Genomic DNA, 72,089 nt, shown 5'->3' on the forward strand with positions numbered 1-72,089 from the left:
CTGTTTTCATTGCTTTCCCAGAGTTCTTTATCTCCTCTAGTAATCTTTTAATCTACTGCATTTCTTTTTTTCCTTTCTTGAGATCTCAATTTCATTCTTCAGTTCAGTGATTATTTGTCTCAAATAATTTTTTTTCCTTTTCGTTTTCTTTCTGCTTTTTAATCATGATAATCATTAATTCTCTATTTGACAGGCCAAGAAGTTCTTCCATGTCATTGTTGAGCTCTGGAGACTGTTTTTCTTTTTGTGGTGTGTCCTCCTCCTCCGGGCTTCCTTGGTTATTTATATTTTTTCTTCTCCCTTTCTAATTAGTTCTATGCATTGGGACATTGTGCCACTGGTATTGGCAGGCATCTCTTTGGGGTGCTCCTTCAGTGGTGTCAGAAACTGTTTATCAGACCAAGTCCAGCATTGTATGCCAAAACTCCACCAGGGTATTGATGTTGTGTTGCTGGGCATTGTCCCTTATAGTTCCCTCCTTCTGTATTTACTCAGTTCCAGTAAGGAATCAGCTAGTTAGTGATTCTGTTCTGGTCACTAGGTGACCAGAGACCTGTACTTGCTGACCTGTGCTTTTTCCCAGTGGTTCTCTGAGAAATGGGGGGGGGAAGGGAGCACCTCAACACAGGAGTTCTTGTTCAAGCTGGGTGCTGTCTGCCCCCTGTTCACCTGGTGCTGTGCCTGCAGCTGTATAGATCCCACGCCCTGAATTCTGTGCTCTAGGTCTCAGTTCCAGGGCTATCAGATCCAAAACAATGGCTATCACCCTGTGCAGTGCCCGCTGTTATGGCGAGTCCCATGCCCCAGATCCTGCATCTAGCTCTCAGTTTCAGAATGGGGTCTTGCTCCATGCCCTGTTTCCCTTCTTATCCCAGTTTGCATGGCCCACCCTTTTTCAAAGAATGAGGGTGGTTTTGAGATCCCTGGCTTCCAACTAGCAGAAGTTGGTGATTTTGTTCTGTTCACTAGGTGGTGCCAGAGGTCTTTCCTAGTATCCTTCCAGAACTGTGTTTTCCCCCCTGTGTCTCCGGGGATTACAGTGGGGATGGCATGGAATGCCTCAATGGCATGGGGGAGCAGTGTCTGTCCTGTGCTCCACTGTCGTGGGGATCCCAGACCCTGAATTTCATGCCCCGGTTCTCAGTTCTGAAGCCCTCAGATCCGGGATACGGGAGGTAGCCTAGTTCAGTGTCCGCAGAAATGGTGCCTTTTGTACACCACTTCCATGCCCGGGCGCCTGGTTTTTGATTACTCAGTGAGGGTCATTCACCACAGTGATGGTTCCCACACATCTCCCCACAAACCTAGATTGTGGGTGTGGGGGCCTGGGCAGCTGCTATCTGTGTATGCTTTTCAAGCATGCATGTGCTTTTCTGCACAAGTTTACCAGCTGGCCTTGGGCTATTTGTAGGTCTCTCCACAGAGTCCTTATCTTCCTCTAATCGCGCCAGGAGCCATTCGCTCACCTCCATGGTGATTCTGTTATGGGGAAAGGATGTCCTGAGCTAATTCCATCCAGACTTTGTGGACTCCACCCCCACTCCAGACCAAAGCCATCAAGACCTTGGGAAAGACAAATCCTATCACCACCAAAGGGAAGGTGGCTGGGACCTGAGGGTGGTTAAGCAGCCAGGTTTGGTATAAAACCAGACACATGGGCCTTGGGGTCTCTCTCTCACTCGCCTCCTGGCTTCAGGTCTGGTGGCTCGCGGGCAGCTCTCAGAGTGCCATTTGGGATTCCAGATCGGTGATCGGGTAGGACGCATTTAAGATTTTATCTCCCACTTTTCTCCCTGAGTTGTACATTTCCTCATTTGCCCTTCCCTTGTAAATAAGCTGTTTATTAACCTTTTGTGTGTGCCTGCAGTGGAGTATTGATAAGTCCTTTTAAGCACATGGGTGAGGACCCACAGTCAGGCAACCCATTTTGTATCGGAGCTGCCCTGTTACAATTCCTGCATGGCTCTCCACAGTTCCCGTTCACTGGGTACTGTGCCTGCAGTAGTTCCTATCCACTCGCTGTCCCGCTTGATCTGTAGTTTGTTCTTGTTGTTGTTGTTTCCTCCTTTCTGTTGGTCAGAGTGTGCCAGCTTTGTGGGTGCGGGAGGGTAGCAGGGTTCTGAGCTTTCCTCTCTTCTAGTCCTCTTTTATGGCAATTTTCCTCTTCGGGCAGTTTGACAGAGTTGCCTGTTTATCCTCCATGTCCCAGTTCTCGCAGGGACCTGCTGCTTTTCCTCCCTATAACTTTTTTTTTTTTTTTCCAATGGGAGGACTTACTTGGAGCATTTCCTCGCCGCCATGTTGATCCTCTCCTCTCCGAGTTCCCTATTTTCCATTTTAATATTATATGTTTTTTATTGTCACATGCATTGTTCTTAGAAGCATGGCATAACCTGAGACTAGAGGTCATTTAAGAGCAAAGAGTCTGACCTCTTGCAAAAAAGAATACTCACTGATACTAAATAGGAAATATCAGTTCATTCAAGGTGCTACATCCTTTAAGCACTGATATTATTACTGAAAAATAAATTGGTATAGACACACACAGTAGTTGTGTGTAGGTCTGTGGAAGGAAAGCAAAATGAAGGGATTATTATTTCATGTCATCAAAAATAAGAAATTTAGGAAATGGTCTTATTCTTTTTCTTAATAACCTATTATCTTATTTGGGAAATATTCATGAAGCCTATAAATTCTAATTACCTCATGTTATCCTGTCTGAAAGAGAAAAAAGAAAGAGATTTGATCCTGTTACTACCATTTTAACAATTTAAATTTAAAATTATATACTGATTACTTTTCCATGATGTTCAATTGATTTTCTTTTGGTTCAATTCATTGATTAAATGAGACAAAACATATGGCATTGAGGTTTCTCTCTGATGTTTTCATCAAGATTGGATTTAATCCAAATGGTACAGTACCTTCTAGCCTAAATAAAAACTCTGATTTTATGGGATAGTTGTCTAATTATTTTTCTTTCAAGAACCAGTTTCTTTCAGTTGTTGCTTTGTATTTGTTGCTGAATGCAAAAGTAGTGTTTTTATAGTCTCACTTTCTCATCTATAATACCAAAATATTTCAAACCAATAAATAAAAAACTTGTCTAAGTTATTAAAGGCCTTAAAAACAATAGACAGATGAGATATAATCTAGCAAATGAATGGGAGAGTGAGAGAGTAGAAAAGAAAAAAAAATAAAAGAAGAAAATAAAGATTATTAGTTGTACTTAGTATCAAGTAAATGCTTTCTTTTATCTTTTATTTTAAATATTTATTTTTATACAACAACTGGGGTACAGGTCAGAGGCATGGGGGGTGACAGGATTCACCAGGGACAAAGAGGGAAGCATAACAGGCAGATGGACTGAACACACTGCTGAGGGGAGCAGCGGGCATGACAGGAAAGGTCTGCCACGCCATGTGAGAATCTCCCTGGCTGGCCAGGAATCAAACCCACGCTAGGGGGCTATGGACAGCTTCATAGCACTGCGTTCAACCTGCTGTGCCACTGGGGAGGCCCAAAATACTTTTATCTTACCATCCTCTTTTATCTGTAGGACTTTCCCCTTTCTGAAGATTAAAACTGCATAATTACATAAATATCTATTGTACTATTCTTAGAAGTTCTGTGCAAAAATGAGAATATGTGAATTGTTTCATGGTTCCAAACAGAAAGGTAATTGTGTCCAGAAAGTCATATCTGTGTTGTCAGATATTCTGAGAATTAATTCAATATCATTTCAATTTCCATGAAATATGCCTATATAGGTCTGAATAACCACTTAGATTTCATTTCATAACTCTAAAAGTTGTTCTTTCAAGTAATAATTTATGTTCATAAAAGAAAATTAGATATGAAAAGTACAGTTTTTTCTTTTATTGCCTATTCTTATATTGACTAGTTTTATTTGTTTCTTTTTGAGATCTTCTGTCTTTACCTTTTATTATTTCTTAATTCCTCATCCAATTAGCTCCTACTCATTTGTGTTACAGTTTTCTACTGACCTCTTGACTGAATGGAGACCTACATTGCTTTTTAAAATTCCTTTTCCTATTAGGTTTCTGCTCAGAGTTACCAGTGAACAGTGGGAAATTTGAGAAATGAAAGTCAGGTAACAACTCACCTTGAATGGTCTTTTTTTTTTTTTTTGTGATGTTATAAAAGGCAAAAAGACACAAAAGAACTGGATGGGATTCTTTCTAGCTTGTTCTCATTCTCCTCCAATTTGCATCCAGTTCTTCTGCCCAATTGCTGACAACCTGAAATCTATGAGTGACCGTAGACCAAAACAGATGTAGCAAGCACACAGAAACAAGAGCTCCCTCTCAAGTTTTTTACAAAAATATTGCACAGCCCTCTTAGGGGACCAGTTTTTCTTGATTTAAATTTCTCTGTTCTAGATGCTGGCGTGTAGGTCAGACGTGTGGCGGGTGAGAGGAACCACCAGGGACGGAGTGGGGAGCAGAACAGGTGGATCTACTGAGGTGCACTGCTGGGGGGAGCGGCGGGAGAGGCAGGAGAGGTCTGCTATGCCATGTGTGTAAGCTCCCCGGACAAGATGGATGGAGCTGGTGCTGCGGTGGTTTGCCATAGCTTGATGGCACTGAGACTTTAACCCTTGCACCACTAGGGAGCTCCTCATAGGTTATATCCTTTCTACTTCCTTTGATCTACTGGACAGAGTTCTGGGTGACATTATTATTAAAAATAAAGAGCTTATTTTGAAAAGCTCTTCAAGTTTATAATCGATAGACTCAGATTTCTTTACTACAAATTATTATATATGTCGAATAAAAAAGAAACCCCACCTGGTGATTAAATTACAGATCACGTGTTTTTGAAACATTAAACTGTATGACAAGATGAAATCCTATGATCAAGACAATCATAAAATAAATTAAGAATAATTCATGATTCAGGCCTCCCTGGTGGCTCAAGGGTTAAAGACACAGTGCTGTAGGGCTCTCACAAGCCACTGCTGCCTGAGTTCAATCCTGGCCAGGTAGCTGACCCACATTTGGTGCCGCAGACCTCTCCTGTCTCGCCCGCTGCTCCCCTCAGCAGTGTGTTTCGGTGGATCTGCCTGTTCTGCTCCCCACTCTATCTGGTGAATCCTCTCACCTCCCACACCTCTAGCCTGCACCCCAGTTCTTGTATGCACAAATAAATATTAAAAAAAAGAATTCATGATTCAGGAAACCAAGTGGGTATATATTTTACATAAAAGGGAAAGATATTTCTCAGTGCATACCTATTGTCTCTTTAAGTAAAGCAATGATTTTGAATTTTTTAATTATTTATAATAGCTGGACTTAAAAAAATGATTTGTTTAATTGCTATAAGGCAATATAAATATAGTACCTAACATAGGACATAGCAAAATAAAATTATAAAGTAATATCCCATTTCTTAGGAAAAAATAGATGGGTATAAACTTCAACATTACCTTTTAAAAAGTTTGTTATATTAGAGTAATCTCCATTAAAATGAATTTTTTGTGTGTGATCTACTTGTTATGTATTATTTTCATAATTATAGATGCTATCAGTGGTTCTAATGATTTCACAATATTAAAGCACTTTTAAGTCTAAAAAAAAAAAAAATTTCTCTGTTCTGCAGACTTGACCAGTTTACCCAAGAAAGTACTTCAGGTACAAGTGAGTGTCTTGTTTTCTGATCCAGTCTACCTTCAGTTCTCTTACCTCCTTGTGTGACTTTATAAGGTTTAATACCTGTGCTAGATCTCAGACTCTATGACCATCATTAATGACTCTGCCTCTTGGTTTAGTCCCCAGTATCTTACATATCTATCTATCTATCTATCTATCTATCTATCTATCTATCTATCTATCTATCTATCTATATGATATATATATTATATACACATACACACATATATATTTCTTTATATATATCTGTCTCTCTATATGTATTTCTTTATATATATTTCTTTATGTTTTTCTTTCTATATCTCCTTTGGATTTCATCCCAAGTGGCACTTTGTTAGGAAAATTTCATAGAGTGAAATGTTTACTCAGTGCCTCCCTCCCTTCTGCCTAGGCTAAATGAGGTACTTGCCTAAATATTCTTATAACTTCCAGTATCTTGGAATATTGGTACATTGCTTTAAAATCTGGCATTCCTTGTTTTATAGTTACATAGCTACTGGATTTATCTTTCTGTAGACATATATTATTAATGTGTATTTCTAACTAAAATGCTAGATCTATGTTTTTCATTATATATGCAATTTTCAGCATAGAGCTTGGTATAAAAGACTATCAATGCACATTTTTTGAATAACTGAATAAATATAGAACTTATATTATGCACAAGGCTTGAAGCAAATATAAAATTATATATATAAATATCAAAAAGTATATATCATATTACAAACACAATTTTTCAATCAGATACAATTGTACCAGTCTAGTTTTCTAAATTAAGCTCGAAATATCTCATCTACATACATATATGTATCTTATATTGTGAACTAAAAAATTATAACATTTTGGAGGCATGATTTTTTTTTCAATAGAGCCATAAATTCATTGAGCTATTAGGTATAGCTATGTAGCTTGTCCTAGGCAACCTCAGAAGTGCAGTTATATAGCCTGGGACATTAGTGATGTTCTCTAAAGTTCTACAACAGAGTCATTTATTGTAACTGTTAAGGATCCATAGAATCCATCCATACCAGTGATAACTTCAGTTAATATTAGTGTTAATGAGATTTTAACATACTTTCTTGAAGTCACATCTCAATAAAGCCCCTTGGGCCTCCCTGGTGGTGCAAGGGGTAAGGATGCAGACTCTGGGCTGTCTGCAGCCACTGCAGCACAGGTTTGATTCCTGGCCAGAGAGCTGCCCACATGGTGCAGCAGACCTCTCCTGACTTGCCTTCTGCTCCCCTCAGCAGTGGATTTCAGTCGATGCACCTGTTCTGTTCCCCACTCTATCTCTGGTGAAGTCTCTCACCCCCCCCACACCTCTAGCCTGTACCCCAGTTCTTGTATGCATAAATAAATAAATAGATCTTTTTAAAAAAGCCTCTTGATGAGTTTTCCAATATTTGAAAATAGTAGTTTATATTTGTATATCTATACTAATATTCCCAAATGACAGAAATCTAGAAAAATCAGAATTTCATATAGTAGATATATCAGTTATGTCATGAATATAAAAACTATTAGAGCCATTTCAAATAGGAAAGGATTTAACACTGGGGAGGAGAAGGTTTGCATATATGTGGGAAGAGCCAGGTCAGTGAAGATCAGGACACTTCTAGTAGATTTCACAAAACTCAGAGTGTAGGAATTATAGAAAATTGTTTTTGAGGTTCCCAGCAGGTGATTCTCAGGAGGGCACATGGAAGTTGTTGGCAAATTCTCATAACTGACATCTGCCAAAGCCAGGTGCCTAGTCACAGCTGCTAGCTGAAGAATAATTACTTCTTCTTTTCTTCCATTTCTCAAATATTTTGAGAGTTCCTTTCACTGGTGGAAGTAACCATACTGGCAGGAAATATTGTAAACATCTGGTTTCCAAATTCTAGTTCCTGTTATGCATAGGAAAACTTAAAAAAGGAAAGGGTATTGTATCAGCTTTAGTGATTGTTTTTGATATAGAACTCCATTTAGAGGCATTTTACCCCTTCAGAACTTACCACACAATTTGTTTTTCCTTTTAATATTGATTTTTGGTCTACTGCCAAAATTGAAGGTCATTCTAAAAGTGTTAAGATTATACTATTTTATTTTCTCACACATTGCCATTTTATTTTTAAATAATAACCAACTTTTCTAATTATTCTCTTCAGGAAAGTTGTAATATATATAGAGAGAGATTTGAAGCAGCATGTGTGAAAAACATCTGAAAAAAATTAAAGTTTCTGGACAGATGTTATAAGAGTCTTGTAGAAAAAGCTATCAGCATTACAATCCCAATTCTAATTTACTTTACATCAGGCATTTAAATTTATTATCTTTAGGCCATATGTTCCAAATGAAGTTTGATTCTATATTCATGAATCAGTTGACAATGAATAGTTAAGTTCTGCTAATTCAGAAAGGTGAAGTTGAGTGAGCTTATTTAAATGGGAGAATATTTGTAACTACAAATTCTAGATAGCATCAGAACACTTCCAAAAAAGACCTGCCATATGTTTTAAACCGTGATGGAAATGGTTTTAAAAAAAGCTGCAGCTTTTATGCAGCTTTACTTGAGAATATCTTAGCATTTCCATTAAAATTCTATATTGAGAGTTTTAAACTTGGCTCTAAAATTCATTCCAGACTTAAATTTAACATGTGAAATCTAAGGGAATATTAAGTAACAGAGTATGTTAAAGTGGCTTAATTTGATAGATTTTTAATACTTAAGTGGTACGATTAAACTGAAATTATTTAAAAAAATATTTGTGCCAGTAAGTTATTAGTAGTGGCTCACACAGGTATGATAATGAACTGTCACAGCATGCATGTCATTAGCTCCCTGAACATCACACTCTATTTGCTGGAAAGAACAAGAATGCCTCCAGGTAGAAAATCTTGAGGTGGGAGACAGCATTTCCTAGACTTACAAAGACCTCAATGCAAAAGCTAAGAATATGATGCAGATTCTCTGGAAAGCAGCCCATGGATAACTGGGAAACAACGTGTTAACAGTGAAAATTAAGACAAGTTACCACAATACTTAAATAGAACCTGAATATATAAACTAGAGAATTTCTTGTTGAAGGAATAACTGAAGATCATGTAAAGGATATTCTTTCCATTTGTTATGTAAAGCATGATTCTCTCCCCCTACACCTGTAACAGGGTGGTCCCCAGGAAAGGGGGAGGTTCCCTGCCCCACCCAAGGGAGGGTGGAGCTGAGCAGGAAGAGGAGAAGCTGCAGAAGAGACTGAGGAAGGAAGCAGGATGGGGCAAGGAGATCTGGAGGAGGCGCATGGAGCCTAGAGACACATGAAGAAACTGTGCTTGTCTTTTGGTCATGGACTGGGTAACACAGATGTGGGTGAGATCCGTGGGGAGGTGACAATGGCAGCTTTTATCTTGATGTTGATTTTGCTCTTTTCCTTCCGGGCTTGTCCAGTTGTTTGTGACCCTTTTCTGTGGGTCCCCACTGGAAGATGCTTTAGACTTGTAGCAGGCTTTGGGGCCTTGTTCTGGGCCAATCCCATTTGGATGGACTTTTACCCATGAGGGGACGGGTAACTCTGGATGCTTCATTTAGAAACTAAACTCTTTGCCTTACCTGTATTGTTTCCTAGTTTTATTAATGTTCCTTCCCATTAAAGTCTCCTATGTTTTGTGTTGATGCGGCGGATGGCAGAACCCATTTAGAATAGGCAGGTTTGCGGGGGTTTGGGCTGCCCCTCTCCCTGTCCTATAACACACCCACTCTATAAAAGTAAGACAGTTTTCAGCTCAGAAAGTTTACAGGACAGACCCACCCCAACTCTTGTCTACAGGAGTACAGGGAATACCAATCCATGCTGGTCCACCTGGGCTTAATTTGGGCTAAGGGATAATGGAAGAGTGGATAGCTTCTGTATTTAGTTAGTCACAACGGAATCAGAGAAGGCTGATTTCAGTCCTGTGTGTGCCATATATTGTTACTGCAATGATCCTGACTACTAGAGATGTATGTATTAACATTGTAATGGCCCTACCTGAAGAGTAGGTGGGGGCAACAGAAATAAAGGAACTTAAGTTATCAATGAAGAAGTAACCACTTGGTAAAGACAATGATGAATAGATAAGACAAGGACAGATAAAAACCGTGCTGTGCTGGGAAGCCTCAAGTAATTCACAGTTAATATGTGGTCCTGATAATGTACTTCTGAAAAGTGGTACAAACATAGGTGCTGAATTTGGGGCATGGTTATGGATCCCATGCCTGCAGTCCTGAAGCCTTGTCCAGAGTGGCCAGAGTCACAAAGGACTCTCACTCTGAGAAGTGGGACCCCTTCCCTGCAGATAGATGGCTGCCAGAACCTACAAACTCTACATTGTCAGTCTCCAGAACTTTGCCAAGAGGTTCATTACCTTCCCCCATATTTCTGCCATTTAAATTATATATTTATTATAAATGGATTTCCCCAATAAATTCTTATTGTGATTATTTGTATTTGGCTTGAGTCTTAAGTAAAATTTTGTTACTCTGTGGAAGTTAGTTCCTAAAGATCTCAAACCTCAGAAAACACTGGGTTCTTCAATTTTGATTGTGATTTTGAGCCACATAAAAACTTCTCTTAATTTCAATTTACTAATCTATAAAATGGGGTGATAATATAAATCTACAGGTCTTTAAAATTAGGATTAACTAGATATCAATGATATGCTTATCAGAAAACAAAATTTCATAAAATCTAATTGCTATTATTTTACGTAATATGGAAACAAAATACTATTTTATTGACTAGAACCTCCTAGTACATCTATATCTCTATTACAGTTATTATCAAGAGGTCAGGCATTCTGATTACGCTTGTCTTTCCCTCTTGTAAGGTAACAAATCCAGGAATGTCAGGAAGGTGATTAGAAGGAAGAAGATAAAAGTATAGTGTCTTAGCTTTAGGACCAAAATCAGTTTTTCTTAAGTATCATTACTTGATCTAAACATCATTGTTTAGATTCATCTAGTTCTAATAAATTTTGCACTACCTTCATTCGCACAGTGAACATTTATTAAGGTCTTGCAAGGCAAATTCTGTGCTAAAAACTGGTGAAAAATGATGAAATAAAAAGTTCATTGCTCTCAAATGCCTGTAGTTTCAAAGGTAAAACTGATAGTAATGAAATAATTCTAATAGCTTGGGTAAAGGTTGATGAAGTCAGATGCAGGATGCTTTCATATCAGATTGAGATGTTTAGGATGACTTCTCAGAGGATATGATGAAACAAGTCTCAAAAAAATAAAGTTGGGCATGTCAGTAAAGGGAATGGGAATATTCTAGCAGCAGAAAGAACATATTTAAATAATTTATGAAAGTAAGAAATAATTTAGTTTGGAAAAAGTCTAAAATTTTAGTAGTAACCCATACAGGAAGGAGGTCATGCAGGGAAAAGTCAGAAAGGATTTATCCTAAGTGATGTGGGAATCTATGAGATTTTCAATAGGTCTCTGGTAGAGTTAGATTTGCAAACAAGGTTGCATTCTGGTAGCAATATGAAGGATAGTAAAAATATAATCAGAAAATCAATTAGGAAGTTATTCAATATTTCTAATAAAACAGTGCAGTGTTTACTAGCACTGTAGTATTGAGAACGTTGTTTGATTTTAACTGACCATTTTGAACCTATATTTCACTATTATAATATAAATTTAAATATAAATACAATAATTACAAGATTGTGGGTGGTATTACCTAACAAAGATCGATATAAAGTTTCCATGAAAAATTGTATGTGAAAGCTTTGAATACTATGTACACCAAGGCTTAAACATAGAGCTTGCATATGTTAGCTTGGATCTTTCACTCCAACCACTTTGGTCCATGTGCATAAACACAAGATACTTTTTTGAGCTGTTATGTGTTTCATTGGTCATCATTTTGGGATCTAGGAAGAAAAGGGTGACAAGTGATACCTGCATCTCATGTAAGGCAGCGATTCTCATACTCCAATATGCTTAAAAAACACTCAGTGTTTTGGTAAATGTGGATTTGCTAACATGCAGATTTAGGCTGAGCAGGCCTAAGATAGGACCTGAGATTATGCATTGCTAAAAGGTTCTCAGGTGATGTTGATGCTTCTGATCCATGAGTAACCTTTCGAGTTACAAAACTCTAAAGAGTGCTAGTAATTTTGTGCATGCTCCAAGCAGGTGGAGAGGCAGATTTTATAAAGCAAAATGCAAGAGGAATAGAACATGCTGAAATGCAATTGTGACTCATTTTGTAGATCAGACTCTATTTTCCACAACATTTTTTTCATGCTTTTCCCTTTAAAGCTATAGCTAGTATGTATACTAATTTTGTGATTTTCATTATCCTCTACTTAATTTCAGGATGTGGTTGAGAAGACATTCACTGCTTATTTTATTATTGTTTTAATCATACTCTTAAATTCAACATTTTAAAGCACTCTATCACCACACACCAATGACCTCTTAGCACAGATCTGACACCATCTTATCTGAAGGCAAGGGGCATTGAGTAAAATTTGAGGATGAGAAAACTGAAGAGTCAGAACTGGGAAAAGAAAGAATATATTCTATATTTTCATAGATTGTGTCAGTGGCATGGGATTTCACATAAAATGACTCAATGCCTATTTTCTTGTAAAACAAAAATTAACCTTGGTGGCAATTGGACAGATTTTTAGGCTAATGCTTTTCAACTACTTTTGATCTAGGATGAATTTGAAGAGAAATGCCTCACTATTGAGCCTCATGAGCAGATTTTCTAGTAAGCACTTTGTGGACTTTTTATTTCCAAGGAGTTAAACAGATATCAAATTATGATTAAGGATATATTAAAATTTTATTTTCTCAAGGATGCTCTGCATACAGTTGTGCAGCTAAGAGATTAAATGTAATACAATGCCTCTTTTACCTGGATTAGAAATATTTTATAACTATAAAAATTATATAATTCTGCAGTAAAGTCAAGGTCAAATCTGAGATATGACCTTTTATGCAAAAAAAAAAAAAATCAATGTTTCTTGGGCCTCCCTGGTGGTGCAGTAGGTTGAGCGCAGCGCTATGAAAGCTGTCCGCAGCCTCTGCATCAAGGGTTCAATTCCTGGCCAGCCAGGGAGATTCCCACATGGCACCACGGACCTCTCCTGTTGTGCCCACTGCTCCCCTCAGCAGTGCTTTCAGTCTGTCTGCCTGTTCTGCTCCCCACTCTGTCTCTGGTGAATCCTCTCACCCTCCCGTACCTCTGGCCTGTACCCCAGCTACTGTATAAACAAAAAATAAATCTTTAAAAAAAATCAATGCTTCTTTAGAACTGACCTCAACATTTAATTATAATTTTTCTACATTTAAACGTATTTTAGCATTCTATATTTATTTATTTATTTTAAGATTTATTTATTTATTTTTTTATTTATTTATACAAGCACTGGGTACAGTCAGAAGCGCTGGAGGGTGAGAGAATTCACCAGAGCCAGAGCGGGGAGCAGAGCAGGCAGAAGGACCGAAGTACACTGCTGAGGGGAGCAGCGGGCGGCAGGAGAGGTCTGCGTGCCATGTGGGACCCTTGACCAGCGGGCGGGGATTGAACCGGCGCTGCAGAGGCTGCAGGCAGCTTCGCAGCCCAGCGCTCAACCGCTGCGCCACCGGGGAGGCCCACATTCTATATTTAATATCATTATTTTGAAGGCATTGAGGAATCTGTAAGAGTGAGTGAAGTACCATGTTTTTTGCTGAGTAGAGCATATTGGTGGCACTTTGATAAGGAGAATTAAACAAGACAAGTTTTTCCCAATTTAAGTAAAGAAAAAATATATCTCCACTTTCATTTCAAGATGACCATTTTCTATAAACACTATAAATCTGAGAAGCATTTTGTCAATCTCATCAATACCAAAATGGAACTGATCAGAGAAATGTTGAGTCCTTCTTGCACATTCTGATATTGGTTAAGGACATTTAATACAACATTCCGGCTTAGACTTATTTTTAAATGTATCAAAAAATATGAACTTTAAAATCTCTTTTTATGTTTTATTTGTAATAAAGATTAGGAAATTATCAGTGGCAAAGAAAAAAATGCAATGCTTGGATTAAACAAAATGCACCATTTCTGGAAAAATTGCCTTTTTCTTGTCTCTGTTTTCTTGCTTTGTGCATCTGTGCTTTTTGTAAAATTAAAAACTAGTTATCATGGCAACTAGAGAATCACATGAATTAACTCAGAGCTAAAATACTCCTTGTTTGAGAGACATTATGTTCATTATTTACTGATAGATGTTTAATACTATACTCAGAAAATATTCTACAGGTAACATATCAAAATATTCAGTGTATTTTGCTTAACTTTTTTCCCCAATAAAGAATTTATTGTCTTTTAATCTATATAATTAATAATAGCAATGAAATAAAACCTGATGTAATAACAATAAAGGAGTTTAAAATTAACCATTCTAGTGAATATAACTAAAGAACTCTTCACGAAGGGGTATGAGTTGCTTTCTAAATATGCCAAATTATGCAAAATAAAGTAATCAAGGCACAATTTTAAGCCAAAAATAAACCTCCCAAAGCTCCAAAATATACCTTACAATTACTACCCACTTTAATATCATTTTATTAACTCAAGGCCATTTCTTTGGAAATTTAAACTAATTTGAGTGTAACAATTATGGGTTCAACTTAACCACATTTCTTGACTCTAGGGTTGACTGAACCAGCTCGAGAATTCTAAGCAATTCTCCCATTAATTTTTGATTGTCTTTTTGAATTATTGTTATTTTCTCTTCCTTCCGACCTTGACAAAAACATGGCGTATCCAGCACATCTCACTGTTTTTCCTCTACTTTTGAGTTAGAGAGAAAGGGTAATTCTGTTTTCTGAGAGAGGAACATTCCTTCCAGGAACATCCTAGGTAAAGCACTCTATTCTTAAATTATTTAGTCATGATAAAAAGGCCGGGGAATGGAAATGAAGGATAGAATAGATGCCGCGAGGAGAACAGTGACATGATGGACAGCTTAGACAGTGAACCCAGTATGTCTGTTCTCAAATTTTTCAGAAAATAGAATTTAAGTTTATCTTTGAATTAAGAAATTCCTGTTGCACAAGAATATTGCTTACTTATCTCCTACTCATAACAGTCTGTATATTTCATACAGATTTTATTCCTTTGCCAGGAAAGACCTGTTCCCCTGCTTTGTAGCAGCCTGTCTGCTTCTATCATCATTTGTATAGGTTTTTCTTTACCATGTCCTTGGAGTGATTTATAATTCAACACTTCAAAGTAAGTAACTACAGGGAGGCTTTGAAAATTAACTGGATATATCCTGAAAAAAGAATATAGCAAGAAGGATAATGCATCCAGGAGATATATCTTAAAGGGGCTTCTCATTACTTAAATCTTTATATATCACTAAGCATGGTAAATATCTGAAAAGGAGAGAAGTAAATTAGCATCTGTTGTTCATGAAAGTGGAGGCATTTATTTGTTGTCATTGTCTACTCTTTTTTTCATTTTCATCTTGTGTTTGTTTTGTCTTTCTTTTTCTCTTTTCCCCATCTCTTTTGAATAGTACACATGAAACAAAATCCAGGGAAAATATATCCCTGGATATGCAAAAATTTCAAATCAAGACATACTTAGAAGCTATAATCCAGATAAGTTAAATGATTCCAAATAATATTGCAAAATAGAGTAGCATTTATAACTTGGAGAATTATGGTAAAAAGCTCTTTCTCAAGTAGTTGATATATATAATTGCACAGATTAAAATCAAGTGCATTAAGGAGACCAAGTGCCTTTCATGTGGGAACTTTATGCACCTCAAATCCAATAATTTTGAGTGAAAATATTTATAAATCCTGCTCACTTGACAGGTCTTTAGTAACATGGACAACATCATGATTGTGAGCAGCACCCTAATTTATATGTATTGAGTGACTATGTTCTAGGGTCATGCCAAGCACTTCACAAATATTATTTCATTTAATGCCTACAAACTCAACAGGACAGTTATTCTGATTATTCATGCTTCTCACTTCAAGACTAATAAAAATGTTGGATTAAGTTTTTCTAGAACATAAGTCAAGTAAAATTTTCCTGAGTAATATCTTTTTCTGGGAGTGGAAAGGAATTTAGGATAATATAAAAAATTATTTGCTCGTAAGTGGTGGAAAGTGATATTATTCCAAGTAGATCCTTTACCACTGTGAATGCAGGCTGATACACTATTGCTTAATTCTGACCCCTCCTCACAAAATAACACCCAGTTGGGCCATTGAGACAATGTGGCCATAAACTACTCTGTGCTATAAAGATGCTGGTAATAATCTTTTAATTTAAAATTCAAAATCAAAGTTAATTTGCTAATGTCAGTTAATTTCTTTAACAGTGACCAGCACCATTTACCTCTGACTGTTCCTTTCCCCAACCCCATTCCCTTCTATGCTGGAAAAGAAGACATCATAGTTTGTAATTCATGTTGCAAAATTTCTTCTACAAAAATTAAGTAGAAAAGGAGTAAATAGAAAATTCTATGTCCTTCATAAAGAACACTCTATATCAGGCCATACTATGTGTGTACTCTTATCAAGTGTTTTAGACTGTATCAAACTTGTCTATTTTTAGAATTATTTTCAAGACACTTATATAACTATCTTAGTGCAAAATAACCTCAGGAATTATTTGCTTATACAGACTAATTTCCCAAAGCAGTTTTTACATAACATTAATTCAAATCAATATTAAAAGCTATCTTGTTTAAAAAGAGGGAGGCTTGATTCTATGGTAATATATTTGTGTAATTCTGGGAAAAAAAAAGCTCTCTCAGAACCTTTCATATATAACTCACTATTAGTTCTCTCTATATATTATATATATACAAATTTTATATAATATATACATATATTAGTTATATATAGACGTTTATACACATATATTGCTGAATTTCACAGACTCAGTTATAGATCACAGTACTCTTCCACTTTTTTTCTCATGAGATCTCTAGCAAGACTGATATTCCTTGAAACATATTTCTAGAAACATTGCTCTATATAAATGATGGTAACTAGTATCCCCCAATCACACAGTAAATTTTGAAATATTTTTGCCTATGCTCCTATCATTTCAATCCTGGAATATTCTCCTGCTGTCCTGGTTTTCCAATTTCACCTGCTTAATTGCTCTGGGTTCTTAAAAGTCAAGATCCAATAACAATGTGTCTATCAAATAGTATTACCTTCCCTCGGCAAAAATAATGCTTAGCATGCTCCAAACATATCTACTAAGGGCCTTATTTTTAGAAAATTCTCTTATCAAGTGAATGACATTTCCATAAGGAAAGGGGACACTTTATACCATAAGTATTTTTAATTTCTAAGAAGTAGGAAAAGTTTTAAACAGAATAACATATCTCAGCACAAAGCAGTACTTTGTAGAGAGAGGTCTGGCAGCTAAGCATAGCATAAATTGTGCTTGAGTAACTGGAGAAAAAGTGATGACCAGTCCTCCATCCCAAATTACTGTGGCTACATTAGGAATGGGAAATAGGACTGAAAAGTGATCTGTTGCTTTGAATGGGAGATTATGAAGCTGGGCAAAAGATCTGGGTCACAGGAATGGGAGAAGTTAAAAATGACTGAGATGTTTCCCGGCTGGATTTCTTGAAATTCAGTAGTATCAACAACAAAAAAAATTAATGATCTAATTAATTTTACAATCACATTTTGGAGAATAATGCTTGGAAAGAAATACAAGGGAAAGGGAAGTGTTGTAAATAGTTGAGGTTTACACGCCCACATCAATTCTCAGTGGTGAAGAAAATCTCAAGGATGAATACCTGACATGTTTTCTAAGAACAGCCATGGTATATCCAGAAATAACTTGGAAACCAATGCAAGAGCAGTGGTTTTAATAAATGCAGTTCTATTCAAGGTTTTATTTTAATCTATGTATGTTAGTTTTTCAATCAATGTTTTGTATTTAATCATATTTGCAACCAAAAAATAATTAAAATAACAATAACACCACACTACTCCTGACCAATACAAATAAACAGAAATCTCGTATTGAACTGAAATACATGGAAATGCAAATGTAGTTGGAATCTGTTGACTATTGCCTGAAGCAATCATTGCTCTCCCTAGCTTTGGTAACTAACTTTTAAATGGCCTATGTGCATGTATGAATGCAAGGTACATGCCAGATGTCAAGGGCATATGCATTTAGAGTAGCATGACTCTGAACATGCTTTGGCCTTTCCAGCTCATCATATCTAATGGGAGACATCACATCATATGGGAAAACTGCAGTCAGCTTCATGGAAAATCATCCTCTATTTCCACTTTCAGAAAAACTGAGATGGTCCTAACAGAAAACCCATTTTAATGAGTAGAAAATCTTTGTTTTGTTTAATGTATGCAATGACTTCTACTACAGACCTTAAAGAAATGCTGGATCATAAGTCATTTTTTTTTCCTGAATCCAAAAAAAAACCTTACTTGTTCAATGATAACTAATTAATATTGAAATGTTTTCTAAATTGTCAATCTCTACTAATTTTTCATTTGATTTTGGTGTCTTTTTACGTATGTTCCTATGTCATAGCTACATGTCCACTGATTCCTAGAACTATTGTATTCTTAATGTCATGAAAATGTTAGTAATAACAAACTGTAGAGTGTCTATTCATATTCCATATTCTAAAGACTCTAATACTGTTGGTTAACAATATCGAATAATGGTTACTAATTGGCTTTTGGCAATATTACTTATTGTCTTTTCATCAACATTTAAAAATCTCATGAAGTTGCTTTGTACCAATGATACTTGTAAAAGTCAAAAATTTCTGCATATTTAATTTTTCCCTTAGCAAATCATCTTTATGAAAGTCTATGTATAAACTAAGGACTAAAGATGATACATTTTTAAGGTGCAAATTGAGCTGTATTTATTTAATAAATGTGAATAAAAGGAAATGAGGCACCCAGAGTATATCAAATCCTTGCAATTCTAAAGCCAAATAAAATACAATCTTGTCATTATGAAGCTTCTAGTTTAAGACACATTAAGTACTATCAAATTGCATTAGAAAATGAACCTCTATGTATCTTTGTATACACAATGAGAATAAAGTATTTATTTTCTTTAATTCCTGTTATTTCTTTATGATTTTTGAGCATGGAAATAAATTTGATCATTATTCTATTTATTGTATTTTATTTATTTATTTAAAGATCCATCCATTTATGCATACAAGGCCTCTGGGTATAGGCCAGAGGTGTGGGGGGTGAGAGGATTCACCAGAGACAGAGGGGGGAACAGAACAGGCAGATCCACCAAAGTACACTACTGAGGGGAGCAGCGGGTGAGTCAGGAGAAGTCTGCTGCACCTTGTGGGTTGCTCCCTGGCTGGCCGGGAATCAAACTCATGCTGTAGTGGCTGCAGACAGCTTCATCAGTCGCGTCTTAATCCTTGCGCCACCAAGGAGGCCCTATTCTATTTTTTTTTTTTAATTTATCTTCCTGCTGCTTCTGTATGTCATCTCTGTATTTAACTTAGATGGAATTTGTTTTAATGCCCATTTACTGTATTTTTAATTTTTGAAATTTTCATGTTCTATATACATATTCATACTTATTTAGCTGTAATTCTACATTTAAAATATAAGTATGATATTTATGTTACTAAGCCATCATGTTTTAACTAGTGTCATTTTCTATTCACATTTATAAAAAAATTTAGAGATTGAAAAATAAATTCTAAAAATAAAATTGACACCTAATACTTGTTAACATAAGACCTAAGGCACAAGATAAAAATCTGAGCCCATTTCTTTACTAAATAAAGTATCTCCTATAAATTGTTTTGTTTTCTTGATTTCTCAGTTCCAAAATATGTTTACATTTGTTTTTTATCTTCCTTGCTACTTTCTGCACTGGTATACCAGTTACCCTCAGAATCCATGTCTGACATTTTATTTTGTTTTCCATGAGCTTTTTCTCTATGAATTTCACTAAAAAGAACAGTATTTATGTCACACACTTGAATGTTCTCCTCGAGTCCTATATGAAGGTAAGTGCACATCCAATGGTGACCCACTTGATTGATTATTCTTTACCATCTCCCTCCCCTCTGAAACAGACTCTCCCTCTTGTCATTTATCAAGGCTTTCCAGTTTTCACCATGAGGTTTTACATAACCATTCTTTATTCTTTTCCAGAAAAACCCTCTTCCACTCTAATCAAAGCCACTGTCAGATCAACCTGAGGTTATTGCAATTATCTGCTAATTGAACTCCCTCTCTCAAGACTCTGGGTTATACAATCAATTTCATAAAGCTTTGTCCAATTAATCTTACTAAAATGGTATTTTGTTCATGTCAGACCCTGCTTGCAAATCTTTACATATCTCTACATGATAAAATTCTAATTCTTATCTCCTAAGCTTAAAAACCTTCACAGTCTGCCTGCTATAGCCTTTCATTCAAAATCTACTTACTGAGGCCTTAACAGCTTAATATATACAACTTATAGATCTTGGCGCCAGAAAGATATGTATAGGAGAAACAAAACAAAGAAGCTACCCTCCTGGAGAAAATATACCATGGGAACTTATTGCTAAAACACACAGCTATTTCCCCATCTCTATACCAATGAGCAGGCAAAGCACAATGGCACATTTTTTTCATAGAGCAACTGTTATTATACTTTTATTGGCAGAGAAAATATTCATTCTTCACTCTCATGTTTCTTTTGAAAGGGAGGAAAAATCTTCTCCCTTGAAGTGAAAGTTTTGGACTTCTTCATCTATTTCCCCCACTCTTTAAAAAATTATTACCAAGACAAGGCCTCCCCTGGTGGTGCAGGCAGTTGAGCGTGGAGCTGTGAAGCTGTTCTCGGCCTCTGCAGTGCCAGTTCAATCCTGGCCAGGGAGGGTCCCATATGGCGCAGCAGACCTCTCCTGTCGCGCCCGCTGCTCCCCTCAGCAGTGTATTTCGTCAGTCTGCCTGTTCTTTTCCCACTCTATCTATAGTGAATCCTCTCACCCTCCAGCGAATCTGGCCTGTACCCTGGTTCTTGAATAAATAAATGAATAAATCTTTAAAAAAAAATATTACCAAGACAGGAAAGTGGATTTCCCTGATTGATTGGTATATAGAGGTAAGGAAATGAGCCTGTGTGGATCCACCCTTTTATAATTTGTTCTCTGTAAGAGCAGCCTGCTCTTGCGTTATACTGTTTTTCCTCCCATTGGCCTGCTCCTGAATTGAAAAAAAGATTTGTATTTGCTAATCTCTTCTTGTTTCTGAGCAGATACAATAAAAAAGAAGGGGTGAGGAGTATCAGATAGGGGTAGGGAGTGTAAGAGAGTCTGATTGTGTCTACAATCAAGTCTCCTCCTCCTATCAGTTTTACAACTAATAAAGTTAATAGTTTGATCTCCTTTTGAGTGGTTCCCTTGTCCATTATTGACTGAGTTATAATTTGTGAGAGATAATCTGATACCATCACTCACCCACCTAGATAAAATTACTTAAGTCATTTGCTCTAATTTTTATTACATAATCTAAGGTAGTCTTATTACTTGCCTTTCTGAGTGTGTTTTGTCACTGCCCAAAATAACCACTGTTTATCAGTCAAATTGTCTTACGTGGTTTGCCATCTACATAATAGTGCTTATGACCATAATTTCTATTTCTTGGGTCCAAAAGAATGTCCTGTACATAGTATTTTAACATAATGGTAAGATAATTAACTTTCAGTTTTGAGATTTAAGTGCCATAGATATTTAGAAAAGGGGTACTAGTGAGTTCCAAAGAAGATGGAGATATCTTGGAGATAAACAGAAATTGACTTTGGGGTTAAGTACATTGCAGATCTAAATAAACCATGACTGGAAAATAGATAGAAACTTAGCATAGCAATGAGGAGTGAAAAATGAAATAAAGTAAAATGAATCAGGGTATGTTTATGTGAGAGGTAAAGAAACAGAGGAGGAAAGAAGACAATCTTTCTGAGAATTACCAGAATCTACAGAATTACCAAAAAATACAGTTTAATTTAACTCAAATTAAAAATAGGTTACAAATTCAACATGTTAATTTCAGATTTTGTGGCATAAAGAAGTACATGTCATCAGGTATTCCATATGCCCCTGCATATTTCACACCTCTTTGATGTTACATTAGGGCCATATGACTTTATGACCGATGGGCTATGAATAGAAGTGACATATGCCACTTCTAGTCCAAGGCAGTTTAAAGTTACAATGTCACTTCTATTTCTATATTTCCTCGCATACCTTGATGACCAATAAAAGCAACATAAAATAGAGTTAGAGATTTCACCAGATGGAGGAAAATTGGATTATGTACAATGGATAACATATGATTGAGATGAAAATTTGTGCTGTTAACTCAGTAAGATTGGTTGAGATGGATCATGTTACCTAAACATAACAAATATAAATTGTCTGGTTAGGAACTCAGAGTAATGATAGGCCAAATTCTATGTTACTAGATCAATTTATGGCTATATAAATGAGCAATAATGAGTAGCATTTAACTCAAGTTATAATCTAGCTATTATTTGAACAACTCCCTTGCAGAGGGCTGAACAAATATGTGTTGTGCAAATAAATTTTGCAAGCTAATCTTGTAACTGGATCTCACTAGGATTGTTGTGTTATCTAATTTATCTTGTGAGAAATATTTACTGAGCACCTGGCTGTGTTCAGTCGGGAGTAGGGGAGAAGTAGCTTATGGGAATGATTAAAACAATCTCTCTGTGCTTCAGAGATCATATGTGGTATTTGGAGCAGTTACTCAAAAACATACAGTGCAAAGTGAGCAATAACAAGGTGATTCTTAATAAGCTTCCATTTGCATTAATCAGAGATACCCTTCAGAAATGGTAGAATTTCAGTTATTCTTTGACAGAAACATGTTGAGTTTTTTAAGAAGTCTGGGAAAAGTGGCAAAAAAAAAAAAAAAACACCCTGAAAATTAGATGAGAGTCACTTCAAGGAACTGTGAATAGAAGAATTTGGCTGGAAAGTATGATTGGCTGGCAAGTAGAGAGATCAATGATGGAAAGAGAATTTTGAGGCCAAATTTTGGGAAATATTAGCAGTTTGAACTTCATTTAGAAATGCAGACACAAATGATTTTGAAGTAGAGAATCCATGTAATGTTACTCTAAATTCCTAGAGTCTGAAAGAGATCTCTGTTTCATTTTCCTATAAAGGTGATTATAAAAATAATATCATATAGCACAGAGAGTCGTTTAGGGATTGAATGAGTAAATTCTGGGTAAGCTTCCAGGAACCAAGTTGAATTATGCTGTAAAATAGATCTATGAAGAAATCATCACCAGTAAAATTTCTGCATGACTATCTTTCCTGGACCAACATAATTGCTACCACTGCTTTTCTTTCATGTGGCTGTTCTTGAAGCATTTGATGCCTCCAAATCCACCTGTCTCCACCACACTTTTAAATGAAATATATATGGCTTAGGAGCCTTTACCTTTTTTTTTTTTTTACAAGAATCAAAATTTCACAGCAGTGATTCTGATTTGTGGATTCTGAGTCACATGCCTGTATCCTGGCTGCACAGGAGGCTGAAAATACAATTTTCAGGTTTACTTTAGGAAATTGTTACTTAAAGGTAAAAAAAGAAAAATACCCAAATACAAAAGAAAAAAAAAGACAGGTGAATTTTATAGGTGTTATCTCTCTCTCTCTCTCTCTCTCTCTCTCTCCCACACACACAGCTGTCCTTTATTAAATTAATGTCTTGCAGATTAATGAACAATAAAGGAAAATGGCAAAAAAAATCATATTAATTAAGAGACTATCACAATAATAGCCTGTTCCCAAAGTATCCTAAAGATACTGTATGAGAGGATAAAATAGAGACTACTAAATAAAGACACATTTAGAGGTTTAATTAACAAGCACTTGGACATAGTTTGGACTAAGGAATGACAATGGGAAGAATGAGTGCTCATAGCTGTAAAAATTTGACCCTATATACATAAAAGCTTCAAGTCCAAGAAAAGTTCATAGAAAATTCAGGAGGAGGAACTGATTTGGAAGGAAAGGTGTTGATCTGAGTTTCAGATATGTTGAACTGGAGATAAAAAGGCACATACAAATCACAAAGTAAGTTAACTCAAGAAGATGGCAGAAAACTTTAAGAAAATCATTCTGATAGTTTCTAGATCTAGCTGAAGGAGGCCAATGTAAGATGTGATTTAGTTTCAGTTGGGCAAACAAAGGTCTAATTCAACTATTTGTTTGCATTACAGAGATTCATTATAGTGTTATGGTGATATACCCTTTTCTATTCCACTGTGATAAAAGCAGATGGAATCATTTCACTGCGGAGAGTTTGCGAGTATTAGACTTTAGTGCGTTATCCCTCCTAGACTGTGGAGTGTGCTCTGAAGACCTCTGAACATGAGATAGATTTCTATGAGTCTAGTTTTATTTAGAAGTGATAAATTTGAAGCCAAGGAAAGAGAGACAATAGTCTAAGGGAGCTTTAAAAATCATCTACCATATGGTGGTTCAATAAATCTAAAATATCCACAATTTTTATAAAGTTACATGTATAGATTGGGAGAGCCATTTCCTTTCTTATGTGTAAGACTCATGACTGTCTGGAAACTTCTACTTCAAACCACAAACTACTTCTTAATGAAAAATGCTCTAAGTAGTCTTCATGAGTAAGAGCGAAAACTCTAAGCTTCCTACATTCTACATCTAATTCCTGGCATTGTAATTGATTTCACAATCACACTGAGGCTGAAACAACAAAAGATACTACCCTTTCTTTGCTGTTAGAGAAGTGACCCTTTCAGTCCAATGTTGTCTTCAATTTAAATCCAACAGTGATTTGTTTAATTATATAAGTGCAGTTACTATACTCATTATCTTCAGTTAAACAAGAACAGAGAAAAAGAGAAGAAAAATGTTATTTTTCAAAACAGCTATTCTATTTGGCAATGCTTATGTCACTAATTCCAGGGAAAATAGAAAGATGTAAATAGTTAATAGTTGATTTAAAGATCTGTCCCTGCAGAAACTAGGGCATTTATTTATTATATTAAGGTAAAAAATGACTAGCTGATTTGTGTTCCTGAAAATAAAATAAGTAATTATGTATATGAAGGCTTCTGAGATCAAATTTACCAAGACACTTGCAGGTTTAAAGAAGAGCTAGCTGACAGACAACTCTTTTCACAAATCTAAGCTGAATAAATAGCTCAATAAAAGACCCAGAGGAAAAGAAAGTTTAATTTGTGGAGCTAATGTGTCTGTAAGTCCTAAATTGTTCAGGTTAGCTTAAATGGTTACTGTGAAAGCTTTCTGCTTATTTTAACAGACTCCAAGTATTAATATGACAGGATTTGCTTAGCCTAAATTTAAGAACAGGCTTGTAAATTCATGAGAAGTTAATAATTGGGATCTACCCTCTCTGTAACCAGTATCCAAAGTCAAAAAATGGATTTGGGGACAAGAAGAGTATGTGGGAAGAAAGTGTTGATTTCCATTACAAAATAAGCTCTTTTTAAAATAATTAAATTCAGGCACATAGTGACCTAACATTCGTTCTTGTAAAGTACCTGGGTATTCGACTAAATATACTAATTTGCCATTAGTATTGACACATATGCAAATACAATTTTCTATTAATATATTAACAAATGTACTTAGTTTTCCAACTGAGTTGGCCTACAATATCAAAGTAGGTGTTAAAGGAGTATCAGGTTTTCTTCTCAATTGCTACAAGTCTATTCATTGGCATTAATAGTCGCTCTGTTTTTAAGGTCACTATCAGATAGTTATTGATCATAAATTAGATGTAGGACATGCTACTAGGATGGTGCTCATGCGTAATTTCACTGAGACATGAAGAAAGTATCACTTCTGAAGCTGACTACATTCTTGGAGTAATATAGTGACAATATATAGCGTAGGAGTAGAGATGATTATACTGCATTTCATAAATTGCATGTCATGAAAACTGCACCTGGGCTTGCCTCTCTCAGTCCCTGGATGACAACTTCATGCAAAGACTGAGATTTTGCTTTTGCTGATAGTTTCTGTTTCTAGTATTTGCACCAGTCTGGCTATGGTTTTGATTTGTGTACAGCTGCTTTCATTCCCAGTTGATGTCAGAGATCCTGGGAATCAGTTTTTTTTTTTTTTTTTTTAATAGAGGCATGCTTTATTTATTTGTTTGCTGGCTTGTTTGTTTTGTTTATACATGCACTGGGTACAGTCAGAAGCGCGGGAGGGTGAGAGAATTCACCAGAGCCAGAGCGGGGAGCAGAGCAGGCAGAAGGACCGAAGTACACTGCTGAGGGGAGCAGCGGGCGGCAGGAGAGTTCTGCGCGCCATGTGGGACCCTCCTCTGGTGGCCGGGAAGCAGCCAGGGATCGAACCGGCGCCGCAGAGGCAGCGGGCAGCTTCGCAACCCAGCGCTCAACCGCTGCGCCACCGGGGAGGCTGGGAATCAGTTTTTAATTAATCTAATCATCTGGACTCTAAAAGACAGAATGGTGTCACTTTGCCTCCACCCTCCCTCCACTTTGCCCTAACCCTAAAGACGTCCACGCCGAATCACTGGAACCTATGGCAAAAAGGGACTTTGCAGATTTGATTAAACTAGTGAGTTTGAGATGGAAAAAGAGTTAACCTGGATTACTGGGGGGATGGGAGGGACAAATGTATGAGTTCACTGGGTTCTAGTAAGAGGGCGAAAGTCGATTAAGGAGATGTGAAGATCGAAGTGGTAATGGAAGTGATGATTTTGGAAATGGAGGAAGGGACCATGAGACTAAAATGTGGTGCACTTCAAGAGGAAAAGCAAAGAAATGGGTCCTCCCCTAGAGTTTCCACAAGGAGCACTTTCTTATTGATACATTTAGTCTTCTGAGTTGTGGGGAAGTGTGAGAATAAATTTAAGCCACAAGTATTGCGGTGATTTTTTTTTTTTTAACACAGCAATAGGAAACTAACATAGTCTCTCACAACATATGAGGGACTCTTGTTGTTTATTCAGATTTTTGAGATAAAATTTATCTATAATGAAATATCAAACACTGATTTTGACAGCTTTATACTTACATAATCACCATACATATCAAGATACAGATTATCTCCATTTCCCAGAAATTCATATTTTATCATTTCTGATCATAAACCTGTGTTCCCCACTGTACTGTCTGGTGTATACCAGCTTAGATTATCACTGTTTCTGGACTTCACATATTTGGAATCACACAGGATATACTCACATTTGTCTGATTTTTTCTTTAACATAATATTTCAGGTTCCAGTATACTTTTAGACTTAGTATTCCATTATCAATTTCAGTATTCATTTTTTAGTTCTACCTTTGTAATGTTTTCTCAGTGGAGTCTCTATATATTGCAATATGTATATTTTACTTATCAGTCTCTCTTCACATAAATGTTATAGTACTTCATCAAAAATATATATTTATATGTTTAGTAGCAAATATTTTAAACAGCATAATTCCATTTTTCTCCTTATGCTTCTTTTTTTAAAGATTTATCTATTTATTTATACAAGCACTGGGTACAGTCAGAAGCGCGGGAGGGTGAGAGAATTCACCAGAGCCAGAGCGGGGAGCAGAACAGACAGACTGACTGAAATACACTGCTGAGGGGAGCAGTGGGCAAAACAGGAGTGGTCTGTCACTCCATGTGGAACCCTTGCCGGCGGCCTGGGATCCAACCAGCGCTGCAGAGGCTGCGGGCGGCTTCGCAGCCCAGCTCTCAACTTATGCGCCACCAGGGGAGGCCCCCCTCTTATGCTTCTTAATTTTTGTGCTGTTGTCATTGTACAGTTTACACCTACAACATATAAACCTCACCAAACATAACTGTTTAGCTTTAGCCCTTAAGAGATGCTATCTGGAAGAAGTTCCTTTATAATTTATCATGATTAGTTTGTTAAAGACAAATTGTCTTACCTTTTGTCTGCAAATGTCTTTATTATGTCTTAATTTTTTAATCTGACAGTTTTTAATTTTTTTCAGTATTTTACAAAATTTTTCAGTGCTTTAAAATGTAATTTTGTTGTCATCTGGCCTCTCTTGCTCTTTATGAGCAGTCACCTATCATTCTTTGTTCTCATAAATATGCCCATTTTTGCTGCTTGCTTTTAACATTTTTCTTTTCCTCTTTATACACGTTTAGTAATTTGATTTACCTCAGTGTTGTTTTCTTTGCATTTATTCTAATTAAAGACTCCTAAAACTCTGCAATCTCTGTGTCTATATCCTTTAGCAACCTTGGAAAATTCTCCTCCAGTTACATGGCTCAGTCCTATAGTTTCCTCTTTTTCTATGAATTCAACTATTTTTTTTTTTTTAGACTATCATATTGTTCTACAATTCTCAGAAGCTAAGTTCACTCTGTAAGTTGTAAGTTTATTTCTTCTCTTTGGTTTGGTTTGATAATTTCTATTAAGCTCACTCATTCTTCTACTAGGTTCAGTCTTCTGTTAAGCTATTGAATAAATATCTCATTTTTGATAGTAAGCATTTGCACTTGAATTTGTTTTTTGTTATCACATCTACACTGACATTCTACATGTGTTTACACACTCATTCATTGTCTTTTAATGTTTGTGCCTGCTTATCTTAAGGAGTCTTATGTCTCTTGCAAACATTGATGCTAATTCTGTTTGCTTGCCACATGGAGCTCAAATATTCAAATCAACTGAAGAAAAATGTTTTTTTTTTTTTTAATGGAAAAAGGCCCTGGATCAAGGAACATCTCAAGCATGCCCCTGAAATCATGTGTGTTTCTGGATTAGCCTATCTTCAGAACTGCTCCAACTATCAGTAAAGTTTTTCTAAGATAAGAAAAATTGTGCACTGTACAACTTTAATCATGGCTGCAGTTATAAAACCAAAGTTGCCAGCTTTCCTTGTTTTTAAGATTCTATATCTGAACACAATGTTATTTCCCCTCTTTGTCAAGAGTTAAACAATAGTATATTTTTTATAACTATACCTCTCATTCTCTCTCTAGATTTGAAGAAAAATTTAGCATAAAATATTTATCATTTCTGCAAATTATAGGCATATCTACTAAAACAGAAAGATCTATCAGTACAGAATAGAAAATACAGGACTCACATCTAGTGACTTATATTGAATGACAGTGAGTGAATGGAGCTAGTAGTGGAAATAGTTATTTACTCTTTTTCTCATTTTCCACTTTTTCTGTAATTTTGTAATGAGTAGCAGCATGTTCACTCTGGAATCTCTTGAAACAATGGTAAGTTATCTGATACAATTTGGGTGCATGAAATTTATTTATATATCTGCACTTTAAAAAAATTATCTTTTCTGGACTCTTCTGCTTTGTACCTTTCTCATTTTCTAATTTTGTAACCACCCTTCTACTATATTGTTTATTCCTTTAGTTAGCTAAAAGAAAAAAGAGGTTTGCTAACATTAAAGTAGCTATTGAGATCATAGGTGAAGAACTGAGAAAAATACAGTAATCTCTGCTTTCAAAAGCTTGAGCTGATTACTGCAAGGAATCCTTGTTTTCATTTTTCTGGTTTAATAAGAAAAATAAACCCTTTCTTTGTTGCTGAGTTGATACTAGTCTTAACTAATATACTTGTCTAGAGATATTTATAATCTTATAAACATATTGTACCCAAAGTCACAGAAAAAGTATTAATAAAAAGAAATAGCTGACATTGAGTTTAAGTTTTGCCTGCATTAATTGTTACAGAGATTAATAGACTTCTAGTCATGGAAGAAAATCTCATAAATAAGACTGAAATTAAACATTGAACTTAAAAAAACCCCATGTAACCAGGGAGGGAAAAAATAATACATTAAATACCAGAAAAAACAGTATGAGGTAGAGTATGGAAAATGGTATTTACCATAAGTCTCTTATATTTTTATTATCCTACATTATAATATTTTCATTTTAATATTTCCTATTGAATATACATTTTTATAGTGCTTAAGTACAGGTAATATGTAGTTCATCTATGCTTTGAGTTCAGTAATGTACCTGAAACACAGATTGTTTAATTTTTATTGAATATGGTATGTATGTATACACACACATATATACAGATATGTATATATATAAAGCAAGAGAGAACGAGAAGGGGTAATAGAGAAAATAGAGTGGTAAGAAAAAATTATCATATAATTGTGCAGCTTTTCCACTTTACATGACTATCATCTAAAGGCAAGAATGTTTTTTGAGATGGAACTTGAAAAAGCAGCAGTTTCGTTTTGGGAAATAAATTATCAATGGTTAAAAAATATATAGAATAGAATTGATTCCTCATTAAGAAATAAATGTAATATATCAAGAATGAGGTTAACATACCCTAAGATAATAAAATAAATAACATAAACAAAACATCCATAAAAATTAATAAATGATCAAAGCACAATGATGACTATAGCTAACATTATTTTGTGATATATATAGGAAAACGAGAATAAATTCTAAGAATCCCAGAACAAGTTGATTTTTTACCCGTTTTTCTTCTTTCTTTTAATTGTATCTATATGACATCAAAGTTCATTGAACCTACTGTGGTAGTCATTTCACAATATGTAAATGATATCATTGAAAGAGGAAGTTAGGAGGTGGGTACAGGCAGTCAGGATCAGGGTGCCCCAGATCCATTTATCAAACTGAATGACGAACAGCTTGCTTGAAGTCCAATAAAAAAATGAGTGTTCAGAAAACCCACACAATGCCAACAAAACCAAACCAAACCATAGCTCCTCTGGGAAAAACAGACCAGGTAACCTGGGAGACCCAGCAGACCTCAACCAGTTAACAAGAGACATAACAGTGAGACACCCAATGTCTAAGCACTCACCCACCCCACGTTCTCCATACTCATATCAACTCCTGCTTCCTACCCAATTGGGACCCTCTTTTTGGAGAGATTTCCTCTCCTTCTTATCTCATGATAAATCTCTAGCTATACTGCCTAACTCTGGCCTTGACACTGAAGTTTTTCCTGGCCAAGACAAGAACTGAGTGCTCCTTGGGGTCTGGCTCATAGACCCCCAAGCTGGATTCACAATCATGCTGTATTCCTTAAACTTACTTAATGAGGTATGTCAATTATTTCTCAATAAAACTAGACAAAATGAAATTGATTAAAAAAATGGTCAGCAAGACAGTAAGTACACATATAGAGAGGAATAAAAGACATTTTCCAATATTAAAATAAGGGAAGCTAGGTGAATCAATCTGATTATGTTTGACTATGTAGATACTGAGTTTGAGGGCTTGAAGACAGGGATGTTCAGGTAGAAGTGATCAGCATGTGCAGAGATGTGGCTTTGAGAAAGGTAAACTTGGAGATATAGTTTTTAGTGGAAGGTTTTTAAGCTATTAATGAATTATCATAAAAGTTCTAATCAAAAACAGTTATAATGTCTAGTACAACTGTAACTGAAATTTAGCACAAAGGCTATAGCCCAACCCCCATTCAGTACCTCTGGGGGGAAAAAAAAAAAGTCTGCCCATTCCAGAGACAGGTAACCCAAACCCTACGCATTCAGACCCTTTATCTCATGCTGGGCACCTTCATTATAAAACTTCTATCTTAATTAAACAACAGGATTAAATACTAAGCAACAATTTATACCAGCAGACTTAAGATCCAAGGCATGATTCTCTCCTGAATCTGCACCCACTCTCTTTCTTAAGTGTGTACTATCACTTACAATAAAAATTTCATTTACAATGCCTCACCTGTTCTGATTCGTGCAAGAATTCTTTCCTGCTCTGAAGTCAAGAACCAATGGAGTCTCAGCACCCCAGAGCCCATCACAATACCACATGAAGTATTTTCTCTAGAATGAGATGTTAGTAAAAGAGATAGTAACTGAGGAGGGACAGGTAGAAGGTTAATGGGTATCACAATTAAAAAGTTTCAAGGGGGAAAAGATGATCAATATAACAAATGCCTGAACAAAATCAAAGAAATTAGGAGTTATCCAATGAACACCGGACTCAATAATACTGTGTCAATGAAGATAGGAATTTAAGTTGTGGTGGAAGAAGTTAGACTTCACTATATTAAAAAGTGAGTGATTTGTGAGGAAATGGAAGCAGTGTGCATAGGTTATTTTTTGATAATTAGGTGGTAAAAAGAGAGTAATGTGAGATGGTGCCTTGAAGGCATGCTTGCGTCAGGACTGTGAAAGGTCTGAAAATTTACTCTATTTGCAAACCAATAAGTTTGCCTGTCACAGTTTTGTGGATGCTTGCAGAAGACACACTCTTGTATCAGAGACAAAAATCTTTATTATACACAACAGTAGCTGCCTCAGCAGAGTATTATCATTTGCATGAGCTCCCTGAACTCCAATTCTCACAGTCAGGCTAGGTGCCAGGTGAGATGCCTGCACAGAGAGAGGGTTTAATTATAGCAAAAGAACCCAGAGCTTAGGGAACACATTTATAATGAGCCATAAGCTTGTTTGACCTTTGTCATGAAAGGAGACATTACCATTATTATATTACACAGCACAGAAACTTTCCCGTTGCTCCAGAGGGAGTCACTATCTCTTTCTTCCAAAGCTATTTGCTTTGGAAAAGATAGTCCAGAACAAAGTCAATCAATGTGTCTGCTTGCACGACATGTAAAAACATTAGACATCCATAGAGAATTGTCTTCCTATAATTAGATTAGACAATAAAAATTTAACATGTGAGAAACTTCAGAATGTTTGTTAGCAGAAAGACAAAATCCCTAGCGAAAACATTTATTAATACTAGAGGAGAGAGAAATACCAAAGTCCTTGAGGAAATGAATTGGAATATGATCAAATGGCAGTAAAGTAGCAAAACCAGAAATAGGTAAACTTGAAGATAGTTTAATTTATAAAGAAAGATTTCGCAGAGTCATGTCAATATTTACAAAACATTAGAAATGAAGTAATTTTCTGTGAGGAGATGTGGGAAAAGGATAAAGGTTTTATTTATGTGTGTGTGTGTGTGTGTGAATGTATGTATGAATATGCCTCCAATTATTTGATGAACTATGAAACAAACACATATTAGATTAATGGACATGAAGCAAACTCAGCTGCAAGAAATCCTTTTTAAGTTGTTGAATCTAAGCATAGGGATGTATGATACTTTCCTGAGTCTCTCATATAGGATTGTAAGCATTGGTTTCATCAGGAGTTTCAATATAAGCTGGACCTGATTTCTATGTGATTAAGTGCATTTAGCTACTGACATAAGGAACAGAAGACATTTGAACATGAAAGACACAGTTCAACCTCAGGGAGATCACACAGAGAATTTCCTGTTAACATCCATATATTTTGAAAACTTTAAGTTCATCTGCAGGAGTAAGGGTAATATTGGAGGTAGTCAAGCACCCACTCTGGGTGCTGTCCAGCAGTTAGATAGCTGTGTGGTCACGTGGATTGAGTCTCTCTTTCATTACTTAATTTTTTTGTTTATTTAAAAATTCAGTCAAAGGGGAATGATTTGGAAACAACTTAATCATGTTACATATAAACCTAAGGGCAGATTTACTAAGCAGTTAAGTTAAACTTTCCAACTAATTGTTGGCATATTCAATTATGAGGTGAGCTTTAACAATCAGGTTCTCCTCACCAGGGTGTTAGTAAAAGATCATTAGGATCCCATTTTCATTTGTTCTTGGCACTTTAACCAGTCAGTGTATCTACAGATGATGGTGAAAGAAACCTGTAAGAGCCATAAAAGCCTCCAGCAAACAACTTCTCAATCTATTATTCTCCAGTTGTCTCTGTGTGGGGCTCCCAGCTCACTCACCTGGAGGCAGTGTTCTCAGATGCTAAACCCTTTCAAGGTTACAGGATTTGATACTGATACCTTTTTGAAACACATCCTTTCCATTCCCATGTCTTCTGTCTTTTTTTGAAATTCAAGATCACTGGACATTTCTAGTGAAAAATCTCCCATGTTACTTCTACATTACTTTTTATGTACCTCCTCTCCAAGTTTCTCTCAGGTATTGGCTAAGTTTAAATCTACTTTCTGAAATCTCTGAATTTTTTAAATCCTAGGGTAAATGAATACTTACAATATTGTAGTGCCTTCTCAAAAATTCTTTGAATGCTCTGGTGCTGCTATAATTTCTCAAAAGGACATTTGTCTTTATAGCCCATCCCTCATATTCTATCCATTTCACACTTCACATACTTCATTGTTCAGTACAACACGTATATCTGTATTTCTATGAAGTGCTTTCAATCTCTCTTGGTTTCTCCCTTTTTTTTTAGTTTTTTTTTTTTTAATTTATTAATGTATACAAGAACTGGGGTATAGGCAGATGTGTGGGAGGGTGAGAGGATTCACCAGAGACAGAGCAGGGAACAGAACAGGCAGACTGACTGAAATACACTGCTGAGGGGAGCAGCGGGCAAGACAGGAGAGGTCTGCCGTGCCATGTGGGATTCTCACTGGCCAGCCAGGATCGAACCCGTACTGCACAGTGTAGCGCTCAACTGCCTGTGCACAGTGGAGGCCCAGTTTCTCCCTTTCTGATGGTTTACGACTGAGCTGCCATTGGGCAGCATCCAAGTTACCTACCTCAACATTCCACATTCTCTTTCTTGTTGCTTTTCCATTCTTTCTATTTGTTATCTTTCTGGCTGAAATATTTAGGAAGAATAACTGCTAATTTTCCCTTGAAATATATTCTAAAATTGGAGGAAAGTGCTTAACTCCTAGCAAACAAAAACCTCTGAAATAATTCAAGCACTCTGTCTTGTGCTGCTCACTTATTCTGAACTTAGACTCTGTAGCAACTATACACACTTTTGATTAAAAGATATCCATGGTTTTACCAAGCATATAGCTGACCCAGGATTGATATTATAAACAAAATATTTAACTAGTAAAGTCGCAGAGGTGCTGACCAATCCAGAAAACCTATAGCAAAAGCCTGAAGAGTCCTGTTGGCCACCTGTGGCACAAACCTTAACCCTTCAGTTGCAGTTTTATTTGGAATGGGGTACAGGAGAACTTTCATAGTCAGAGGAGGGATGGAGCACCGCCAGGTATGGCTATTTGCAAACTTGATCAAAAGTGTTTCAATATCACAAACTCTGTGGCTATTTGGGTAATTTTAGTGTTGTCTTTAACCTCTTGCTGCTTATTTCCTCCTAGTACATAATTCCTAGCAATCTTTTCATAATTGTTCAAATGCCCTAATGGTAAAAGTTACTCGAACCTCATGCTAATATTTAAATATGGGAATCACATCCTTGATCCACTAAGACAGAATATCCAGGGAAGTGGTCTGGGCAATAAAGCTTCATCAGTTACCACTGGTGGCACTTACTATGGAAGTTCAGTAAATAGTATTTTAATTTATGTGATCACCACCACAACTCCATCACTTATGTTATTCTTAATACCTTATGAGGTCTATATTCAGAAAAGAAACTGTACCATATCAATGTCACTAACTTAATATTAGGAACCTAATAACTAATTTAATATTAGGAACCAACTCTCCAATTTCTAATTAATTGTGGTAGGATAATTAAGTTGGATTATTTCCCTGCACAAAGAAGGTTTTTTAAATGGTAGCACTTCTCTTCAAATTTTGTCTTCATATGCTTTTTTTCTTGCTCTATGTCATTTAAATTTTATTGTAGAAGATTGGCCATTCAAGAAAACACTTAGTATTATCTATATTTGTCTATTTTTAAAAAGCAAACATAAAAATATTAGCCTTTTTCACAAAAAGTCTGGAGTAAAATTTTATCATAAAATGTTATTCTGCAACAAAAGCTTTTGCAAGTGAAAATTAATACAGAATAGAGAAAATTTAATTTCCCTAAAATACACATGAAGTTAAAAGTAAAATGAAAATAATACTAAAAATAATGGCTGTTCAAACATTTTTCTTTGTATTGCCTATTTCTGCTACAGACTGCTTTTTTCTATTTTGCTTTTTAAAAATAATTATGGAAAATTTTTATCCTCTTTATAAAATTATTTGGTTTTTTTCTAAGGTTAAAATATATTTTTTCCTAACGACAGAATTCTGGCATATATTAAACATATGTGAAGGATAATGGACAATGTTTATTAGCAAAGAATGAACAATTGAAACTGAGCAAAATAACAGGCAATCTGAAGGCTGTGTCATGTCACTCACTGGAAAATCTGAAGGTGGTATCTTATCACTCATTTGTAAACCATCTGCCTGGAGAATTCAATCGAAGTGGCATTGCCAATAAAAAACAGGGTTGCCAGGTATATCAATAACCAACCAGAAGAAAGGAATTGCATTTGACTGAGGTGAACTTTCAGATGGAGAATGTGCTTGTTTTGGTACTGACTACACCTTCCATGAAGAACTGGATATATCAATGTGACTGTCAAGTTTGAATTTCTAGAAATTAGAAATTAATCAACAGATGGATCACTTTCTCTCAAAAGGAGATTTAGAATTTAGGATTGAGACAATCTAAAGGTGTTCCTAAGAATTTCATTTTTGACTCAGACATAAGACATGTTTGACTAATTAAACAGAATGAGAAATTTGCTAAATGTTTTAGAAATTGCTGGAAGATACATGTATACCGATCATAATGCTAGAACAATTGTGAATTTTTACTTATTTTCTGTGTATATACAATAGTTTTCCCCAAAGTGAGGATTCTGAAGCACATGTTAGAAAGTTAACCTGAGAAAGGTCAACACATGCGTGTGTCTATTTATTGACAAGCAGTGCAGATACCTCTTATACATTATGAGATTTTATCACCACTGCTCTAAACTTACAGAATTAGAAGTTTTTTTTTTTTTTTTAAATAGAACCATGTCCTAAAAATTTATAGATAGGACTGGATGCTAACACAAATGTGCAATTTTATAATGTGATTTGAAGAACGATAGAAGAGTTCCTTCCCAAAATTGCAGAACCACTATAAATTTACCACAAAAGTTGAAAGTTCATTCTGGAAGATTTATTTCTGTATATTAAATCAAGTCATCTTCATACCTCCTCTTTACTTTGACTTCTATTAAGGATAAGCTGATATCAACAATACTGATAAAAATAATTACTTAACCGATAGTTAAAATTTTTTATCAGAAATAAGTATCCAAGAACATGACATCAAGAAACTGAATGTTTTGATCAAGCAAGATAAAGCAAGTCACACACCTCTGCCCATATTGCTTTTGCATTCTGCCTTTCATTTTAGCCAACTTTGTGTACAGGTAAGTGCACATGTAGTGACTAATAAATTCTTGAAGGGTAGAGATGGCTTCATCTTTCTATCTCCAAGGTTTCACAGACTTCTATAGTTCTTGACAAAAGATGATTTATTGTCTGAATAATAATAATGTCATTATAAAATAATTAAGGAAAAACCATGGGTTAATACTATTTGGGCAAGGCTTAACTGGGAGACTCATATAGACACCCTCAAAGGAAAAACCAAGATAAGCAACAGTATTATAAATGGGGAAAAGAGATGGGGGTGTATTTTGATTTTCTTTTTAACTCTGTTAGAAGATAATAGCTCAATGTTTCATTAAAACTATGTTCTTACGTCTGCATTTCATTTTCTTAAATAATATACAATATGTGTATATATATATATATATATATACACATATTATTTTTTTCTTTTGTCAGGGATGAATAATATTCCATTCCACTGTGTCCCCTGTACTTAGCTTATTATCATATTTTTGATGTTGTTCTAATATTATAATGTGTGTATGTGCATGTATGTTTGTATTTACTATATCCTGATTTTAATTCCTTCTGATATACCCAGGAGTGTAATCGATGCTAATTATACAGTGGTAATCATGTCACAACATATAAATTTATCAAATCAACACCTTAAACTTTTTCAATGGTATATGTTAATATTATGTACATCTCAGGCCTCCCTGGTAGCTCAGGTGGTTGAGCGCTGCACTGCGAAGCTGTCCGCAGCCTCTGCAGCGTGGGTTCAAACCTGGTCAACCAAAGAGAATCCCGCATGGCATGGGAGACCTCTCCTGTTTTGCCCACTGCTCCCCTCAGCAGCGTTTTCGTCAGTCCTCCTGTTCTGTTTCCCACTCTGTCTCTGGTGAATCCTCTCGCCCTCCCACGCATCTGGCCTGTACCCCAGTTCTGTTATAACTAAATCTTTAAAAAAATTATGTACATCTCAAATGAAGGAAGAAGAGAAGGAAAAAGGGAGGAAGAGGAAGAGGAGGAGGAAAAAGAAGAGCAAGAAGGAGCGAAAGCATAGTTTGGAATGATAATTGCTCACAGGGGGACACAAACCAAGGAATTCATGACAGATTATCTCCTAAAAACTTCAGAAGGTATGTGGTCTGGTTAACACCTTGATTTTTATTATTATTATTTTTTTAATTTTATATATTTTTTACATCATTTTTCATTTTTGTACAATGTATGCATTTTCATCTTGGTTACAGTCCCCATACGATTCCCACCCCCCCTTATTCCCCTTATTTGGACCCTACTCTCTCCTCTCCTCCCTGTAGTGTGTCTCTGCTTTATAGTTGCTTGTTGATTTTGATTTTTACTTTATTATAACTAGTCTTTTTCCTGGTTCCTTATTTAGGTTTTCTAAATTCCTGCTATAAGTGAGACCAGCTGGTATTTTTCTTTTTCTTTCTGGCTTATTTCACTGAGCATGATCCCTTCCAGCTCCATCCATGTTGCTGCAAATCGCATGAGTTTATCTTTTTTGATTGCTGAGTAATATTCCATTGTGTTTATGTACCACATCTTCTTGATCCAGTCATCTATTTTTGGGTATTTGGGTTGTTTCCATATCTTAGCTCTTCTAAATAGTGCTGCTATAAACATAGGAGCGCAGATGCCCTTTTGAATTAACGTTTCTGTGTTCTTTGGGTAAATACCTAGGAGTAGAATTGCTGAATCATGTAGAAGCTCCATCTTTAAATGATTGAGGCATCTCCACCCAGCTTTCCATAGTGGTTGGACCATTTTGCACTCCCACCAGCAGTGCAGGAGAGTTCCTTTTTTTCCACATTCTTGGCAACATTTGTTGTTGCTAGTTTTTTAGTATGTGCCATTCTCACTGGTATAAGATGGTATCTCATTGTAGTTTTGATTTGCATTTTTCCCTGATTACAAGTGATGTTGAACATTTTTTCATATGCCTGTTGGCCATTTGCATTTCCTCTTTGGAGAAGTTTCTTGATTTTAAGGCTACTGACTTCTAGAACTATAAGATGATGAATTTGGTTTGCTGTAAGTCACTAAATTGTGGTTATTTGTAATAGTAACAAAGGAAAACTAATAAATTATCAAATATAGTCAGAATTTTAATTTATATTGAAGAGTGAAATTGTCAAGAAAGAACCGTTAAACACTTCAATGTTGGAGTCAAAATGCCTGCATTTTAAAGCTACTTCTTTGGCAAGTGTTTATCTATATGGCAGGCATAACAATACTACCCACCTTATAGACTTTTTTGAGAAGATTAAATGAGTTAGCAAATCTAAAGCTACTAAAAAACAAGTAACACATACTAAGCTTTCATAAGATCTAAGCCACATTAATCATTTTAGTATTGTTATTAATGAAGTTATTATTATCATTTGATAATTCTTTAAAAATATTTGTTTTTACTCTATAGTGGCAATATTATGTTGGGGTGGGGATGGGGTGAGTATTGTAAAATGTGTTTTATCAAATCTCTGTTTTCAGGGAATTTATAATCAAAAGAAAGTAGTAGAGCATGCATCTAAATTGCATCAATGCAGGATGGAAAGTCATGAATATTATATGTGTTCCTTTCTTTCTACAATCCTGCTTCTGAATCTAGAATTTGAGAGGAGTAATATATTGTGTATCTGTCCTTGACGGTAGAAGTATCTCAATTGTAGTACCCTTTTTTGACCAAATTATGTTCATTGAATCCTTTCGATTAGAAAAAAAAATGAATGATTTCTGGGGAAAAATGATACTTGGCTCTTCTATTTATTGGATTGCTGTTGATAAATTATGGCCACTATATAAATAGGTTACAACCTCTAATTTCACATAGCGCATCTTTGTCACACAAATTGTCAGATATGAAAGTAAAGTAATGGTGGTTTTTGTGCTTAGTTAAAAACAAAAAAGAAACCAACAACAGTAATAAAAACTATGTTTTATACCTGGTGGTAAACCACCGCTTTTGGTAATAGCTCTCATATATTTTTTCAGAATTATAAAATGACAGCTAAGGACTATATATAAAGCCTTAGACAAGAAACAAGAAAATAATAATAATCTCTGAGTCTATGTAGCAATTTTCCTCTAAAATTAACCTTCAAAATGCTATGATGGATTAAACAGGTACCATTTTCAGATGTCATCTATAAGAAGAAGAACATTCAAAGTTGCACAATCCATTAGCAAAACAACAAAAGAGTAAACATAACCACCACAAAAACATATTTTCTTTTTTTTTGTTTGTAGGCACTATTGTAATTCTTGTGGTACTAATAATTATGGCTCAAATGGGACTGAATTAGTGTACATGTACAGGTAACTTCACCTGGACAAAATGTTGGGATATACACCTGACAGACACTCTCATGTTGATCTCCATCAGTCACAACTCTACAATTTAGGAAAGTCACATGTAGCACAGTTAAACAGATTAGCTTAGTATTTGATCTGTTTCTTTGGAGACACTAACTGAAAGAGTCTATGTTTGAGAACTATGATTTTGGTTGAAGTGAATAGAATTAGATTTAACAAAATGAGCCAATTTTTTTTTAAAGATTTATTTATTTATATACATATAAGAAGTGGGGTATAGACCAGAGTTTTGGGGGGTGAGAGGATTCACCAGAGACAGAGTAGGGAACACAACAGGCAGATAAACTGAAATACACTGCTGAGGGGAGCAGTGGGCAAGTCAGGAGAGGTCTGATGTGCCATGTGGGTCACCTCCCTGGCTGGAGATCAAACCTGTGCTGTAGTGGCTGCAGTGAGCTTCATAGGTTGTGTCTTAACCCTTGAGCCACCAGGGAGACCCCCAAAATGAGCCAAAATTTTAAGATTACCATATAGAAGAGAAAAATCCAATGAATTTCTAGATATTTCAACTTGTGTCTGACTATGTAAAGTTCAAAGGAAAATGTTCACATACTTCTATAGTCATTTTTCCTAGAAACACTCTCAATTTGTAAATGTGTATGTGTTGCTATCTCTACTTAAAAGATAAAATTATGTCACTACAATGCAGTCTTAAGTGAGAATGTTTGACTTTGCAACATAAGTGCTGTTAAATATCATTAAAATCATTCAGATCAAAAAACATTTAAACAATTCAATATTGGCAACAGTAAAACTACATTTTCATGGGAGCACACTTTGTGATCATCCTTATAAAATATTCTACTTTAATCTTTTTCCAGATAAATGGTAGGGATGAAGATTATGTTTCAAAAATATGATTATTCAGGAAGAATCATGATGTGGATTGATAAAACAAATGCAGACTCAATATAGAGGGTGTCCCACCAAGTCAGCTATTTTAGTATTTATTTGGGGAGTAGATTTTTTATAACTGAATTTTATACTTTAACAAATCACAGGTAATACATTGTTTCTCATTGCTAGAGCACTTTCAAGTTAAGAATACAGATGCTAGAATCTTGCAATTCTGGGATTCTTTAGTTGCAAATCACGGAACTCAGTTATACCTTATCTAAACCAGGAGAAATAATTAAAAAGGATTTTGGAAGAATTATAAAATTGGTTTTAAGGATGGAGATTCAGACTTGAAATTGGATGCAAAATTCTGGATGGCAATGGCACAGGTTATACTTTGGGAGGTGTGTAGTCTGTTTCCTCTAGAATGTGATGAAACGAAGTACAGTCATGTCTTTTTGTGGCACGCTCAAGTTTCTGATTCTAACTGACATTGGCTAGATAAAAAACGTGAGTTTTGTCAAGGGTAGAACAATGCACGTAGAGAAGAGCCCCACTATACTGCACAGAAGAGTAAGAGGAAATGTGATGTGATTAGGAAGGAGGGATTGCTGTGATATACCTGCAACCTCCAAATCCAAATGTTGGCTATAATTTTATTCTCTTATTTTTCCAATTTTAATATTTTATAGCTAAGAATATGAAAACTCAAATATTTCCTTTATTAGTTATTAAAGTCTCATCAATGCCATAATAGTAGGATATGGACAGTTGGGGTAGGGATAATAGGAGCATTTTTTAAAAACGAATTTGTCTGGAAACATACAATTTTAAAGCATTCTCTTCAGCATTGATTGATTAATTCTAAATCTGTTTTATCAAGTAAAAAGCTAGAAATAAATCAAATCTCCTATATTATATCCCAGGCACCTGCCATCCTCAGTTATGATAGATGCAGGCTAAATTGTTTGAATTTTTATTTAAATGTAGTTTAATAGAGAATTTAAATTATACAAAATAGAAAAAACAGTTCTAATTGCATAATGTATTATCTTAGTAAATAAAGAATATATGATCCACTAAATCTATAAATGACACCCACAGAACTGTAATAAATTTAATTGTGTTATTCCCACCCAGCAGTGATTTTATAATCACTTAAAGTCTAACTCTTCATAAGATGAAATAATTTCAAAGTTTTCATATTAGCAACAAACTTTTTTATTCTCCATTTACAAAATGACATCTGCTCTATTTCCATTTTATTTTTTCAAAATGAGGGTACCTCAGGATTTTCTGTCAAATAACTTGGCTAAAGATGGTGAAAATGCAGTCCCTGAAGACCAAAATTACAGAAATATAGACATAACACTTTATTTAAGGCAGCTATATATTTAACATTTTATATCAAGATATTTTAGATATCTATGCCTCTTTTTTTTTAAACTCAGACATAGGAAAAGCTTAAGCAATAAAAAGCAAACAATTAAGTATCTAGAATATTTACTGTAATTTTTAATATCATAAAATATAGTATTAATACAAATCTGGTTTCCCAATTGATAGTGTAAATACAAGCCTTAATTCTGTCTATTTAATGACAACAATGAAAGTGAAACTTTGATCAGAGATAATGCTGCTAATGCCATCTGATCATGTCATTGTCCACTCATTGACATTACCTCCCCTGTCCCAAGTGACAGGCATCATGCCCACACACATACTCAAGTGCACACCTGTACACCCTGCCACCCCCTGCAATACACATACACAGAAGTATGAGATTTATTGCTGTGGATTCTGATGTCAGACATATCTGGGTTTATAGCAAACTATCATTTACTAGGTATGCAACTTCTGCTAAGTTACTTAACCTTTCTAAACTTCTGCATCTTCATGTGAAAAACAAAGACATTTGCATATTATCAACAAGTGCAAAGCACTTGGGTTGCAGTGACTGCTATTGTTGGTGCAGTGCTCTTAGGACAAACAGTTGTTATATTAATAAGTGTTCATGGTATCTTTTCTGTATTTGAAAAGTTACCAGACATAATGAGATAGAAATACCTTGTTAGGAGATAATTCCTGGAACTTAGCAAATATAAGAAAGAATAATTATGAAGTCTAGAAAGAATCATAACTGGCAAATCCTGAGACAATTCAGCCACTAGAGATACATTTGTTGTCATTTTAATCTTCTCTTACTTTATTAGTTATTATGGAATTCAGAACACAAGAGACTCAGCAGTGCTGACTGCTATTGAACTTTTACAAATAAGACTAGATGAATGAAAGCCCAAAATATATTCTACTATATTATTACAATACAGTTTTCATTTATTTGCCTCAAGATTAAATTGAATTTTATTAATTTTTCTTTTTATCAGAAGGATTTCAGGAAGTTACAAGCATTAAGAAACAGTGTGGCATTGGTAAAATGCCTAATGTCTGAGCATGTTACACGTTTGACACCACAAAAAAACAGCATTTAAATAACAGTTGTCAATCTCTTTTATGTCTACCTCAAAGAATATTCCCCATATTAATAAAGAAGATTAAACACTTAAGTAGAAATCAATAGTCTCGTTGAGTCCTGAATCATCTTTGGTATATCTAGGTAAATGCAAGCAAAAAACAAAAAAATTAGCTTTCCTGTAAAATGAAAAAGTTTGGGCAAGCAGTTATTGTACTAAGTGTCACTCCACTGTTAATGTTCCTTTAGGGGAAAAATCCATCACTATGTGACATTTAAATCTAAATGATATTTTTTCATAACATGCACATACTATGCATGCTCCATGCAGTCACACATACACTAATACTTATAGACACACATATCTGCTCAATCCCCTGCTTCTCCTTAGTGAGATATGGAAACCCAGTACCTCAGTATTGTTATTCTTATTAAGCAAAAGAAAAATCTGAAAGTATTTGTCATCACAGCTAGAGGATTCTGTGACAGTTTTACTTCCTTAGGGAGATATATACACCAATGATAGAATTCTAGGTCTGACTCTGCATGGTGATAAAATGTCGATTTGTTTTTTGCTTATAAGAGAAAATGGAAGCGAGGTCACTTATTACCCAGTGGAATGAAAAGTGTTCTGCAAATGCTTAAGTGAAATACCCCTCTCTATTTAAGATACAAGTTCTCCTAAGCCCACATCTACCTTTATTATTGATTTTTATCTTCTTTGCCCTCAAGAAATAGCAAGAAACATGTTCATTTCTAGCCTGGGGGGACATAGAAGAAAAAAAGTAACATCAGTTATCCATCCCACTCTCTTGAAAAGATTGACTTGATGACCTAATTGGCCTTTTCTAAGTCTAATTTGTATGACTGACAGTTAAAACACCTTGTGCCAGGTGGAAACCAAATTGAGTGCCACAGTAGAGAAGGAAGCAATGGTCAAATCAAAAGGTAAATTACATGTGCTTGTCTGAGTCTGAATTTGCCAGGTTGTTTTATTTTATCTCTATGGCAGTGTGTAATTCCATCCACAGGAAGGTAAAGAGGAAGTTAGAAGAGCCATCGGGAAAGGAAATAAAGTGAAATTTAAACTGATCTTCAAAGGAAATAAATGTCCTGTTGTTCTGTTTCTTTGTTTCTAAACCACAAGCTATCTAACTGGAGAGGTAGACCACTTCTGTGTCATTTTAGCAAGCTAAATTTTTATATTACTCAGAAATCTAGGACTCTGATATTGACTAATAGATATTTCTTAGTTTTGGCGTCTGGGTTCATTTGACTGCTTAAAGCCTTCCCTCTATTTCTTCAACAGATGCTTTAGAGAATTGCAGGAGGTGACAATTATGTTGGCTCTTACTGAGATAAAATAACATACCAGGAGAAATTTTTCCTGATCCATAAATCAAGACAGTGTCATCAACTTTTCTATTTTTTCTTTTTTGAGGTAGCATTAGCTTACAATATTGTATATGATTTTAGGGGAAAAGATTCACACTTCTTCAGATGTATGTTACCACATCACCCCCACCACCAGAGCAACTATAATCCTTCATTGTAGGCCACTAGGCTCCTACCCAGCTTTGCTTGTTTTCCTTCTTCTCCTTGGGTAGCTTCCATTTTATAATCAGAATTCTAGGCTTTGTTTTTGTCTGACCCCTGGTTTTATTTCTTTATATCCCACAGATGAGTGAAATCATGTGGTATTTGTCTTTTTTTTATATACAGTCTGCAAAACAGGAAACTAGTTAAAGAAGAATATCAATAAATGGCTATCTAAATGAGTTTTCCAGCTACAGAAGTGAGAGGAGTAGAATTTGAAAATTATCTTGCCCCATCTGCCTTTTATTTTTAACCACCTTTCTGCTAAACTCCTAGCAGAAATACACTGAAGAGTATATGACAGAGCTTAGCCACCTTGACAAGTTTGGCTGTTGGTTGCCTAATTACATGCCTAGTAACTAGAAATCTAGAAATTAAAGATTTTGGTTTTTGTCATTTTTTTTCTTTTTAAGATTTATTTATGCATGTAAGAACTGGGGTGTATGCCAGAGGTGTGAGGGGTGAGAACATTCACCAGAGACAGAGTGGGTAACACAACAGGCATATAGAGACTGAAATACATTACTGAGGGGGAGCAGCAGGTGAGCCAGGAGAGGTCTGCTGCGCCTTGTGGGTGACCTCCCTGGCTAGTGATCGAATTCATGTTGCAGTGGCTGACCATAGCTTGATAGTGCTGAGACTTTAACCCTTGCAGCACCAGGGAGGCCCTTATTATTTTTTTTTTTTTCCAATATGACAAACCCACAAACAAAACTGTTCTACTTATGGATTATATAGGAAGTGTGTGAACTATGTTTCCCCTTTTTCTTAGTTTCCTAGGTGTCAAAGAGTAGGAGGAGGCTAAATGTGCTATGCCATTATTTAAAATGTTTAAAAATAATTATATCTAATATTAAATATATGTTTAATGTTTTTAAAGTTACATATACGTCCTCATATCATTCTTACAAGAATCTTTGGAGGAAGATACTACTACTACTGATCCCATTTTACAGATGAAGATATAGTTTTTAAATTTGTTTAAATCTCCTCAAATGAAAGTTAGTAGAGGGCATTAAAACCCAAGCATTTTGTTTCAGGTATCTGTTATTTTAAATATCATTCTACTTTGAAAAAATTGATAAATTCTACATTAATACTGAAAATTGTAGAATATACTAGTCAATTTACTGTTATTTAAATTGGAGAAGGTCTTGGTATCTTAATTAGAATTCCATTAATTAAAACTTTGTATTGCAGATTATTAGCACTGTTATAATTCATACTTTCAAGTTTCCACTGAGATTGAAAGTTAGAATAACTAGTATTTTGTTGACAGGAACAGGATCTTGTTATAAACCACCAGGAGTTGAAGGAGACCCCTAAACAAAGCAAGTAAACTACAGCAAAACAGCAAGTAAATAAGTCTCTCCATCCTGCCTCTTTACTGTGGTAGGTTAGAATCAATAGACACAGACAGGGAAATAAAAGTTTAGGCAAGTCAGTTTATATACATTTTCAGCCATGAGAGGGGGGATACAGGAAGACACTAAAGAAACTGAGGAAATAAATTCTAAATAGATTTTTTTTTTCCTGAAAAAAGACTTTGCCATTATTCTATTTGCTTTTTATTTAAAATACTAGCAAAATGGAATTGTGTACACTGATTTCTCTCTTAGTAGGATAATGAAGAAATAACTACATTAAAAAGTTCTTTTTTTAAAAAAGTAAAGTCTGAGAAATCCCAGAAATGCTCAGTTTTGACTTGTTATTTACTCCATCATGTAGTGATAGAGGACTACTATGTAGTAGTTTATTGAAAATTATATTAAGAAATTTCACAAGCTAAAAACATCAATGCCAAGCCCCTTGAATTTATTTTTTTAAAGATTTATTTATTCATTTATACAAGAACTGGGGTACGGCCCGATGCACGGGAGGGTGAGAAGATTCACCAGGGACAGAGCAGGGAACAGAACAGGCAGACTGACTGAAATACACTGCTGAGGGGAGCAGCGGCTGAAACAGGAGAGGTCTGCCGCGCCATGTGGGACCCTCGTCGACCCACCGGGATCGAACTGGCATTGCAGAGGCTGTGGACAGCTTCACAGCGTAGTGCTCAACCACCTCCGCCACCAGGGGAGGCCCCCCTTGAATTTTATAACAAAAAGTTATCAAACATAGGACAAGGGGAAATAACTTAGTCATCCATGCCTCGCGCTGTCAAATAAATCGCTTCAGATGCAAACCTTGGGGTTTGCATCTTTATTTGAGCAATACTGGCTGGGTGAATTGCAAATATACAAAACAATTCTGGACTGAACTGGAAAAAAAATGAGTTCAAGCATATTGATTCAGTTTCTATCCATTAGAAATTCAAAATGTGTACAATGTTCAATGACTGCAATTTAAAAATATAAAATGAAATGAAGAAAACATTACCACAACTAACATAAATTCATAAACATTAAACTTTGACAACCAACCTTACAAATGAACTAATAACATCCGTATATGATGAACAGAACTCATATTTTTGTAGGGATGGTACTTATACAAAAGGCCTATTGAATCTGGAATATTTATTGAATGCACATAGTATGTGTATGGAATATGTAAATATAAGATTAGAAAAGAATAAGAATGATCTCTATAGAGCTTATAGGAAAAACATGTTATACTAAAATATTGATGGAAATAATTCCAGTTTTCTGAAACACTGTCAAACCCATAAAGCTAAGGGGAGTTTATTAAATAGGGCATCTCATTGTGTCTATGTGTCTAATTTGACCTACTACACTATGACATTTACTTTTAGACTTTCCAAGGTCAAGAAAGTAATCTCCTTATTTGGGGCTTAAAGAGAATCTCTCTCTCTCTCCTCCCCCCCACCTCTCTCTCTCTCTTTCTATGTATCTATCTCACTCCGTCCCACCCCACTATCTAGTAGGAAGGTAGGCAAACAGTTTTGCACACGCTTGAGTATAAGGCAGAATTAGAGAATATTTCTGTTACAACCAGCCTATTTTGCTCTCATTTTTAAATCATCCTCTACTTTGAAGAGTCTGTCTTCTCATTCTAATGCTGTACCAGACTAATACTGCTATGCTTCTCTGAACAAAGACTGTGACTCTGCAGAATGACTCCTGTATTTCCTTTAACTTTAGCTGCATAATAAGCAATCTACAAGAATTAAATGTCTCTGCATGAAAATATGAAAACCTTCCAACAAAGGTGACAAGATTTCAAGCTCCTAGTCAGGATGTATAAGGCTGAAAAGAGTGTGGTCTCCCACCCTTGTGACAACAACATAAGGATCACTGTGCAGGACATTCTCACACTCTCAATAATCTGGACTGCTTCACCTGTATATTCACAGTACCAAATAGGTGTCATTCAGCTAAAATTTAAGTACAGATGAATGCATATTCCTCTGAAGACTTTAGTATGAATTCATAACCTTGCCTTTTCCAGTTTCTAGAAGTCACCAATATTATTTGCATCATGACCTCTTTCCACCTTTAAAGTGAGAAAGGGGGGCCTCCTCTGGTGGCGCAGCAGTTGAGTGCTGGGCTGCGAAGCTGCCTGCAGCCTCTGCAGCACCGGTTCGATCCCCAGCCACCAGCGAGGGTCCCACATGGTGCACAGACCTCTCCTGCCGTGCCCCCTGCTCCCCTCAGCAGTGTATTTCGTCTGTCTGCCTGTTCTGTTTCCCGCTCTGGCTCTGGTGAATTCTCTCACCCTCCTGCGCTTCTGACTGTACCCAGTGCTTGTATAAATAAATAAATAAATCTTTAAAAAAATAAAGTGAGAAAGGGATGATAGAGTCTTTCTTATACAACATTCTAACTCTTGCCTTCCTCTTTACATCTAAGGACACCTGAGATTACTTTGCCCTACCACAATAATCCAGGATGATCTTCCAATCTTCATATACATTTGTTAACAATTTTAGGTCATTTGCAAACTTAATTCCTGCCCCCTGTCATGTTTTAGAACAAATCCATAAGTTCTGGGGATTAGGAAATGGACATATCTGGCGGTTATTATTTTACCCTTTGACACTCAAATGTTCACATTCATCCCATAGGCAAAAACTTTCATTCTATTCCAAGGTCACCAAAAGTATGAACAGATTAGAGCATCAACTCTAAATCTCATATTAGTCATACTATGTCAGAAGTTCCTGATTTCATTATCTAACTCAACTAAATTATAAATCCCTTTCAGTATGAATTGACAGTATTTCTGCTGAAAATTTTCAAGCACCTTGTATCTCTCCCATGTGTGTCCCACAGATTCACTCTGTTACACAAATGGTATATGTTTCACTGAATTTGAGCCTCACTAACACGAGGAATTTGAGCACAATATCTGACTAAACACAAAAATTAGGCTATTCTGACTGGGAGGTGATGCCTACAAATCCAGGCTTAAAAGTAGTATCAGTAATCTCTGACCATCTGAAATATTATACATGTACTCAAATCTGTTTTTTCAGAATAGTCAGAGAAGGAAATTCCAAGATGCATTTCCTGTCTGTATGTGGGACCAAAATAACAATAATGAGATTTTAAAAAGGGGATGCATTTCTCTCCAATGCTTTGGTGTAAGGAAGTTATTTAACTTTTTCTTAATTCCTACATCCAACCATGAAGCTCATTAACTATAATGAAACATCCAGTAAATATATACTTATACCCTCATAAGCTTTTAAAATTAAGAGCCAACACATATAACCTTGGGTAGTAGCTTTAAGAAAGTATGAGCAGAGTTTATGCCACTCTTTTAACATGTCTTAAAACAAAATCATTTCACATCGATGTATCTGTTGTACTTAATTCTGATATCTGAGTCTCCAGTGTCATCTTAGATCACTAATAAAGTATCATAAATTGCAAACCTTTGGTATTTGATTATTCAATGTAATTATCTCATCAGCCATTTTCAAGTTGCCTTCGGTGTCGTGTTTTTACCTACTAATTAGTTTTTTTTCATGTTTCATACTCTTTTTCATCTGGTAATACATTGCACGTTTTGACACATTCTGATGGTGTTCATCAAAGTGTATAAGTCTTGATTTTCTAATTAGCCATCTTTCATGTTTTTGTGTTTTTATTGATTTTTGACTTGAAACACTCCTTTCAACATTTTATAATTCCTATTTTTTTGACAAGAGTGTTACCTAATGGTTTTTTTTTTCTCTAATTAGGCATTAGAATAGTTAAATCATTTCTAATATCAAAGAACTTAAATAGTTTTTTTTTGCTTTATTTTAAATATACATGTTAAAATGAAACAGGATTGAAAAATCCCATTATCTGCACTTCTGTATATACAAGCTTTGGATCAGATTTAAGGCAGGCATAATCCTAATTATTGATCCTATGAATTAGGCAGAAATGGCAAGTCCAGAAAAAAAAATCATATAATTTATTTTTTTTTAATTTAGAAGACTAAAGGTCGAAAAATGTGGGGAAACAGGAAAGTGCTATGGGTCATTCCTGAAAAATATCAGATGGCTGAAAGGTGTATTCAGCCAGACTCTTGCCAAAACTCCCATAAGGAATGTACAAAGCCTTCAGTGCAAGATCCAAGATTCCAACCTCTGGCTCCTGCTCTTTTTCCAGTCTTCTTCCTGAAAGAGTTCCAACTGAACAATTCTCAATGTATCCCTCCTGCCCTCCATTTTTCTGTTTGGTACTAATTAAGCTGATTTCATAGTCAAATGCTTTCCCTGTATTTTGGGGGTAATGATATAAGCAGCAAGAATGAGGGTACGACATTGAATAAGAAAGCATTCTAGTGTGTGCATGGCTGCGGATGTTCCCAAGATGGGGATCTGCAGTGATAAAATGAGGAAGTCCCAGGAAGCATCTTGCCCTGAGGCAATACCGCATTAACAGTGAATTTAGGATCAGTTTCTTGCTGTATCCCTGATTTCAGCACCAAATGATGAACATATGTGTCCGAAAAAAATAGAAAATTCTCAGAAGCACCAAACCCAAATATTATTAGAGAGAGATAATTAACATAAATGGTTTGAATTGCATAAAAATATTCAGACTCTGTAAATAATATCAAAACACTGCAGACTCTTCTTGATAATTAGTTTACAATTCCTGACAAATGACATATTCTTCATTGCTGATTGGGGGAAATCTAGCCCTAGACACCTTCAAAAACACTTCACCTGCTCAGTGGTGTGCAATGGTCACAGCTACCCACAGGCGGGTCAGAGCTCTGACTTTGGAAAGATGCTTAGAGTTTGCCAACTATATTCCATGATATCTGGGAAAGTTCTTAACCTTCTTGTGCCAGTTTCTTAAGTCTTAGTAGTGCTTGTCTTGTAGTATTGTTGAAAGAGTTTAAAGTATTAACACATGAAAAGAGTTTAGAACTGTGCCTGGCACATAATAAGTATGAAAGAAGGAAAAGTGTTAATTACTTCCTCCATCCTGTACTTCACCACTTAAAAAATAACTCTAAACTATACACGGCATGTCTTAATTTTTGTCTTTACTTCCTGTGCCTATAAAAATGTCTAGAACTAGGAGTTGATAGATATTCATTGAGTGAATGAGTGACAGATGTGTTGGTTAAATGATAAAATTTAACCAAGTATTCTCAGCCTATAATATCACCATAAGGGATGCATTATCAATAACATATAGTCTTAATTTAAACAGATTTCTTTTAACTAAGGGGCAATGAAGAAATGAACTCTGGAAGAGCCTCAGGCAAAGACATGACTATAATACTTTGGTAGACATTTGCACTGGAGTCTTGGATGCTGTGAGTCTGAGCTCATTTGCCCTTTTGAGGACTGAAGGATGTATTCCCCCATGTGTCAGTTGTCAAGCTTCTTTGGGAGTGTCGGAGCTGAAGGAAACTGCCTAACTCTGAAAGTTATGGCTAATTCCTGAGAATCTTTCTCTCTCAGTGATATATCCACATGGGAGTATAAACCCCTACATCCCAATATCTCACGTCAGGACTGTCTCAGCTTCAAAGTCCTCACAGGGTTGGCTCAGACCTTGGGATGATTGTATAGATCCTGCTATCTCTCTGTGCCCAATCTTCATTCCTTCTTTTCTCCTTTAGTACATTCCTTTCAACAATCAGGAGTTGTAATCTGGTTACAACTTATGAAAAAATGGTCAAGTGATTTTGTACATGGTAATCCCTCAGTGATTACCAAAAATTTTAATTTTTTTATGGATGGAAACTACTTCATATGAGTCCCATGCAGCTCTTCTCTTTGAAGGCTGATACATACAGCATCTGAAAAATTCTGCTATACTGCTAAAAATCTTTAGGTGATGCTTTTCTAAGTCAAAATATAGAGACAAGAATAACTTGTCTCTATATTGTTTATGATTACAAAAGATAAACATAATCCTTTAACAGCTTTTCACATTTTATCTTAGGCAAAAAGAAACTTTTTTCTATTACCTGTAAATTATTCTTTATATTGCTAGAACAAAGTATAATTGCTTTGCTTTTTGCTTGTTTGTTTTCTTTGGTGTGGAGTTCCAAAATAATTATGACCCAATCTAATTCTCATTTTTGATTGCTGGCAGTAGACTAGAGAATGAATATTCTCAGATAAAAATAAGTGTCTTTCTCTTATAGCCCTTGTCTTCCCTTTAAACATAGACATAAATCTTTGGAGTCAGTATTAGTCATTGTCCAAACAGAATGAAAAGACCTTATTAAAGTGATTACTCATAGAGGGTGGATCTTCTAATACTTGTGTCAAGATTTTTTTTTTTTAACCACCATTGGAATACTTACAAAGTTTTCATGATTTTTACTGATAACAGAATTGGGTGATCTGAGGAAGTGAGACAAAGAAATACGAAAGCATTTCTGTAAACAAGGAGGGCCTGTAATTCTTGTGGTCACATTTTTTACAGAGATGATTTCTATTGCTATTGAGCAGGAAACTATTCCATACAAGAATCCATGCACCATTTTCCTTTGAAGACTGATGAATATAGCAGCTGAAAAATGCTACTATCCTGCTACAAATCTTTAGGTGATGCTTTCTAAGTCAAGACAATTTCTATTGCTATTGGCCAGGCTGCAAGTTCTGCTGAACAGGATACTCTCAGGCCTAGATAGGTGGGAATTTTTTATTATTCTTCATTTATTGTTTCTCCCATGAAATTCCAACTTACTTACACCTGCCTGCATACCTACCTCCCAAATTAGATAACTGTGAGAAATGAAAACTAAATCACTGATAAACTGATCACAAAGGTGTACTGTTTTCAACTTTGAAATTTTATCAGTTATGACAGTTTTATACTCTAACTCTCTAATGCTGTAATATGTTAAAGATTAAGATATGTTACAATAGTCTACAAAGCAATCTGAAAACACTGCCTTTTAAGGACTTATATAATTTTTTTTTTCTGTAAGTTTTCAGGACATGATAGCATGTAAAAAATCCTAAAACTTATAAACTCACCTTTTCCAAACAGAATGACACGGTCACTGTTTCACTGGCTGAGCAGGTCACAGATAAAATAATAAGCTGATACTGTATTTTTCAGAGAATGGTTGATGTGGGGTGTGGATCTTCTCAGTAATAGCTAGCAGGTGCACCCTAATATTTGATGAGCTAGAATTGTATTACATCATAGTACAAACAACCTACCTGAGACCAAAGGGAAACAAAATTTAAAGTAAAAGATGATGGAGAAAAAACAATCATCTTTGCTCATTATTTTTCCTTTCCTTTTAGCTTTAAATAACTGTTTTTACTGGCTCAAAGAATGTGGCAGATGTTGTCACAGGAACTTATAGGTTGCCTAGAGAGTAAGAACACCAAAGCAGAGTTTCAGGAAAGCAATATTTTATGATTCAGAAAGCGGAACAAATACAATGTTTTAACATATATTACCAATTGCATACCTTATATACATTTTTTTAAAAAATTGAGTACTTCATATTTTTCCTTCTTTGCCCATCTTTTTATGCAGCCTGCAAAATGCTTGTCTTCCAAATCCTATAGTGGCATGGCATTGCATAACTGATATTTAGTACTAAGTATAGGAAAACAAATTCAAGACATCTCTGGTCATCAGCACAGCACATATGACTGGCAACCATAAGTCACATGGCACAGATCTAAGCTGTTATTTTAGAACACTAGACACCGACACCAGATGCCGCCATTTTGTGAGGTATCCCGAGGGGCGGCACGTTCCCCACAAAAGAGAAATAAGGCTAAAGAAGAAAATGAGATCAATACTGAGGGGCCTATAAAAGTTCTACTCCAAGGGAAGAGTTGTTTGGAAATTAGGCATTTATTTAAAACATCATCTTGTGAGAGAGGAGGGAAACAACAAACCAAAATGGCCAACAAGAACAAAGGACGCAGCAAGCGGGACTGTGAGTGAAAAGGAACTATTGCAGCCACCACACCCCGTGAACGGGAGCTGTGGAGAACCCTGCAGGATCCGCCGCGGAGGTGAGCTCCAGGCGCCATTAAAGAGAGCCCCGCAACCCAGGAGGAGACCAGCACCAGCACACAGCCCCGGGCCGCCCGATGACTCCTGGAGGAACCAGAGGGGAGCTGAGAAGCCCACCCAAGATGCCGGCCAGTCCCAACAACACAGTGTCCGAACGCATACGGCAAATTAGAAAACAGACAGTAGGGAGGAGAAGAACCACACGCAACCTAGCAACTCTCCAGAGAAAAAGCACACCACAAAAAGAAAACCAGCCCCCAGATTGCAACGACAGTAACTTGGAAGAACTTCTGAGCCTTCCAGAAAGAGAATTTAAAATTGCCGTGATTAAAAAACTGACAGAAGTCATAAAGGAAAACAATGATAAGGGAAAAATAATCAACGATCAGAAGAATGAAATTGAGTCCCTAAAGAGGGAAGTAAAAGAAATGCAGGAGATCAAAGAATTAATGGAAGAACTAAAGAATTCTGGGAAAAGCAATGAAAGCAGAATTGATGAAATGGAAGAACGAATAAGTACTCTTGAAGACACAGAAATAAAAAGAACCAAAACAGAAAAGGAAAGAGAAGTACGAAGGAAAAAGAATGAAGAAAGACTTCGGGAACTATCTGACTCCATGAGGAAAGGAAATATAAGAGTTATAGGAATACCAGAAGGAGAGGAGAGAGAAGTAGGAACAGAGAAAATATTCAAAGAGATAATTGAAGAGAACTTCCCAAATGTGAAGAAGGAGCTGAAAATTGATATACAAGAAGCAAGAAGAACACCAAACTTCCACGACGAAAGGAAAAATACAGCAAGACACATAATAGTAAAGCTCCCAAGAATCCAGGACAAGGAAAAAATAATGAAGCTGGCAAGAGGGAAGAAACAGATAACATTCAAAGGAAAGCCAATCAGGCAGACAATAGACTTCTCCGAAGAAACACTACGGGCAAGGAGAGAGTGGAGGGACATAGTCAACAGACTCCAAGAAAACAGATGCCAACCAAGAATACTCTATCCCGCAAAGATCTCCTTCCTCTTTGAAGAAAGAATATGGACCTTCCCAGACAAACAGAAACTCCGGAATTTCATTGCAACTAAACCCCCACTCCAAAAAATACTACAAGGAGTCCTAAAGCCAGAACCTCAGAGGGACGAATAACAATGAAAGAAGGCCAAAAAAAAAAAGTTATTAAAAGAATAAATAAATAAAATCAAAGGAAAGACAAACACAATGGCAAAATGGCAAATACAGATGTTAACATATCAATATTAACTCTAAATGTAAATGGACTAAACTCTTCAATAAAAAGACACAGAGTTGCAGCCTGGATTAAGAAACAAAACCCAACCTTTTGCTGTCTCCAGGAAACACATTTAGCTACAAAAGATAAAAATAGGCTCAAAGTTAAAGGATGGAAAACAATCCTACAAGCAAATGGACCAAAAAAGAAAGCAGGAACAGCTATACTTGTATCAGATAAAACAGATTTCAAACTCAAAAAGATAAAAAGAGACCCCAATGGTCACTACATTATGATCAAGGGGACAACACTTCAAGAAGAAATAACACTCATTAACATATACTCACCAAACGAAGGAGCACCAAAATATATCAGACAACTGTTGTCCTCTCTGAAAACAGACATCAGAGAAAACACATACGTAGTGGGAGACTTCAACACACCACTATCAACAATGGATAGATCAACAAGACAAAAAATAAGTAAAGAAACCAAAGCTCTAAATAAGGACCTAGAGCAATTGGGCTTAACAGACATCTATAGAACACTAAACCCCCCAAAAAACGGAGTACACATTTTTCTCAAGCGCACACGGATCATTCTCCAGGATCGATCACATACTGGGGCACAAGACAAACATCAACAGATATACCAAGATTGAAATCATACCAACCATCTTTTCTGACCACGAAGGCATCAAACTAGAAATAAACCATAAAAAGAAGGCAAGGAACTATCCTACCTCCTGGAGATTAAAAACCACACTACTGGAAGACCACTGGACTAACGAGGAGATCAAAGAAGAAATTAAAAAATTTTTTCAATTGAACGACAAGGAGGACACCAATATCCTAAATGTATGGGATGCAGCAAAAGCAGTAATAAGAGGAAAATATATAGCAATAGAAGCTCACATCAAGAAACAAGAAAGAACACAAAGAAACAACCTAATCTCGAAGCTCAAAGATCTAGAAAAAGAACAACAAAAAAACCCCAAAACCAGTAGAAGAAAAGAAATAATAAAAATCAAAGCAGAAATAAATGAAATTGAAACTAAAAAAACAATCCAAAAGATCAATGAAACCAAGAGCTGGTTCTTTGAAAAAATCAATAAAATAGACAAACCCCTAGCCAGGCTCACAAAGGAAAAAAGGGAGAAAGCACAAATAAACAGGATCATCAATGAAAGAGGAGAAATCACAACGGACACAGCAGAAATCAAAAGAATAATCAGTAACTACTATGAACAGTTATATGGAAACAAGTTTAACAATCTAGAGGAGATGGACAAATTCCTACAACTCTACAATCACCCAAAGCTAGATAAAGAAGAAATAGAACACCTAAACAGACCAATTACAAGCAGCGAAATTGAAATGGTAATCAAAAACCTCCCCAAAAACAAAAGCCCAGGACCTGATGGATTTACAAATGAATTCTACCAAACATTCAGAGACGAATTAGTGCCTATCCTTCACAAACTCTTCCAAAAAATTGAGAAGGAAGGGACAATACCAAACACGTTTTATGAAGCCAACATTACACTAATACCAAAACCGAACAAGGACAACACAAAAAAGGAAAACTACAGGCCAATCTCCCTAATGAACACTGATGCAAAAATCCTCAATAAAATTTTAGCCATCAGAATCTAACAATGTATCCATAAGATAATTCACCACGACCAAGTAGGATTCATTCCAGGGACACAAGGATGGTTTAACATCCGAAAATCAATCAACGTTATCCAACACATCAACAAAAAGAAATATAAAAACCATATGATAATATCAATAGATGCTGAGAAAGCTTTCAACAAAGTGCAACACCCATTCATGATAAAAGCCCTTGAAATTCTTGGGATACAAGGAACATACCTCAACATCATAAAGGCCATCTATGACAAGCCAACAGCCAGTATCATTCTCAATGGTGAAAAGCTGAAAGTAATTCCATTAAGATCTGGAACAAGACAAGGATGTCCACTCTCACCACTGCTTTTCAATATAATACTGGAAGTCCTAGCCAGGGCAATAAGACAAGAGAAAGACATCCAAGGAATCCAAATAGGAAAAGAAGAGTCAAACTACCACTATTTGCAGACGATATGATATTATACATAGAGAACCCCAAAAACTCCACAGAAAAGCTAATTCAACTCATCAATCAGTTCAGTAAAGTGGCAGGATACAAAATCAACACGCAAAAGTCAGTAGCCTTCCTATACACAAACAATAAATCTGAAGAAGAAGAAATCAAAAAAAACCATCCCTTTTGTTATTGAAACAAAAAAAATCAAATATTTGGGAATAAATCTAACAAAAGAGGTAAAGGACCTATACAAAGAAAACTATAAAACACTGTTAAAAGAAATAGAAGAAGACACAAAGAAATGGAGAGACATCCCCTGCTCATGGATTGGAAGAATAAACATTATTAAAATGGCCATCCTACCAAAAGCAATATACAGATTCAATGCTATTCCAATCAAAATCTCAATGGCATTCTTCAAAGAAATAGAACAATTATTGATGAAATTCATATGGAATCACAAAAAACCCCAAATAGCCAAAGCTCTCCTGAAAAAAAAAAGAAGGGAATGGAGGCATCACACTCCCAGACTTCAAACTATACTACAAAGCCATAATCATCAAAACTGCATGGTATTGGAACAAGAACAGACATACAGACCAATGGAATCGAATAGAAAATCCAGAAATAAACCCACAGATTTATGGTCAACTAATCTTTGACAAAGGAGCAAAGAATATGCATTGGAGCAAAGAAAGTTTGTTCAATAAATGGTGCTGGGAAAACTGGGTCGCTACATGCAAAAGAATGAAGCTTGACCACTACCTCACACCATACACAAAAATCAACTCAAAATGGATTAAAGAACTAGACATAAGACCTGAAACCATAAAATATATAGAAGGAAATATAGGCGAAACACTACGTGATTTGCACATCAAAGACATCTTTACAGACACATCACCCAAAGCAGTGATAGTGAAGGCAAAGATAAACAGCTGGGACTACATCAAATTAAAGAGCTTCTGCACAGCAAAAGAGACAATAACAAAAACAAAGAGAAACCCCACCAACTGGGAGAACATTTTTGCACCCAACACTAATGATAAAGGACTGATCACAAAAATCTGCAAAGAGCTGATGAGACTCAACAACAACAAAGAAAATAATCCAGTCAAAAAATGGGCAGAAGAGCTAAAAAGAAACTTCTCTGAAGAGGAAATGCAAATGGCCAACAGGCATATGAAAAAATGTTCAACATCACTTGTCATCAGGGAAATGCAAATCAAAACTACCATGAGATACCATCTCACACCAGTGAGAATGGCACATATTAAAAAAACTAGCAACAACAAATGTTGGCGAGGGTGTGGAGATAAAGGAACTCTTCTGCACTGTTGGTGGGAGTGCAAACTGGTCCAACCACTGTGGAAAGCTGTGTGGAGATTTCTGGACCTACTAAACATAGAGCTTCCATATGATCCAGCAATTCCACTCCTAGGTATTTACCCAAAGGACACAGAAACATCAATTCCAAAGAACACCTGCACCCCTATGTTTATAGCAGCACTGTTTACAATAGCTAAGCTTTGGAAACAACCCAAATGCCCAAAAATAGATGACTGGATCAAGAAGATGTGGTACATATATACCATGGAATATTACTCAGCATTCAAAAAAGATAAACACATGCAATTTGCAGCAACATGGATGGCGCTGGAAGGGATCAAGCTCAGCGAAATAAGCCAAAAAGAAAAAGAAAAATAACGGATGGTCTCACTCATAGCAGGAATCTTGAAAACTTAAATAAGGGACCAGGAAAATGAATAACTATAAGAAAGTGAAATCAAAATCAACAAAAAACTATGAACCAGAGACACTTTTAGGGGGGCGGGAGGGGAGGGATTGGGGTCAGAATGGGGGGGCTGCAATTGTATGGGGAATATAACAATAAAATTTATTATCTAATAAAAAAATAATAAAAAAAAAGACTAGACACCATTCTTTTACCAGAATCTCTGATAAATTCTCACTTCCATCTTTGTTTTCTTACTGCTTTTCTCTTGCTGACACACATGAAAGCTCTACTAAAGGACCCATGATAGTAGAAATGGTTTCTAACTAAAAAAATTTAGAAATTGTTTACTTCATATACTTCCCCAAATGCTATTGCTCTATGTATTTGCCAGAGACTTAATCAATCTTAAAATATTTTAGGATTATTTTCTATGCTGAACTAGAGAATCGAATTTAAAAAAGTATGTCTCACATAGCTGGGTTTTAAGGTATGTGATCTCAGAAAAAGAGAGGTTTTTATAGACCTCTGAAAGAAGAAAAAAAAAAAGGAAAACCTATACTTACTCCTTAAAATAAACTATGTAGCCAAGTATTTTGTATGACTCCCTCAGAAGCAAGCAACATCATCAGGATTTTCAAAGAACTCTAATGAGTATTCAGGAAAAAAAGGTACAATCTGTTTTGTAAAGAAAACACACATAAACACACACCAACACACACGCATACATGAAAAAGTTTCCATGAACAAAGTATTTTGTTAACTATTTCAAATATGTTCATATACATGGTGTATATTAGTCAAGGTATTCAGTTTCAAGTAAAAAAAAGTAAGTAATACTAGTTTATTTTTATTTTTGTTAAATGCCATTCCTGGCATACGTAAGTGAAATCTTAATTCACAGCTGGATCCAGGGGACTCAAATGATGACATCTAGAGAAATGATCTTCCCACCTGGCTGGTTTATTCTTAACTGACCTTTGCTTTAATTTTCAGGCATCCTATTTTTAAAGGTAGCAATAGACCCTTAGTACTCCAGTCCTACATTCTCACAGTATATATCTGAGAAAGACAAATATTTCCCTTTTTTTTTTCAATTTCAATAGAAGTAATGCTTATTGTTAGTTTACTGACAAAGTGTTATTGAGTTTCAAAACATTACACAAATTCAACTATTTCTTCAGAAATATTGCACCTGCCTCTCACATCATCAAAATCACCTCAGTTCTGTGGGGTTCTGTTATTTCACACCTTCACTTCTTTCTTATCTAGCAGTTGTATGTTATTTAGACAGAAAATTTCAAATTGTTATCACCTGTTTAATTCCCTAGATGAAAGATCAGTTTTATGGCATTACAATTTTGAAATAAGTAATTCCAATTTAAATTTGGCAAACATTCAATGATTTACTGAAAATGTTTTAGGCATTAGACATTGTGCTATGCATTTTGCTTAGAATAAACATTTTAAGTTTCACTTCTGGACTTCAGTAGTTCAAAACGTAATGTGGGTAATAGAGAACAACTTGTGAAATTTTGATAAATATGAGGAATAAATGGGGTCCAAGAGATTTATTAACTTCATCAGATTTTTCTAAAAATAATCTATCTACATATGTATTATAAGATATATAACATTTGATAAAGTAAAATGCAGGTGTATAAAAATGTAGATTGAGGCATCAACAAAGAAGTGCAAAAGTGACCCACATTTATTTTGGAATGTAATATATGATAATCAACTCAAAATTAAATTCATTTAACAACAATATGTGAAATAATTTGGAGAAATAGACCAGAGAGTTAAAAAAAAAAGATGAGTATACTTCATGCCATGCAACACAACTTTGAAATAAATCTATGTTAAAAAAATTTTAAATTATTAGACGAAATTATGATATACATTCATGCCCAATTACATATTGAAGTAGAGATGTTTTTCTAACTATGGCCTAAACTCCAAATTATTATATGTTGTAAACTGATAAATTCAGTTTTAAAAAAGCTGAAAAACATACTCAACCATAATCAAAATCCAATTGCAAACATCAGAGTAGGAAAGTTTTGCCATTCATGCCTGAAAGGATCAACTTCCCTAATATACAAAGAGCTATTCAAAATTAATAAGAACAAGACCACAGGAAAATTATGCAAAGAGAAGATACAGAAGGAAAATTTACATAACTGCTCCAAATCATATGATTGTTTTCCAATCATTTTCTTTAAACCTGTTTCTCTTTGGAATGTAGACATTTTGGAACATACATCTGAAGAGGCATGATGCTATTTCCCTGTAACTGTGTTTATAAATGCAGTTGAAAGTGTTGAAGCCTGTTTAATAAACCAAGATTGAAAATATCACTTAAAATATTTTAAAAGTTGCTGTATTCATAAAAGAAGATTTTAACTGGAACTCAAAAACTAATATGGACTTGTAGAATTTATGACTATAATAAATTAAATGTTCATTTATGAAAATCATAACAAGATCTTGTGATTTTTAATTGTATATTTATATACATATATGGAAATATACATACTCACACATAGGCAGATACAAGCAAATGTTTGTGTGTATATGTTAGTAACATGCATATATTTATTAATTCTGTTCACTGAGAAGACATCAAAATATTCAATAGAAGCAATGATATCGGCAATGAGCATATTTCACACTCAGATCTTGGTTTCTAAATACAAATACCTTATAATCAGAAATCAAACTCTTTGCAGAAATTACTAATTGAGGGCTGTGACTGGGAAAACAAAAGGTAAGTCCAAAATTTTTGTGGTTTCAGAAAATAAGAAAGAACTAAAAAGGGAATTGCATATCTAAAATGATAGCCAACATGAACGATCTTACAGTTTTTAAGCTTGTAAAAAAATATTGGATAATAATGCATAGAATTAAATAATTCTTAATTATATACTGATGTAAGTAATCAAATAAATATAAATATGATATTCTGAATTTGCTCCTGAAATAGTAAAAAATATATAAATTAGAAAAAGTTAATTTTGAATAAAACCTGTAGTTTAGCTACTACTATACCAATTCAATATCTTTTGATAATTGTGCAATAAGTATGCAAAAATGGAAGTGTGAGTCCAAAACTGGTGAATGATATTTGGGAAGTATTTCCGCAACTTTACTGAAATTCTAAAATTCCAAAATTGAAAAATCAAAAAGAGTAGTTTAGAAGAGTATGATAGTGTGTCATTATTTCCCAGAGATATTTGACATGCAATTTTAAAAAATCTAGTAAATACAATAAAAATATGATCGATATAGTCTGAATAAATTTACTCCTCAAAAATCACTGTAATCCAAACAGGCAAATATCACAATTAACAGGAATAGGGATTAATAGCAACATGGAAAAGGTAGTTGGTAATTAAAAAGTAAACATAATTCTGCGATATGGAAACTGGTAATTAGACCAAAGGAAAAAAAGAGCTTTAGAAATAAAGATTAACAGTGAGAGCAATTTTGAGGTTGGTAAAGGAGAATGAATTTAGTGAAGAATCACAATTATTATGCCAAAACATGTAAAAGGACAGTAGCAAAAGAAATCCCATCTATAGGACATCAAAAGCACATAGCAAAAGCCATCTTAAACATAAACTGTAACGCTTGGAGAAAAAAATGTGCATGCACATAATTTTCTATAGTTAAAATAATATACAGATAATAGGAGGTAGATTCATGTGAGATTTAAAGATACATTTAAAAATACATAAGATGCCTTTATAGACAAATATATCAATGCTTCCAGTTCCAGCAGATTTTGATTCTGGAAAAAGTCACATAGTGTATGTTTGTCTCTGAAACATCTTATTTCAATTCTAGTAACAATACTCTGAAAGTGATATTATCTATATTTTATAGATGAGAATGAAAAGTTTAGATTGCCCATTCACCATTCTGCAGTCTGTTGGTCAAAGAGCTGAACTTAAAATCATACTATCAAGTCTTTTTCAATACTCTGTTCAATATATTATACTTCTGTCTGCTTTTTATGTTACCATCTAGTAATAACCCACATTTTCAGTGAATAAGAGCAAGAAATAGCACTTTTTTTTTTTTTTTTTTTTTTTTTAATGTTAAGAGTTTATATATGGTTCATTTTACACACCATTCTTTTTTTTTTTTTTTTTTTTTTTTTTATAAATTTTATTGTTATATTCCCCATACAATTGCAGCCCCCCATTCTGACCCCAATCCCTCCCCTCCCTCCCCCGCCCCCCTAAAAGTGTCTCTGGTTCATAGTTTTTTGTTGATTTTGATTTTCACTTTCTTATAGTTATTCATTTTCCTGGTCCCTTATTTAAGTTTTCTAGATTCCTGCTATGAGTGAGACCATCCGGTATTTTTCTTTTTCTTTTTGGCTTATTTCGCTGAGCATGATCCCTTCCAGCGCCATCCATGTTGCAGCAAATTGCATGTGTTTATCTTTTTTGAATGCTGAGTAATATTCCATGGTATATATGTACCACATCTTCTTGATCCAGTCATCTATTTTTGGGCATTTGGGTTGTTTCCAACGCTTAGCTATTGTAAACAGTGCTGCTATAAACATAGGGGTGCAGGTGTTCTTTGGAATTGATGTTTCTGTGTCCTTTGGGTAAATACCTAGGAGTGGAATTGCTGGGTCATATGGAAGCTCTATGTTTAGTAGGTCCAGAAATCTCCACACAGCTTTCCACAGTGGTTGGACCAGTTTGCACTCCCACCAACAGTGCAGAAGAGTTCCTTTTTCTCCACACCCTCGCCAACATTTGTTGTTGCTAGTTTTTTTAATATGTGCCATTCTCACTGGTGTAAGATGGTATCTCATGGTAGTTTTGATTTGCATTTCCCTGATGACAAGTGATGTTGAACATTTTTTCATATGCCTGTTGGCCATTTGCATTTCCTCTTCAGAGAAGTTTCTTTTAAGCTCTTCTGCCCATTTTTTGACTGGATTATTTTCTTTGTTGTTGTTGAGTCTCATCAGCTCTTTGCAGATTTTTGTGATCAGTCCTTTATCATTAGTGTTGGGTGCAAAAATGTTCTCCCAGTTGGTGGGGTTTCTCTTTGTTTTTGTTATTGTCTCTTTTGCTGTGCAAAAGCTCTTTAATTTGATATAGTCCCAGCTGTTTATCTTTGCCTTCACTATCACAGCTTTGGGTGATGTGTCTGTAAAGATGTCTTTGATGTGCAAATCACGTAGTGTTTCGCCTATATTTCCTTCTATATATTTTATGGTTTCAGGTCTTATGTCTAGTTCTTTAATCCATTTTGAGTTGATTTTTGTGTATGGTGTGAGGTGGTGGTCAAGCTTCATTCTTTTGCATGTAGCGACCCAGTTTTCCCAGCACCATTTATTGAACAAACTTTCTTTGCTCCAATGCATAGTCTTTGCTCCTTTGTCAAAGATTAGTTGACCATAAACCTGTGGGTTTATTTCTGGATTTTCTATTCGATTCCATTGGTCTGTATGTCTGTTCTTGTTCCAATACCATGCGGTTTTGATGATTATGGCTTTGTAGTATAGTTTGAAGTCTGGGAGTCTGATGCCTCCATTCCCTTCTTTTTTTTTCAGGAGAGCTTTGGCTATTCGGGGTTTTTTGTGATTCCATATGAATTTCATCAATAATTGTTCTATTTCTTTGAAGAATGACATTGAAATTTTGATTGGAATAGCATTGAATCTGTATATTGCTTTTGGAAGGATGGCCATTTTAATAATGTTTATTCTTCCAATCCATGAGCAGGGGATGTCTCTCCATTTCTTTGTGTCTTCTTCTATTTCTTTTAACAGTGTTTTATAGTTTTCTTTGTATAGGTCCTTTACCTCTTTTGTTAGATTTATTCCCAAATATTTGATTTTTTTTGTTTCAATAACAAAAGGGATGGTCTTTTTGATTTCTTCTTCTTCAGATTTATTGTTTGTGTATAGGAAGGCTACTGACTTTTGCGTGTTGATTTTGTATCCTGCCACTTTACTGAACTGATTGATGAGTTGAATTAGCTTTTCTGTGGAGTTTTTGGGGTTCTCTATGTATAATATCATATCGTCTGCAAATAGTGATAGTTTGACTTCTTCTTTTCCTATTTGGATTCCTTGGATGTCTTTCTCTTGTCTTATTGCCCTGGCTAGGACTTCCAGTATTATATTGAAAAGCAATGGTGAGAGTGGACATCCTTGTCTTGTTCCAGATCTTAATGGAATTGCTTTCAGCTTTTCACCATTGAGAATGATACTGGCTGTTGGCTTGTCATAGATGGCCTTTATGATGTTGAGGTATGTTCCTTGTATCCCAAGAATTTCAAGGGCTTTTATCATGAATGGGTGTTGCACTTTGTCGAAAGCTTTCTCAGCATCTATTGATATTATCATATGGTTTTTATATTTCTTTTTGTTGATGTGTTGGATAACGTTGATTGATTTTCGGATGTTAAACCATCCTTGTGCCCCTGGAATGAATCCAACTTGGTCGTGGTGAATTATCTTATGGATACATTGTTGGATTCTGATAGCTAAAATTTTATTGAGGATTTTTGCATCAGTGTTCATTAGGGAGATTGGCCTGTAGTTTTCCTTTTTTGTGTTGTCCTTGTTCGGTTTTGGTATTAGTGTAATGTTGGCTTCATAGAACGTGTTTGGTATTGTCCCTTCCTTCTCAATTTTTTGGAAGAGTTTGTGAAGGATAGGCACTAATTCGTCTCTGAATGTTTGGTAGAATTCATTTGTAAATCCATCAGGTCCTGGGCTTTTGTTTTTGGGGAGGTTTTTGATTACCATTTCAATTTCGCTAATTGTAATTGGTCTGTTTAGGTGTTCTATTTCTTCTTTATCTAGCTTTGGGTGATGGTAGAGTTGTAGGAATTTGTCCATCTCCTCTAGATTGTTAAACTTGTTTCCATATAACTGTTCATAGTAGTTACTGATTATTCTTTTGATTTCTGCTGTGTCCGTTGTGATTTCTCCTCTTTCATTGATGATCCTGTTTATTTGTGCTTTCTCCCTTTTTTCCTTTGTGAGCCTGGCTAGGGGTTTGTCTATTTTATTGATTTTTTCAAAGAACCAGCTCTTGGTTTCATTGATCTTTTGGATTGTTTTTTTAGTTTCAATTTCATTTATTTCTGCTTTGGTTTTTATTATTTCTTTTCTTCTACTGGTTTTGGGGTTTTTTTGTTGTTCTTTTTCTAGATCTTTGAGCTTCGAGATTAGGTTGTTTCTTTGCGTTCTTTCTTGTTTCTTGATGTGAGCTTCTATTGCTATATATTTTCCTCTTATTACTGCTTTTGCTGCATCCCATACATTTAGGATATTGGTGTCCTCCTTGTCGTTCAATTCAAAAAATTTTTTAATTTCTTCTTTGATCTCCTCATTAGTCCAATGGTCTTCCAGTAGTGTGGTTTTTAATCTCCATGAGGTAGGAAAGTTCCTTGCCTTCTTTTTATGGTTTATTTCTAGTTTGATGCCTTCATGGTCAGAAAGGATGGTTGATATGATTTCAATCTTGGTGTATCTGTTGATGTTTGTCTTGTGCCCCAGTATGTGATCGATCCTGGAGAATGATCCGTGTGCGCTTGAGAAGAATGTGTACTCCATTTTTTTGGGGTTTAGTGTTCTATAGATGTCTGTTAAGCCCAATTGCTCTAGGTCTTTATTTAGAGCTTTGGTTTCTTTACTTATTTTTTGTCTTGTTGATCTATCCATTGTTGATAGTGGTGTGTTGAAGTCTCCCACTACGTATGTGTTTTCTCTGATGTCTGTTTTCAGAGAGGACAACAGTTGTCTGATATATTTTGGTGCTCCTTCGTTTGGTGAGTATATGTTAATGAGTGTTATTTCTTCTTGAAGTATTGTCCGCTTGATCATAATGTAGTGACCATTGGGGTCTCTTTTTATCTTTTTGAGTTTGAAATCTGTTTTATCTGATATAAGTATAGCTGTTCCTGCTTTCTTTTTTGGTCCATTTGCTTGTAGGATTGTTTTCCATCCTTTAACTTTGAGCCTATTTTTATCTTTTGTAGCTAAATGTGTTTCCTGGAGACAGCAAAAGGTTGGGTTTTGTTTCTTAATCCAGGCTGCAACTCTGTGTCTTTTTATTGAAGAGTTTAGTCCATTTACATTTAGAGTTAATATTGATATGTTAACATCTGTATTTGCCATTGTGTTTGTCTTTCCTTTGATTTTATTTATTTATTCTTTTAATAACTTTTTTTTTTTTTTTTGGCCTTCTTTCATTGTTATTCGTCGCTCTGAGGTTCTGGCTTTAGGACTCCTTGTAGTATTTTTTGGAGTGGGGGTTTAGTTGCAATGAAATTCCGGAGTTTCTGTTTGTCTGGGAAGGTCCATATTCTTTCTTCAAAGAGGAAGGAGAGCTTTGCGGGATAGAGTATTCTTGGTTGGCATCTGTTTTCTTGGAGTCTGTTGACTATGTCCCTCCACTCTCTCCTTGCCCGTAGTGTTTCTTCGGAGAAGTCTGATGTCAGCCTGATTGGTTTTCCTTTGAATGTTATCTGTTTCTTCCCTCTTGCCAGCTTCATTATTTTTTCCTTGTCCTGGATTCTTGGGAGCTTTACTATTATGTGTCTTGCTGTATTTTTCCTTTCGTCGTGGAAGTTTGGTGTTCTTCTTGCTTCTTGTATATCAATTTTCAGCTCCTTCTTCACATTTGGGAAGTTCTCTTCAATTATCTCTTTGAATATTTTCTCTGTTCCTACATCTCTCTCCTCTCCTTCTGGTATTCCTATAACTCTTATATTTCCTTTCCTCATGGAGTCAGATAGTTCCCGAAGTCTTTCTTCGTTCTTTTTCCTTCGTACTTCTCTTTCCTTTTCTGTTTTGGTTCTTTTTATTTCTGTGTCTTCAAGATTACTTATTCGTTCTTCCATTTCATCTATTCTGCTTTCATTGCTTTTCCCAGAATTCTTTAGTTCTTCCATTAATTCTTTGATCTCCTGCATTTCTTTTACTTCCCTCTTTAGGGACTCAATTTCTTTCTTCTGACCATTGTTTTCCCTCTCTAGGGACTCAATTGCATTCTTCTGATCGTTGATTATTTTTCCCTTATCATTGTTTTCCTTTATGACTTCTGTCAGTTTTTTAATCACGGCAATTTTAAATTCTCTTTCTGGAAGGCTCAGAAATTCTTCCAAGTTATTGTCGTTGCAATCTGGGGGCTGGCTTTCTTTTTGTGGTGTGCTTTTTCTCTGGAGAGTTGCTAGGTTGCGTGTGGTTCTTCTCCTCCCTACTGTCTGTTTTCTAATTTGCCGTATGCATTGGGACACTGTGTTGTTGGGACTTGCCGGCATCTTGGGTGGGCTTCTCTGTTCCCCTCTGGTTCTTCCAGGAGTCATCTGTCAGTTTCAAGCAGCCTTTACTGGAGAAAGGTCCCTGTTCTAAAATGCCGATGTGGGGACACACTCCCCTGTGCGCCTGGTCTGCCCCGGCGGTGGGTTCCTGCTTCCCTCTGGGCTTGGACTGCAGGCCAGAGGGGGTCTGGCGTGGGCGAACTTCCCCCGCTCACCTCTGGCTCCTGAGGAAGCCTTCTGCAGGTAGTCTTTACTGAAGAAATGTCCCTGTTCTAAAATGGTGATGTGGGACACACTCCCTGCGCTTCTGGTCTCAGGCACACTCTTCTGCGCGCCTGGTCTGCCCCGGCTGTGGGTGCTCGCTCTCCCTGTGGGCTCAGACTACTTGTTCAGAAGGGGCCCGGTGTGGGCTAACTCCCCAGCTGGCCACTAGCTCCTTCAGTAGCCTGTGCTGGGGTCAAGTCGCTAGGTGGCACCAGAGATCTCTCCTAGAGCCCTTGGGGAGCTGATTTTCCACCCCGTGGGACAGGGAGCAGAGCGGGGATGGTAGGGTACACCTCAACAGCTTTGGGGTGCTGTGTCTGCCTTGTGCCCCACCGTCGTGGGGAACCCACGCCCCTAATTTCGTGCCCCGGGTCTCAGTTCCAAAGCCCTCAGTTCCAGGACGCGGGCTGTAGCCCAGATCAGTGGCGCGGGAATGGCGCCTTTTGAATCCCGCTCCCCTGCCTGGGCGCCTTGTTCCTGCTCACTCAGGGAGGGCCTCCGCCCGGGTCTCAGTTCCAAAGCCCTCAGTTCCAGGACGCGGGCTGTAGCCCAGATCAGTGGCGCGGGAATGGCGCCTTTTGAATCCCGCTCCCCTGCCTGGGCGCCTTGTTCCTGCTCACTCAGGGAGGGCCTCGCCCGGGTCTCAGTTCCAAAGCCCTCAGTTCCAGGACGCGGGCTGTAGCCCAGATCAGTGGCGCGGGAATGGCGCCTTTTGAATCCCGCTCCCCTGCCTGGGCGCCTTGTTCCTGCTCACTCAGGGAGGGCCTCCGCCGTCTCCCCGCAAGCCTAGGTCGCAGGCACAGGGGCCTGGGCAGCTGCAATCCGAGCTCCGCTTTCGCGCAAGCTTACCGGGCGGCCGGGGCTGTGTGCTGGTGCTGGTCTCCTCCTGGTGGGCGGGGCTCTCTTTTTAATGGCGCGTGGAGCTCACCTCCGCGGCGGATCCTGCAGGGTTCGCCTCAGCTCCCGTTCACGGGGTGTGGTGGCTGAAATAGTTCCTTTCCACTCACAGTCCCGCTTGCTGCATCCGTTTTTCTTGTTGGGCGTTTTGGTTTGTTGTTTCCCTGGTCTCTGCCGGTCGGAGAGTGCCGCCTCTGTGGGCGGGGGAGGGGAGCAGGGTTCTGCGCTTCCCTCCCTTCTCGTCCTCTTTTATGGCAACTTTCTTCTTCGGGCAGTTTGCTGGCGTCGTCCGTTTATCTTCCGTGTCCCAGTTCTCACTGGGACCTGCCGCTTTTCCTCCCTATTAACTTTTTTTAATGGGAGATCTTACTCGCAGCGTCTCCTCGCCGCCATGTTGCTCCCATTTTACCAAGAAATAGCACTTTTTAATCTTAGAATTTAAAAGCTGAAAGGGACCCTAGAGATAAGTTGGTTTAACTTCAAAGTATTATAGCTCAGAGAGTAAAACCAGCCTAAAGGCATGCAATTAGTTACTATTATTGTTGACCAGACCCAAGTTTCTTAGCTTCTGGCTCCTTCTACTATGTCAAATTTTTTTCTGAAAGCTGATGTAAAGGAAAACTAGTGAAAACTAAGATAATTCACTACTAAACTTACTGAAAAAAAAAAAAAAATCTCAATTTATAAGGAAAAGCTTCACTATAAAATAGCATTTACTTTTTCCAAGAGAAAACTGTTCAAATTAAGTTACCCAAAGCTATGCCATTGTTCAAATTAAAAAATGGTTAGTTCAACTTTCATGGCCACACTAGAGTAATAAATATCTATAAATATAAATATTAATATCTCACAGAGCAGAGTCTAACTTGAAGAAGGTTTGAGAAAAGAGGGTATAAAGTGACAGACAGCAGTCAATATAGAAAGAATTCTAGCATCACTCATTTAACCATTGCATCCTCTTTAATCAGAAGAAACGTCTGAACAAACTTAGCATTGGACAGCTTTAAAGTGTCTACAGAATTCAGAATCAGTGAAACATTTGACAGGGTAGAGACCAGATTGGCATAGTAAGTTGATCTGTTTCAAGCGCAGAATTGTATTCACAGTGCTAAACAGTGCAGGCATAGATCACTGAAGCATGTCCCTGTAAACAATGCGGTGAGGGATATGGGTCAATTAGTCTCTCTTTTCTTTTGTTCCTTTATCTCATTTTCTCCCCCAACTCCTCCTCTGTCTTCCTTCTTGCAACTCAGGTCTTATGTATTTCTCACAAGCTGCTGTTATCATAATACTGAGAAAGACATTCCACTAATCATTTCAGTAACCTTCACAGCGCCATCATCTAATTCCCACTGTTGAGATAGTTGGACAGCATGGTGTGAACCTTGATAAGTAAAATAGCTCTTGAAAGAACAAGAAAACTCATGCAGTTTCTGTCTCAAAGAAGGATAATTATACACTGAAGGATGACAGTCACCCTGTGGGTAAAACCTGGACTAAACAAGGTAACCAAAGCTGCCTTGGAGACTTTTGCACATTTCCACTTCATTCTTTTTTTTTTTTTAATAGTGTTCAAGATATTACAGGAAACAAATAAGAGATTTCATTTTCTTCCAATTAGTACTTTGGAATAGGTATTACTCTCTGATCCTCATGATTCAGATAATATTTGCCACAGAATAATACTAAAAAATGTTATGTAAGTAGAAAAGGAGAATTATTTGTTACTAGTAAACGTACTGTTACATCTTCTAAGAGACATAATGGAAAAAGAGAAGCCCTAGTTAATCTTAATGTGCTTTTCTCCAACCTGATGTGTATCTATAAGTCTTGTCCAATAAATGGCTCCATAACCCAGTTAACTGTCTTTCTTCTTTATTTGATCTGCCTGAGGTATCTCAGATATTGTGAAGAACACAAAAATG

The sequence above is a fragment of the Talpa europaea genome (genome assembly GCF_964194135.1).
Source record: "Talpa europaea genome assembly, chromosome: 4".
Taxonomy (NCBI): Eukaryota; Metazoa; Chordata; class Mammalia; order Eulipotyphla; family Talpidae; genus Talpa; species Talpa europaea.